The 60,948-nt window shown below is 45.4% G+C and overlaps 2 protein-coding genes across 2 annotated transcripts; both read left to right on the top strand.

The window, feature by feature from the left end:
• Positions 1-10,110: 10,110 nt before the first annotated feature.
• Positions 10,111-18,325, top strand: EREG (epiregulin; the record flags this gene model as incomplete). Its single annotated transcript, XM_080343801.1, has 5 exons — positions 10,111-10,156; positions 15,700-15,783; positions 16,210-16,333; positions 17,086-17,232; positions 18,265-18,325. 5 exons carry the CDS (start codon positions 10,111-10,113, stop codon positions 18,323-18,325), a joined length of 462 nt encoding a protein of 153 aa, XP_080199927.1.
• Positions 18,326-34,200: 15,875 nt separating this feature from the next.
• Positions 34,201-40,168, top strand: AREG (amphiregulin; the record flags this gene model as incomplete). Its single annotated transcript, XM_080343831.1, has 5 exons — positions 34,201-34,501; positions 34,703-34,882; positions 37,525-37,708; positions 38,155-38,313; positions 40,081-40,168. 5 exons carry the CDS (start codon positions 34,201-34,203, stop codon positions 40,166-40,168), a joined length of 912 nt encoding a protein of 303 aa, XP_080199957.1.
• Between the last annotated feature and the right edge of the window lie 20,780 nt (positions 40,169-60,948).

Raw genomic sequence — 60,948 nt, 5'->3', positions numbered from 1 at the left:
TGTGTTTCTATTTTTCCCACACCAAGGGTTCTTACTGTTGTTCCTCTCTTAGATTCCAAGCTGGAGCTTCCCTCCTCATGAAAGCACCTAGCACTAGCTACCTAGTCAGTTCAACCCATACCAATGAAGGTAGGCATGTGTGGCTTTCAATACACTATTTAGCTGAGAAGGAAATGTCAGCCTCTCTCTAACTCTGCTGAGAAGATATGTTTTGAGGTGGACTGCTAAAACACAAGAAGTTAGTGTTACAACTTCTCTTTGAAAGGTATTCTTAAATTTATTGGAGAAAATTTACAGAATTATGGACAGATATCTAACTGTTAACCATCAGAACACCCTATTTTGCAACACCAAAGGAATTTACAAGAAAATTTCAGAGAGACTTTTCTGTGTGCATGTGTCTGCAAGTACCTGTGTGTGTCACAGTCTTCATTCAGCTGGAGAGGAAGTTTATATGCAAGGGAAAAAATACTCCAAACCTACCTCTAGGTATGATGTAGCAGCAGAAATTCAGAGCAGTGTAATTCCCTTACTTTCTCTACTTGAATGAGAACCACACCATGTAAGCTTATGGAAAATTATCACAGGAATCATGTATTATTTCTTTGATTTATAGTTTCCTGGGAAATGTTCAGAAGATGTATCAACACCACAAACAATTTGCAGAAGCCATGAAGCAGAAGCATTGGCATGTACAATTAGAGGCAATACTTGTGTTTTGTAACAGTTGTGCAATGTTACAAGTGAAGTTTTGGTAGAGAGAGATTTATTGCAGATGGGCATATATCAAACTGGTCTATTGTGAGCTTACAAATACAGCTGAGGGATTTTAACAGGATATTTACAAATTGTTAAATATCCTGTTTACAAAAATCATGTAAACAATTGAAGGCCATTGCCCAAAGGCTCCAATGTTGTTTAAGTCTACGTAAAAGACAATTCCAACATTTGCAATGCAGTCAGCACCTCTGATGATACATGACATGGTAATCAGAGTTGCCCCAGTGTAATCAAATACACGCAGCAGTGCGCAGCATGTTGCATAAGGATGCTCTAGGAGAGAGGGGAAAGAGAGCTCTTTTTTCATTTGGTTAACCTATGCGCCATTTAAAGTGGTTGATTTGGAAAAATGGGGAATTAGCTTTGTGTACAGCAGCCCTTCCTGAAAGGCTCTCTCCTGGTTTGCAAAGGGGAATGCCACAAGAACAAAACAGGAGGAAGGGTTGGGGAAAATGGGATGGAGACAAAAGAGCGGGGCTGCGTTCTGCATGGACTTTCACATCTGGCATGTTTCACAGAATCACAGAATCAACTGGGTTGGAAAAGACCTCAGAGATCATCAAGTCCAACCCTTGGTCCAACTCTAGTCTGTTTACTAGATCATGGCACTAAGTGCCATGTCCAACCTCACTTTAAAAACCTCCAGGGACGGCGAGTCCACCACCTCCCTGGGCAGGCCATTCCAATGCCTGACCACTCTCTCTGTAAAGAATTTCTTTCTAATATCCAGCCTAAATTTCCCCTGGCAGAGTTTAAGCCCATGCCCCCTTGTCCTATTGCTGACTGCCTGGGAGAAGAGACCAATCCCCACCTGGCTATAACTTCCCTTCAGGTAGTTATAGAGAGTGATGAGGTCACCCCTAAGCCTCCTCTTCTCCAGACTAAACAACCCCAGCTCCCTCAGCCTCTCCCCATAGGTCTTATGTTCAAGTCCCTTCACCAGTCGCGCTGCTCTTCTCTGGACCCGCTCCAGCACTTCACTGTCTTTCCTGAACTGAGAGGCCCAGAACTGAACACAGTACTCCAGGTGTGGCCTCACCAATGCAGAGTACAGGGGAAGGATCACTTCCCTTGTCCTGCTGACCACGCTATTTTTGATACAGGACAGGATACCGTTGGCCTTCTTGGCCACCTGGGCACACTGTTGGCTCATGTTGAGCTTCCTGTCAATTAGTACCCCCAGGTCCCTTTCTGTCTGACTGCTCTCCAGCCACTCTGCGCCAGCCTGTAGCGCTGCAGGGGGTTGTTGTGACCGAAGTGCAGCACCCAGCACTTGGCCTTATTGAATTTCATCCCATTGGAATCAGCCCATTTTCCAGTCTATCCACATCCCTCTGCAGAGCCCTCCTGCCTTCCAGCAGGTTGACACTCCCTCCCAACTTGGTGTCATCAGCAAATTTGTTGATGATGGTCTCAATCCCCTCATCTAAATCATCAATAAAGATGTTAAACAGGACTGGACCCAACACTGACCCCTGGGGAACACCACTAGTGACTGGCCGCCAGCTGGATGCAGCCCCATTCACCAGCACTCTCTGGGCCCGGCCCTCCAGCCAGTTCTTAACCCAGTGTAGAGTACACTTGTCCAAGCCATGCGCTACCAGCTTTTGCAGGAGTATATTATGGGAGACAGTGTCAAAGGCCTTGCTGAAGTCCAGATAGACCACATCCACGGCTTTCCTCTCATCTACCAGATGCGTCACCTGATCATAAAAGGAGATCAGGTTGGTCAGACAGGACCTGCCCCTCCTAAACCCATGCTGGCTGGGTCTGATCCCTTGTCCGTCCTGAAGGTGCTGTGTGATTCCGTTCAGGATGATCTGCTCCATAATCCTGCCAGGCACCGAGGTCAGGCTGACCGGCCTGTAGTTGCCAGGGTCAGCTTTGCAGCCCTTTTTGTGGACTGGGGTAACATTGGCCAATTTCCAATCATATGGGACCTCCTCAGTGAGCCAGGACTGTTGGAAGATGATGGAGAGTGGTTTCACCTAAGACAGGCCATCTCCTGGTCTAACTTAGTGGTCTGTGTTTCAGTTGATGTCAGGTTGCTTGTATGCTTGGCTTTGGCAGGGTAGATCAGTCTGGGTGTGGAGCTGGAACATGTGTATTATGTCTGAAGGGATGACCTCTGCTGTAGGCATACTGCAAGTTGGTGGCCAAAAGTGTCTCGTCCTGAGCATCTAATGTGCATCCTCTATTCATACTCTTACAAAAAAAGTAGTTTTGGGGGATACCTATTTTCTTTGAATGTCCTGTAGAGAGACTCTTGTTATTGAGAAGTTTACCTCGGTTCAGAGACCTAACTTGTGTTTGGCAGCTTTGGCTAATTGACCCTTATCTACAGCCCTTGTTTTCATGGATGAAGGACAAAGACCCTGGCTGCAGGAGCACTGATCAGGAACTGCCAGCCCTAGCTTAGTGCTGTTCTTAATTGAATAACTGCCACCAGTCTAAATAAACCCAGGCCTTGCCTTTGTCCTGTCTCACTTGATTTACATGCATGTGCTCTGTGTGTCATAAAGGAAATCTCCTGCCTCTCTTATATAGCATCAGTCTGCAGGAATGAGGATGTGTAGATAACCACACAGAGGAGTTATCCACAGAAGTGTCACAGCCAGCCTGCCAACACCTCTCCCCCAGGACATCAAGTTGCAGGTTCTTCTCCTTGTCCCATCTCCCATGCACACACCAGGTGACCAGCACCCTCCCTACCTGTAGGTGGAGAGTTGGAGACGAGTTCCTGAGGGGTAGACCTAGGCCTTTGCTCCCCTTGGGTAAACCCACAACTCCTTGCTGAGAGTGCAGAGAAACATGCAGGGGCTAAACACATTCTATTTTGTTTTGCTTTTTAGTCAGGAAGGAATCTAGGCTGTACTCCCAAGACAGGTTGGGGAATCAACCAGCTCTGACCAGAAATCTGGGGTCTGTCTCCCTTTTCTGGTGACTGATAGCAGCCAGACCTGCAGGTAGGGGAGGAAAAAACAGTGTTGCAGGTAGATGGTTTCCACATGTGCTGGAGCTATCTCTGCCCTTCTCTGGCCCACAGAGGCCTACAGTCTTTCCACAGAGCTCCTTGTTGGTACCCCATCCCGTGGCCAAGCTAGCTAATCTTGTTCTTCAGTCTGTGACCTGGGGACTGTCCCTAGGGAGGCTGGATACTTGAGGTAATGTTCAGACCACAGATGGAAGGAGAAGGTGACTAGAAGATGACGTCAGCTCATCTTGGTCGTTCCCAAACCAAACCCCAGAGGTTCTGCATATTACATGCCTCACAGTTGGCTCTCAGGAGTTAGTGGTACTAACTTCATGGGAGATTAAAGAATATGGAGTTCCATAGCAGGCTGGGACCACACAGGAAACATACAGAATGAGGACATCTTGTTGAGTGTTGTGACCCCAAAGTATTGCTGAAGCAGCTGCTTTCCCTTCTAGCTACATCTCAACAGACAGAGAGCATGACATGAACAGCCTGGCTGCAAGCTAATGCAAGCTGCAGGGATGCCATGGCTTATTTTTGCACGAGTTGTAGGGGAGCTTCATTGTGGACCACAGTGTCCTAGTTTGAAATAAGACTCTAGTGATGAATTGGGCACCCATGTTTATAGGTTCCCTGGGATAGGCTGTCTCATCACCTCTGCATGACAACAGCCAGCACAATAAAGGCCTGATCCTGAATGCCTTTTTTTTGGTCACTTCAGTAATAGTAATGATTAACAGTAATTATAAGAACAGTAATGGGAGTGTCCCATAATGCTAGTGGATGGGGGAATTCCACTAAGTGCATCTGCTCCCATGCCCAGTGCTAGTTACCAGGCCAAACAAATATACCATGGACCCATGCCTCTTTCCTAGATCCAGCTTCTGGAACGTGTGCTGGCCAGGCTGGTTTCAGGTGAATTGCTGTTTACTCCATCATCCCTAATGACACATTCCTCATGTCAAGGGTGCCCCAGCTCCCCATGCACATGGCTGGCATGCAGGTGACAGTCACCACTGAATGGCAGCCAAAATGTGGAGTATGCAGGCTCCTGCCAAGCACAAGAGCTCTGAGGCTGGGAAATAGCCTGCACATCAACCTTTCTTCCTGTGCTTGACCTGCTTTTAGTCCCTTACTCCCTGCAGCAATGAAAGGGGAGAAATATGTTTGTTGAAGGAATTGAGGCCATTGTAGCTGAGGCCAACATAACCACTCAGATGATTGCTGAAGTTCCTAAATGCAGTGAGTGAGAGGGCAGGGGGCTCTGCTTATCACCTGTGTGCATCACATATTGTTTAGGTTTTAGTGCAGACCTTAGATGCTGGTCTTGCTCCAGTCCAAGGCAGGTGTTTCCTTCTCTCTGATGATGGCCCTAATATACAGTGTCTTCCTCTTATCTTCCCCATGCTAGCATTTGCTGTCCAGGTGGAAGATACAGGAGAGGGACAGAAAATAGTGGTGGAGAGCCCACAGCTGGGGCTGCCTGCTGTGGTGAAAGCCTCACAGGAGCTGGTGAGTGCCTGCTGAGTCACAGCAATCCGTATAGTGGTGGCTCTTGCTGTCCTTTCACTGTCCTGAGATGAATGTCACTCTCAGGGTAGAGCTATTGAGTGGATGTACCACACAGTCAGCCCCCAGCAACACGCTTTCACGTAATTATTTCAGTTATATTGGCTACCAGACAGGGGTCTAAATGCTGCACTCATGTCTATATCTGGTGAACCTTCATAGAGGGCAGTTATCATATTTGTACGTGTTCTGTCTCCCAGTGGTTAACTCTCATCTTCCTGGAGAATGAAAAATACTGTTGAAGAGATGAGTTTATGAACTTGAAAAAGGTGCTGATGGACAGAACAGCACATAGGACTGATGAGTAAGGGGCTGGTGCTCTTCTCCCAGCTTGCTTACAACCTGCTACATATTGTGGGGAATCCACATTTCTTCTGCCTTGGTCTATCTCCTATTCTTAACAAATCACTTGGAGCAAGGAGAAACAGTTACTAGATATATCAGCAGTCATATGGGAGGGACTTGGTTTGATAACACCCTTTAGAAGGGTACAAATAAAATGCTTGCACGTTTGTTTAGCAACAAATAAAGGCAGAATTCATGAAAAGACTCCACAAATGAAAAAAAGCTACAAACCCCTTGGAGGTTAAGAAATCACTCTGCGTGGAATGCTGAGCTGTAATTGGGAAAGGGAAAACACCAACTTAGCATTATGAAGCTCTTCCTACCAGTGCGATGTGTTCAGCCATTCAGGAGTTTCCCAGGGTAGAGTAGTGGAAATTTCATACAAGCCAGAATAATGAAGTTTTAAAAACTGCCCTGTAGGGAGAAATCCAGCATGAACTGGCAGACATTTTGAGATGGATGGAAATTAGCTCTTTGGTTTTTATTTGAGGGGTGTCTGTCTTTTTTAAATTGCTAGTTAATGCTAACCTAAGAAGTTGGGTAAGAAATCAGTGAATTTGGGGATTTTTTTTTTTTTTTTTAACAAAATGTCTGTGGTGTCCAGTAGTTTTGACCTCACCCTACATTTGCAGGAAGAGGCATCAACTTTGAGTTTCTGGGACAGCAATCTGAACTCTCATGGTTTATAGAAAAGCCTGGCTGTTTTAAGAACATCTGACCTAATTCATTCCTCACACACATGACAGATTTGAAGCTGACCTTTATTTATATGGAGTAAGTTCAACTCAAGGTTTTTTTCTTACTCCATTTCGCCAGACTCTCTCATCTATGCATCCTTCTTAGGGCATTTGTGCTTATATGTGAGCCCCACGCTTTTTACCATTTAAGATTTTCATTCTTAATATGAATCTTCTGTAGTTCAAATGAAAATGCTGTCAAATGAGCTGTATTCCAATTAGGTGCCTTAACTTTTGAGAGTCCTTCTTGAGGATCTATCATGCTGTGCAGTGAAAGCTTGCTGCATGTAAAAATTTCATTTACACATGTACCTGAGTATGCAGTCGTGCTCTTCTTGAAAATGCCAGCTGATTTTCCTAGGAATTTATGAAAATGCTGCTTTGTGTGTGTGTGCACCAAGTACTTCAGTGCAAGACTAGCAATGATTTTTCTTCCAGTTTCAAGAATACTTTCTAATAAAAAACAAAAGAAAAAAAGTTATTGTTAGGGATTGGAAGGGACCTTTGGAAATAGGTCTTCTTTGGAAATAGGTCGTCTTTTCAACAGGCAAAAACAATGCAGATCCATCCTCGGAACAGCAGTGCATAAAAATGGATGCAAGTCCTACAGAAAGCAGCTGACGTAAGTAGTATAGTCACCTGTGATTTATGCGTTTAATGATGTAGAAACACATACATAAAGTGACAGTTGTGCTGTGAACCTGTGTATTCTACAGCACATCACCATGAGGAAAAAGTATTTTCAGGCACAGAAAAATGTATATTTAACCTGTATTTTTTCCTCTCAAAGTTGAAAAGGGTATGTTGTTCATAGAAAATCTTCTGTGTCATGGGTCATAGATAAACTAATAGACAAAGCCCAATCCATACCCTGGAAATAATCACTGCTATGAATCTGCTGCTTTGTCTGAAAATGAGAGATGAATATTTGTGACATTGAAAGAGGATTAAGCACAACATGGACTTGAGTTGAGCCCATATATTTTGTAAATAGATATTATCTTTAAAGATGGCTATTAAACCATTTAAGGTAATAAAAGCAAGTAAGTCTTTTGCACAAGTTCTCTAGATATTACCTCATATACTTGTGACACTTTGTAAAAAAGAAAATCCTGAAGTGTCAAAGCATTCAGGGGGCTACTTGCTGGTCTGATGCCAAGTGGCATATATCCATCGACTTGACTTGGGTGTGTCAGTTCACCCCAGCTGAAATTGAGGCCAGTAGCTGCAATAGGCCTGTGATGCTCTGTTGCCCAATCAGTGCTACCTCTCAGCATTGTGCAGACATGTCACTCCATGTGCCCATCTGTGGGATGCCATGAATCTGCCTTACCATGAGCCTATCAGTACAGGAAGGCACTAGTCAGTGCAAACAGCCTCTTGGAAAACTGGCTCTTAGGGTGTGTATCAGCTTTTATTCAAAGAGGCAGCCTCCATGTGGAGGAGAGGATGGTGAAAGCCACAAGTGGGGATGCCAGGTGTGAAATCACATACCAGGAGACAAAGAACATGACAGATGAAGCAAAGATGCATGTGTGATATGTGTTCACATCTGAAAGGAAATTCCAGTGAAATGCTCCAATTGTGTCAGCGTTACTTAGTATCTGGATACTAGCACAAGACTATAATTAAATGCTCTCTTTCAGAGGATAAATCATGCTAGAATTTAAAGGTGAAATTAATTATTAAGTGGAAGTTCAACAGTGATGCTGCTTTTTAAGGCATCTGTATGCCCACACAAAGAAATGCTTTAATAATCATTGCAATTCCCTCCTTTACTCACTGTGATACCTGGAAGAACAGACAATAACATTCTTAATAGAGGGGATCAGCCCAAATAAAAGAAGCAATTAAAACAGTCATGTGGCATCAAAAAAGTTACCATCTGCTCACCTTAAAGCAATATACTGATTGCATGGGGGTGAGCCATGACCCTAATGCTAGAGGGAGTGAAAAAGGAACTTGGAAAAAGATTCCAGCTCTATGTCCTGCTTACTTACGGAGTACAAATTTCTGAATGCTACTTTCAGACTGATCTTTATTACATTTATCTGCCAACTTTCATATAATTTGGATAATTAACAAATTGTGCTGACATACAATTCTATAGTCACACATTGCTTTTTAAAATTTCATCACTTCCATGCTTTTGTAGACCTAGGGGAAATGCTCCCAGAATAAGGAGGAGTATGACTTGTAAATACTAGATATATTCCAGCTCCCTGAATTACTGTTTGTGACTTAGAACTGGAATCTGAACGTGGAAATGTTGTATATTGTACTCTGCAGTGTCTTCTATAATTCTCTTGTATCAATAACTGCTTATAAAAAGGAGAAACTATGAATACTTGAGTCATCAGCCATTAAACTTGCACCTGACTGTCAATACTCAAATTCCTTACACTGTGAGATAGGCTTATCAGTTCTGCAGTAAATTGTGTTTCACCTTGCCTTTTTTGACAATGGAAAGCAGTAAGAAATAGGGAAAAGTTTATTTTTCTTTAAAAGGAAAAGAAATAATCACCATTGTTGAGCTTGTTTAGATAAAATATACTTTATGTTTTGGGCAAATCCATACAGTGGGGATTTTGGGGTGGGGTGTCCCTCAAGTGTCTGATGATGGGATGTAGGTGCCAAATGAGGCCTTACTTAATGTAGCAACAGCATGATCTGCTTCATGAAGATGCTTGAAAGGAATTTTTTCAAAAAGAACTGAAGGACTTGCTGGTATCAAGAACTGCCCATTCCAGTGGACTGTGACAAGGCCAAGAACTGGAGGGGCAATGTGGTGTAAGTACCCCTGACCTTGAGACCATCACAGCGAGTCCCTGTGGTAGGTAAGGTGCTGGCATTCCTGTGGTCTGTGCTGTAATTTAATGGACCATTTCATTTCTGCCCCTAGCGCTGAGCCTCCCTGGCAGCTATGTGTGTGCTGAGAGTCACTTCAGAAATGCCAGGAGATGGGGGATTAGGGAAGGCAGAAGGTTTATGGCTTCCCACCCTGAAATGTTTTCTAAACTATGGTTTATGCACAGGCAGTGTTCATGGCTGTGCAATGTCCCCACAGTCCTTCCTGCTGTTACGCCTTACAGTGATGAACTGAGGGCAGGGAGAAAGCAGCAGTGTTGAGGCTGTGTAGTCAGCTGTGGGCATTGGCACCTTGGCGAGATTGTTTAGGGGGGACCTGTGTGCTATTTGCAGTAATGCTTGCTAATATAAAGAACATCAAGTGTATGTGGATAACAGCCACCAGACAGATGGCTCAGGCAGTACTGTCTGGCCAGGCACCCCATTCCTACCGAAGCCCTTGGGCAGCCAGGCTGGGGGGCAGCCTCTTGCCCGCTGTTGGGGCATCACCCCAGGTGCGGGGGGATGGGAAGGCGCCTGCGCCGCCTCCGTTTCACTCTCCCCCCACCCCCACCCCCACCCGACCCGGGGTAGGCACTGCTGGGCTCGGCTCGGCTCAGCCCGCCCGGGGCGGTAGGGCAGGAAGCGAGGAGGCCGGGGCCAGGCACCTGCCCCGAGTCGAGACAGGGTTTCATCACCGGCCAGCGCCGCCCCGCCTCTCCCGCCGGCTCATAAAGGTCTGGGGCGTTGCGGCCGGCACCCACACCGCTCTCGCAACGCCGCCGATCCCGTCGCAGCTGGCTGCCGTCTCCTTCTCCCGTTCCTTTTTCTCCTGTCCCCGAGGACGCCAGGGCGATGGATGCCGGCTGTTTGCGGGCCCGCAGCCTGGTGCTTTTCCTGGGTGAGTATCGCCGCCGTGCCCATCGCAGGTGGGGGAGCCCAGCTGTGCCCGGCTTTGATGGACAGCCATCTCCTCAGACCCGTAGGGGCTGGGAAGGGCTGGGGTGTTTTCTCACTGTTGGAAAATCTCTGGCAAAATGTAAGGCTTGGCTTGTCTGAAGGTGAAGCAGATGTGTTTCGTCTCTGAGATGAAGTCAGGGGCAAGGATGGGGGTACCCAGATGGCTTTATGTGTAGAGAGGAATGGAGTATATGAGTCTTACTCTGTGTTGTGCTGTAACAGGACATTTTATTGCTTGTGCGGTGGTCCAGGTGTGTCCTGTGACTGAGTAAAGGTGAATGCTCCTTCCTGTTCTCTCCAACTCTGCTCACTGTCTGACTTGCTAAAGGCAGTGGGATCTGTTCTCTGTCACCTTGTCCTGTCTTGTTTGTAGTCCTGTCCTGCTGCTTTCACCCACCCAGGCCGTGCTCTGGGTGAACTCAGCAGGTGAATCCCCATGGCGGCGGAGACTTCCTTATGGTAACAAAACAGGTTGTGGCCTCCTGCTTGATGCTTCTCCACCTCCTCCCTGTGAGCGTGTTACTCCATTGCATGACATCAGCTGCCTGAAAGTCCAAAGTGAACACACGTATCCTTAGAGCATCAAGAGTCCTGGAGCCTGGGTATGTGGTGAAGCAACAACTGATCCTTGCCACACACCTTCACTGGATGCTGTGAGTGACAGTCAGTGACTGCCGAGAGCTGACCCTTTGAGGTGAATCTAACTGTGTGGGCAGCAAACATTTGAGGCAGGACCAAATCCTGGAGTGCTCGCATGCTGCATTAATGACAAAGCACATTGTTACAATCACGATGTTGGGCTCAGGGTCACAGTTAATGGGTAAACTCAGTTCCCAAGACTTTTCCTGTGCGGCGGATGTTCCAGCATCTGCTAAGCCCACTGCAGCATGAGTTTCTTTCATCTTGGACACGTATTTCCATAATAGCTTATGGATCAGCTGCTGTACAGCATCTTACTTGCCAGGACGATGGGTTAAGCATCTTGTAGGCTGTGACTCAGCCATGCTTTGCACAAAACTGGCACTGGAAGGAACTGGTATCTCTTCACGGGTTTGTATACGGATATATTTCTTTCTGGGGCAGGCACAAAATCTAGTAGTAAAGGGTAGATTAGTCATAGCCAGATGGCATCATAATGAGTAGTATGAGTACTTTTCTGCTTTTCCTTCCCAGGTCAGCAATGTAAGCAGAACTTGGTGCCACTGGCAGAAGCTGCGAAGACTGTCTGTAGCTGGTGTTATGCCAGACTTTAGGAGGTTAACTGCTGAACTGCTGAAGCCTAACTGAAGTGACAGTTGTCAGCTTCACATTCTGGGCTTGCGGTGGGAGAGAGCTGTCACACATTCCCTGCCTCCTTGCAGTCGCTGTAATGCCCACTCAGTGAGGAAGCCTTGAATCTCCAGACAGTTTCAGGAGCTGCTGACCTTACGTTTTCCTGTGCCACATTTGCAGGGCTTTCCTGGCTAACCCTGCATTTCTGCGATCCTCACTTAGTCTTTATTGTCAAGGGTGATTGCTTAGAGATGGCCTACAAACTTCTGTGGAAGGTTAGGGAATTTAGCAGCAGAGAGATATGGAAGGTGATGCACCACAGTTAAATGGTGGTAGTAGTGATGCTTGCAAAGCTAATAGGACACACTGGCTACCTTCCATATTTCCTGCTTAGCCTACACAGAGAAGGCCTTTGAGAGTCAGACATGCTCTGGGTGTCCAAAATCAGGTGACAGGGGATCCAGCTTGATCTGTCTCTAGAGTAAGAATGGGCTGAAAGCCTCCAGGTGCATATCAGCTGGACATCTATGAACTTGGCATTGCTTTGGAAGTGCAACCCACGTGGGAAGTGTAGACTCTACCTCTGTGACAGAGAGATCACAGAGATGCCAAATGTGAAGTAGAATCATGGGGTCTTCTTCACGTGAGTTAGTGCAAGACTAGTGATCGTGGTGACAGGCAAAGCCAACTCAAATGATTGACCTCTCAGAAACCTAACAGTTCCCCTTTAAAATGGGTGTAAATCTTACAAAGGAACTAGTTTTCCTTTACATGTATCCTGTATGTGCATCCTTCATCCTTAGCAGTCATCCTGTAACTGGAAACTATAGCTGGCTTTCAGTGGATGAACAGATAATTAGCCCTTGCATGGCATATCTGACAAAGGCTGCAGGAAGCAAAGGCAGCCAGTCTCTGTCCCTTGTTTTCCTTTCATCCTTCATGGAAGGACCAGTAAACAGCAGCAATATTCCTGTTCCAATAATAGCCACTGCTGTCAGCATTAACCTTACTGTAATACCTGCAACACCAGACTCTGTCATATCTGCATGCTAGCAGCGTGGCAATAAGCATAGCACTTGTGTTCCTGCAAGACACGCATGAGTATCCACTGTCTCATTACTCTTATCTTGTACCCTGTAGAGTACTTGCCTAGTGAACAGCAAAGGAATAAAAATACAACTGCCTCTCCCAGGTCCTTTGTTTGGTATATGTTATCTGGTAATTATGCTGGGAAAGGCTGGCTTTTCTTGGCCATTATGGTGTGTGGATCCCTTATCCTCCTGCAGGATCCCCCTCCCATTGATGTCAGAGGAGAAAAATGTATATGGGGGAAAAGGGCAAAATGTGACAGTGGAGAGCAGGAAGAACTTTGCCCGAACACAGAAAATACTGCTTGATGTCAGCAAATATCCACACCTGCAGTCCAGCTTTTCCAGCCAATGTGGGTCTGCAGTCAGGTGGTAGAGGCTATCAGTTGTTACATGTGTCTGGAATGGGGCAAGCCTTTGTTCTGTGTTGTAGGAGGAGGTGCATTTTAATTTGTCCCTCACAGATGTCTGAGGTTTGGCCTTTCCTCTAGGTGGAAAGCAGTGCCATTTTCTGGAGCAAAGAGAAGAGCTGACCCAACTCAAACCTATACATAGGTTTGAGTTTCTGAAATGTGAAAGAGTGGTTCTGGTAACTCTTAATCTGGGAACTTTAGATTAAAAAGTAACTGCTCAGTTTATGCTTAGATCAACAAATTATGCAAGCTGAAACAGAAATATGTAGGCTAAAAGAGATCATCACTTGGCTTAACCCATCTACTTAACCAAGTATGATAGAAGTAGATGTCTGGGGTACCTTACGCATATTTTACCTTATGTTCATTACTGTCATGTGGTCCCCAGACAAATCCTGCCAGAGCACATCACATAGAGATGATAGTGGCAGTTTTGGGGAAACAGGAGGGAGCGTCAGGTCACTGACTCCCACTGGTCTCAGGATTTTAGTATCCCTCCTTTCAATGACATGGCATCACTTCATGGGCCAGAGCTGTCCCGTGCCACAGCTGCTCCCTGCCAAGGAAGTAACTTAGTCCATGGACCATGCCTGAAATGTCCCTCTAGTTCCTGGGAAGAAGGACTGACAAGTAAATCTTCTTTTTTCAGCGTCATTTGGGACACAGGGTCCCTGGCTGAAGCTCATAGCCCACCATTCTGGCAGTAAATGAGCTGCCATTATCTGTCTGCTGATGGTCTCATCCTTCAGACGCTTAAACTTTCTGTCATGGCAAGTCAAATTGGTCTTGAAAAAGTGTTAAACTTCTTCTCCTGATGAAATCTATAGCGAGCACAGTGCTGTTTAAAAAAACAAAAAAAAAAAAATCCCTCCCTGAAAGTAAACTTGCTGGTCCTGCCCCGTTGGAGTGAAAGGCACGTCCTGCTGAGTCATGCTAGCAGGAGCAGATGTCTCCAGCTTAAGTCTCCTGTACAAGTTGAGATGTTGGCATCATTGGTCTGCTACCATGGCTCTCGCTTTGGCCCGCATAGACTTTGTCCTTTCTTCTAAAGCTTGGTGGAAACCTGGCTAATTAGCTTTGCAGGGAATGTAGTGGAGAGGGAGGTAGGGAGAAGGAATAGTGTTTTTAAAGAAATACAACCAACCTTCGTCTAAGATGGGTATTCCTGCTGTTCTTGTATTTAACTGGAATAAAGCTTTAAGGAAGCCTTACTAATCACTCAGAAATAGATGAGCTGCCAGAAATCCATAAATCACTGCTAGATTGAACACTGAGATGTAACAAAACTTTCTAATAACTGGAGTTGAATTAGAGTGATCAAGAAATGATGAAGCCACACTCCCTCCATTAGGCATGCATGGCCCGACAAGTTAATATAGGCAAACGGCCCAAAGACACAAATTACAGACTTCTGTGGAATGGAGCTGATGACTAAGCAGTTCATGAGGAGGTTAGTTTGTGACCGCAGTAGGAGTGTTAGCCAAGTGGATTTTATGGCCAGCTGGAGCAAACATCGACAGTTCCTCATGGGCTACCCATGGAGCTACAAATACTTGTGCTGGCATGGGAGTGTTCATTCAACTAGTAGAATGCCTGAAAGCTGTGTCAGTGCAGCACCATACAGCCCAAAAGATATCAAAATGCTTTATAAGCTGGATCTCTGAAAGAAGGGCAGAAGTGCCCTTGCTCCCCAAGGAAATGCAGCTGCTGCTCTGGTAGCTGAAATCCTCAGCCTGCATGGTCCAGTGTCCTATTATGTCTGACAGCCACATCAAACCTGGTGAGCTGCAGTTCTTTCTTTACTGCAGACAGTGAAAGGAGGACAGAAACATACCTGTTTTCTTCTGGGGTTCTCCTGAGAATAAGTAACACTGGCCCAGGATCTGTAAAGTGGTCAGTAACCTCTCCAACCCAGTGACCAGATGAAGAGGGTTTGGTATCTCACATGAGATGTGTCCGAAAGTGCCTTGTTTTAACTGAATAACTCCAGCACAAGAGTATTAGTTCAGGAACTGCCCAGCCTTTCAAGCTGGGATCAGCAGCCAGAGGGCTGAGGAAGCTCTTTGCTGGTGAAGAGCAGCTTTTATGTTAAGTCTACCTCAAGCAGTATATGGTCTCTGAAACCAGAGGGGGTTAAGCCTGGCTCAGCACTGACCTGGTGTACTGAGTCACCAGCCACTGCTGACTTGCTGAGTCCTAGGAAATCCTCTCCCCGTGGACTGTTGTGACTCAAGGACATCTTGATTTTGATCACCAAACAAACTCCTCCTGCAATGAATGATTGTCACACCTAATTGTGGAACCCTGTCTGTGTCCCTTGCACAGCTGCTATGCTAGACTAGTCAGAAACCAAATATAATCAGAGTTGGACTAATTTCTGCCTCTCCTGTTGACCTGTGTAATCTCTCCAAGCCTGTTCCTGCCCAGTTTCACTCAGGGCATGGGTGAGAAGTGATCACAGACACGGAGTTCCTGTTTGATCTCTGTTCTGCATTAAAAGTTTGGATTTCAGATATGTTTCTTTGTGATGCCATATGTAATACAGGTAGCAGATCTCTCAGACCTACATTTTTTCAGCTTACAACACTAGGTTTTTCCAATAAGGATAGAAAGCTTCTGTTCTTATGTTAACTTAATGAGTACACCTTCTGAAATACTTAAATACACTTGAAAAGCACCCAGTTTTAAATTTTCTTTTTATTCTCTTGTAGGTTACCTATTACAAACAGTCCTGGGCACAACAGTGATCCCATTATGTGGGCCTCGTGAAATGGAGAACTGCACAACCGCACTAAGTAAGTGCACTTACACAGCTTGCTTTGTAAATAGTAAGTCTTTGCTTCCCATCTTTCTTGGGCTGGTGTCTTCACTGAGGTGGCCTTGGAAATAGTTTTCCTGTTGAGCAACATCGCCAACATTCTGCCAAGTGTTCAGTGTTGTTGAACAAGAACCGTTTTTAAGCTTGTATTTCCTTTAATATCACTTTGCCTTAAGTGAGAACTCTGCTGTAAATGCAAAAATAGCTTACATGGAACTCCCAAAGGAAAAATCAGTATGACTCTGGCCTGAGAAAATCCTCTCCCTATTCAGAAGGCTCACCTGCTTTAATGCCTATGATGTTGGAGGCCTCTTGATAGCGAGATTGTTAGTCTTACTTATAAAGCTTGTACCTTGTTTGGGGAAAATAAGGCTGGCAAGACACTAACAAAATCTCGTTACAGTCCAGACAGAAAACAGTCCACGTGTGGCCCAAGTTGGGATAGCAAGATGCAAGCCCGAAATGAAGGACTACTGCTTCCATGGGCAGTGCATGTACATAGTGGACCTGGATGAGCACTATTGCAGGTATGTACAGAGAGGCAGGCTTGGAGATGAACTGTACATGGCCTTTGATCTTGCTGCTGTTGACACTTAGCTGGAACACCAATCCAGCAAAGCCTTTAAATGCTCACAAGAACTCAGAGAGGAGCAATACATCTATAATATGCCTCTGCTGCATTTAAACAAGTGTTAAGGACATGTGCTGGCTCCAGTGAAACCTGAGCGAGAGCCTTAGATGCCTGAAATTAGGCAGCAACCCAACTTAAACTTGGGACACTCATTCTGTTGTGTTTCCCTCTTCATCTGTTTTTACAGTAGAGTGAAATCTAGACCTTAGGCAAAGCAGCAAGTTCTCTTCTTTGATTCAGCCTGCAAAATAAAGACCCTCTAGGCCTGGGGAGTCAAACTCATTTTCACTGGGGGCCACATCAGCCTCGTGGTTGCCTTCAAGGGGCTGAATGTAATTTTAGGACTGTATAAATGTAACTAATCCTACAGTTATACAGTCCTGAAATTACATTGGGCCCCTTGAAGACAACTGTGAGGCTGATGTGGTCCCCAGTGAAAATGAGTTTGACAGCCCTGCTCTAGGCATTTTTAAGGGTGTTCCTTACTGAAGAATTTGCAGCCATTTCTAGGACTACATGGGCTTGAGTAACATGAGTTCAAATTGCTTGTCCCTGGAGGAACAGCAGGCCAGCAGTTTGGCATGCCTTATGGACTATTAAAGTGTAACCCCATGGTGATGTCTCTAGTTCTGTGTCTCTTTTCCTCAGGTGTGATGTTGGCTTCTCTGGTGTCCGATGTGTGCATTCAGAACTTGTCAGACAACCCCTCAGTAAGGAGTATGTGGCACTGACAGTTATCGTCGTTCTGCTTTTGCTTGCTGCCATCTCTATTGCAAGCTACTACATCTGCAGAAGGTATAAAAAGTTTTCTTCATGGCTCAGGAAGGGGAGTTAGCTGCATGTGTAGCAAGATGTCCGCTGAGTGTCTCCAGATAGATAGGAATACCTACACCTACTTGACGGCATGGAGGTAGTTTGATGTACAGATGTCCTGCTAGCCTGCACTTAGTGAAGTGTTCAAAAAGGATGTATGCTGACAGCATAACATACCCCGAACTCCAGGCTAGGTATAATAACAGTACCCTGAGATGCCTTTGAACCCTAATGGAAGACTGTATAAGTTAATTTGCATCTGTCTTTTTAGAGGGACCGTTGAGGTAATGGGGAGAGCAGACAAGGAACAGGAAAATTCCAGTTCCTTTTCTTGGTAATGTTATTTCCGCAGTCACCAGGCATTGGAAAGCAACTGGATTAATGTTAGGTAATTGGTTTATCTGCAATGTTATTGTGGTGATTGTAATATCACAAGTATTGACTTATCAGCTTTAGCATTGGTGACAGTAGTCTTCTGCATTAACACCCACAAGCAGCAGGAGTTGTTCTTCATGCTAATAACTAATCGCTGTTAGAGAGCCAGGAAGGTGGAACGACCACCAGAGGGAAAACTTAGTTTCACAGATCTGATAGCTAGCTGGTAATCACCATAATTCCACTTCCCTGTCTGAAGACTTGATGGTGTATCACCTTAAACACAAGATGGCCTGTTTGGTTAGGGTACTCAGCCCCATTTCAGGGAAAGATCCAGCAGAATTTTCCAAAGACAAACCTAGTACCAGCAGCAGGACTTTAATGCAGATGTGAAATCTTCAGTGAAGAGTTGAGAAATGAGATTCTGCATGCAAGTTATCTCAGACCTGGAAATGAGCACAGACAGAGTCTAGCTGCTAGAGATTTAAAACAAACATGAGTAGGTCATAGAGGTTTTGTTGTTGGGTTTTCTTTTTTTCCTTCCTTCACCCCCTCACCCTCTCCCTTCACTCCCCAAAACACCATTTGGAGCAACTGGCTTTTCAGAACTCATATTTCTCTTCTCTACTCTACTTCAAGGTACCGAAGAAAGAAGAGGCAAATGAAGACCAGTGAGTACAAGGAAGTTGGTGCCCTGTAGAAGAAATGGTGGCTTCTGTACAGTGTTCTGTTCATCCAGATGGACTTAGTCGCTTTCCATCTATTTAAATGTTATTTTTATTAACAATATTTACAATATTTATATCCTTTTAAAAATTTCAGTTGTTTGGTGATCCAATCAGTATAGGTCAAGCATTTTATTTTCAGTGTTTTATTTTTTTATTAAATAATATTCCCTAATGAGAACCCTACCTAAGTGGTTCTGTGGGATAGAGATATATTTTTATAAGAGCTCCTCTTCTTACTCTGAAGAGTAATTTTATATTTATTCTTGTGAATATGCTCGAAACAATTTTACTCCTTGAAATAGAAGTTCTAGACAAAGTCAAAATGTCTGTGTGGTTTGATTGAAGTGAAACTTGATGTGGCTTGTCTGAGCTTGAAGACCCAGCAGTTATTTTTTGAGAGAGAATCCATGGTATGGTTAATAATACATGTCAATGCACCTTAGTTCCAATGAACACAAGATACTAGCTGGTGTAATTGGAGGAAGACAAAAGGAGGAAAGAGCACAGCTCCTACTGCAGCCTGTCCAACCTGGACTGCATGACAGCAACATGAACCTGGGCTCATACGTACACAAGGGAAAGTTGAGCTGGGTATATTTTGGATTACAGCAGGGAGGTGGCAGTACAAGTTGGTTGATGTCTGCAGCTGAACACAGTAACATGACAGCTCAGGGTTATGAGTGTCACCACAGGAAGAATGCTCCCTGGGAACCAGTGCCAGCACTGGAGTCCTCCCCATTGCATTTCTGTTATAGTGTCTGTCATATAGCTGGGAACAGGGGAAAAAGCAAAGTTTATGAGTTTGGGGTTAATGTAGATTATCTTGCTGGCCTAAAATAGTGATAGAAAAGCCCACTGGGTTTAGCTGCACCTCAAGTGTGGCTGCCCGTGAACAGGAAGGCTCTTGCAGTATCTGATTCATCCCTGTTAATCCCATCACTTCTGACACTTTCAGATGTTAGAGAAAGCCCGACCTTTACATCATTCCTGGCCTTTGCCAGAGGTCCATGTGAGCCACGTCAGCCTGCATTGGTTGGTGTTTGTGGGTGCAAGACCTGTGATCTCTTGACCTGTGCAATGGGATCTTTGTAAAGAAAAGTGGTGGGACCTAGCCCTCACAAAGTGAGGCTGCTATTTCAGAAGCTCTCAGTCAGCCAGAGGCCCTTGTGGATGAATAAACTGGCTCTTTCCCTGTCTTCTTAAAACGCCCTCCTGTTTTAGATGCTCTTGAGATCAAACAAATGAGAGGGGGCATCTTATTTCCAAAAGTGACTTCCCTTGCTTTTCTGCTATGTGTTGTCCAGTAAAAATTTTCAGCTGAGCTTGTAGGTAACAGTGCTTAAATCTGCCTTGCATCAGCCTGTCAAGTAGAGCTTGTCTGTGAGCTGCCACAAAAGGGGACCCATCAGCTTGTCCCTGCAGATGCGCAGCAATCTGGCTGAAGGAGCCTGATTGTGACAAATCGTTTGGCCAACAGTGATCTTTGGGAAGGTAGCTGTCAGTCTCCTGTCTGGAAAACAGAGGGTCTGTGAATGGGAACCTAGGAGGGTCCCTGCAGTTAGGGCAGGGAGGCAAGGTGGGAAAGGTGTCCTTAAGTGCTCTGCCCTGGCCATGTAGCCACTTGCTTTGGAAAAGCTGAGTCACATGAAATGATAGCCCTGCTTCTTTCCTGGTTTGATACTCATTTCCTGACTTGGACTTAATTTTCTTGCTATCTTTCCTCTGACAAGTGTGAACCACAGCAAAGTTGTGGTCAGGCAGACCTGGGTGTGATGAAATAGCCCTGCCCAGAATTTGCCAGTTTGATGTAGAGGTAGAAAGGAGCCCCTTTCCGTGCCCTTATGGCTGCAGGCAAGCTGGCTCTTGCTGTTTGTTTTGAGATGAATCACAGAACAGCCTGTGTTGATCTGACTGTGGGATATCTTGTCTATCTTTTTCAAACACTGGGTTATGCTGTAGGGTTTATGCTGGATGTGCTGGGTCTGTGCAGATGGCCTTCTGCCATCTTCTGAGATAAGTGCTCATTTTTGGCAGTGCTACAGACCAGTTCTTATCCAGCCTTTGGTGCAGGTCAGTCAATGTCTAAGATAGGTCTGCATGGTATGAATTTTTCCCTGGTTTGCCTGATCCCTTGTGTCTCCCTTTGACATCTAGTTAGAAGGGGATTGTTGGTCATTCACAGTTAACTGGGTTATTCTGTGTCACAGGGCCCTTATTAGCTGCTCTTCAGCTTTTTCCTTCCTCTCTCATTCTCCTGTAATCCAGTTGTCACACAGGAGCTTGTTCTACGAGGCAACTGGTGGCAGCTAATGGTAACCACAGCCACAGCCTCATTGTTAGTGCAGCCTTTCCCAGTGGGAAGATGGGGCAAAAATCCATTCTTGGAGCCTCCTTCTATTCTCGCTGTGACCCACTTAGGATACGTGGTGACACAACTTTGTTTCCCCCTCAGGCCTCCCTGCCTGCCTGTGAACTGCTCTGGCTGGTCTCTGTCCTCCAGAAACTTTTCCTGGACTCCCTGGAGAGATGCAGCCCAGAGGCACATGGAGCCCAGCCACACTCTGAGCTCCGACTCCCACACGCTGCCCTTGCCGCTCCTCTGCTCCACTGGGCAGGAGCATCACAAAAGGGGACTCAGTTATCTCACCCCATCAATGATGACACCATGTGTTTGAGGTCTCATTACTAGAGCTCCAGTGACCAAAAGGCTTCATACTTTACCCCTGCCCTGCTTGCTGCCAGTCCCTCTGTACCTGAGCAGCTACAGTAGCTGAGGATGCATCTTTCTGATGCAGCAAATGGGCTCCATGTACCTATTGCTGCACTTACAGAAGTTTTAAGTTGTAGTAATAGTGACAGCCAAGGTGTTATCATATCTTTAGTTCTCTGGCTCTGGCAAATCCAAGAGGATAGTCCACTTCCAGGCTTGAGCAGGATTATTGGGCTTTTTTTCTACCTGTCTTAACTTTTAGCTGACTTGCTGTCTTGCTTTGGCTTAGGCTTTCTCCACCTATCCTGTTGCTCGTCTTACTCCTTGCTCATAACAGCCCTTCTAGACCCTGTATTTTTCTCACTCCTGTACCTGATTGAGCAACTGAAAAGCTTGGGGCCACATACCAGCCTGCCACCTCAACAGCTTGTGCCGTCTGCAGGTAGATTACCAGTGCAGCAACCACACAAACGGGTCCTGATGACACACCCCAAATAATTTGTCTCAGAGAGTGAACCTCCCTCATTCTTTCCATGGTTTCTGCTGGCACCACCTCCATCCCTCTGGTGCAGCTCTTCCCTGCCTGCCACCACCCACTGTCAAGAGTCACCTTTGGCTGCAACTCTGCTGTTGAGAGCACTTGTGATGTGCCTCTGAGGTTGCCTCTGTCTTCCTTACCAAATGGTTTTGCCTCCTGCATGAGTGTTGCAGACTCTCGTCAGGGAAGTTCTACCATGCCCATGCCAAACTGCATCATGGCAGAGTAGGTGTATGAAACAGGCAGGGACAGGGACTAGGGCCAGGTACTGGAGAGACTCACCTGATACCGCAGCCATCTACGTGTCCTCAGGGCCGCTGGTGGATCGGTCTGCAGATTTTCTGCCTGGGACTCTTTTACTGGTGGCTCTCTGGAGGACTGAGCAAACCCAGCTCCCATCAGCTGCAGCAGTTTGACATCTCCCTGTGGTTTCAAAACCTACCCCATCCCAGACCTGCCCTGTCAGGAGCCCTGCTGTGTCATTCTTGCCCATGTGTCTCTATATTTTATCTGAAGCCCTTTCCAGACTCTTGGGATTCAGGCAAAGGACAACTGATGCTTGCTTTCAAGCCTGGGCCTGTTGGACCTAAAAGCAATGGCAACAACTCCTTCCTTGGTGTTTTGTCGAAGGATGGTGCTTTTTTGAACTCAGGTTTACTGTAAACTCTCTGAAATGCTATGCTTTTGTGCAAATGTTACTGGTGTTAATATTTCCCCTGGTCACATGTCAAGGGTTTAGATTGCGGGGTGACAATAAAACCCTGGCAGATGTATTGTTAACCCCCTCTCCCCCCCACACTTCCCCCTTCAGCCCCTCCCTCTCCCCCATTCCCAATGCGGACAGGCGATCAAGGAGGGAAAGAAGGACAGAGAGAAAAGAGTTGGAAAAATTAACGATGTTTTACTAATGCTACTAATAAGAATAGAGAAAATAATACAAAATATACAAAACCAATCTTGAAAGTCCCAGCAACCTCAGAGCCGGCAACCAAAGTCCTGGACTGGACTCTGCAGCCAACCGGAGCTGGATTCAGTCTCTCACTAGGCCTCAGTTCGCAGGGACGACTAGCAAGGTCCTCTCCTAATGTCGGCCATAAGCAGAAGGGAAAAGGGAAAGGAAAAAGGGCCGAGATCCTCGTGATCTCTCACTTTTATATGAAGTATTCACGTGAATAGAATGTTATCCACAGTTGATCAGTTTCTTGGTCATCGGTTTCTCATTGCCCCTCTCACGAGATGTCCATCCCCATCCGTGCTTACCAATAAGTTTGCATTCCATTGCTAAGTTTACCAAAACATGTGTCTGGTTCTCCAGGAAAATGCAGTTAATAAGAAGGCTTTAGCTAACAGGCAAATCCACTAAAAGAGAAACTTTATTTTAACAAAACCAGGACATCACAACATATCTGATGTTTTTTGAGAGAGCATTAGAAGAAAAATCTTTCCAAAAGCAGCAGCCAGCTGCAAAGCTGCGAAGAGATCAGAGTGGGAGTAGTCACAGTTAGCTTCAGCTATCCATCACTTTATCACTTCCTGAGCGCGAAACTTCTTCAGCATCTGTTGCATGCCTGGTGTCGCCAAACCTGGAATTACCATTACCACAAAATCTGTGGCTACCACAAAGGGTAAAACCAGGCCTTCTTTAGCATGTTCTTCATCTGCGGCCCACACAAGAGATAATATGGCAGTGTATGTAACTTGAGAGGCTGACTTTTCCCTCTCCAGATGCCATCTTGCCTCTCGCGTGCTTCATGGTAATGTCACTAGAGGTGCTCTGGCAATCTCAGTCTTCTGTGAGTCACGTGTACCCCAAGCGGGTTTCCTCAGGGTGCATCAGTCAGTAATGTCAACAGTTTGCCAAGAGCTGGAGGAAGCCTCTATTACAGTCTGGGGTTACATCACAGAGGTGGAGGATGTTTAGACAACTGACCCTAGTCCTCGCTGAGCAAGCCTCGGATTGCACAGTGCATCTGGAATCTCATTTTAGGGCTGCTCATGAGAAGGCTGGGTATGGGGCACAGGGAGGAGAGAGGGGAGGTTAAATGGGCTGGAAAGTCTTACAAATCATGCACTCGTAAATCTGGGCTGGGTCAGTAGCAGTCATCCTTGTTTATGATGAAGGAATGATGGACGGAAGGCTGAACAGATGGAAGGAGGGAAGAAAGGATGAAAGGAAGGATGGAAGGTGTTCCATCAGTAAATATAGAAGTTTGATCTTGCATAAATAGTCATCATTGTTTTAATAAAGCCAGTGCCAAACCTAAATTGCTCCAACACTCCCATTATATAATTCTATCCTGTATGATTAAAAGCTTTCCCAGCAAACTGTGAGATTAAAACAACTGATCAAAAAAATATTGAGAAATCTCTCTGCCCTACCCTGATGGATGCCAGTCTGATCCTTCTGACCCAGTCACCAGAGGGCATAGCCCAGTAGGAATAGGAAAGCCTAGTAGGAATTTAGGAGATGAGATGCAATAGTGAACAGGCATCTGCCCCAACTGGGAACCACTGTTTGTCCATGGACATGTGTCAGTGATCCCCAGTGGTCCTGCAATGGTGGTTCTTCTGTTTTGTCAGGCTGGTTCTTGGGGCCCTTCACTGTAACGGGAAGCTGAGGCAGTTGTACAAGCCACACAAATGAGGAAGATAAGCCAATTTAGCTGCCTCTCCCAGACCTGCTGTCATCTAGGCAATAGAGAAGGGGAGGTAGGAGTTAATTTCAGGAGAGAAGAGTTGCTGGTGATAGGTGGGTATCTGAAGATACACACAACAACAGAGGAATGAGCCCTCAGGTCACTGAGGAGATGGAAGCCAGATCAGAGACTTGTTATAACAGTGCAGAAAATGACAGAAGATTAGGGCTTAGATGAGGGCAAGAAAAGATGGTGAGACTTTTGATTGCAAAAAGCCACAGTATTGAAGTCAGCAGGAAACAAGAGAACACAAGTACCTCACAAAATCAGTGCACCTGTGGCCTCCCAAACATTTGGAGTGCAGTCAGGAGGTCTCCCTGCTCATCCCACTGATGCCAAGAAAAAACATGGCTGAGACAGTGGAGCAAGGCACAGCAAGTTTCAGCCTCTGTGAAAAGGTCACCAGGAGGACATGAACATTTAAATGAAGAAGGTAAAATACCAGAAATCAGATTGGATTTCCAACAGGAGGAAAAGCCAGGCAAGGTGAGTGCAAGCCATCTTTTTCAGGCAGCCTGGTTTTTATCTAGCTCCGAGAGCCATGGCTGCTGTCCTTCTCACTAGTAACAAGTTTGTCTTTTGAAATAGGAAGAAAATACCTCAAAAAAAGGATATTCCCAGCCCTATCCTCAGCAGCTTCAAAGGTTCACCCAGGGCAAGGTTGCTGTCAGGGCTACCACTGCCTGGTCACTGCTGCTGGCCTCCCCAGCCAGCCGCCAGCTGCTCTGAGCAGTGGCCTTGTCCCAGGTGACGCTGTTGATAATGCTACTTTGTCCTGACTCATGTAATTCTTCCTCAGCCATTGCCTCCACTGTCTTTCTGCAGTGAAGTTTTGCTGAGAATTTTTCCACCCAGAGGATTTTTCTGGCAGAAAATACAGGTTCTGAAACAGGCACGTAATCTGATTTGGGACTGTTTCTTCTCCCAACAGGTTCACCTATTTATTTAGTTTTCCTTTCTGCTGGGATAACTGGGATATTTCCTTTCTGCTGGGATAACTGGGATATTTCATTTCAGCCAGTTCAGCACTACTCAAAACTTGGGGTTTTTTCAACTCACCCTAGCTATTTTGTTCTTATGAGCTCAAATCAAGCAAGCAGAGGGAAGCAAATCCCTTAATGAGTCAGTATTCCTGGATGGTTCGGTGAAATTTCGAGCACATTTTTCATTCCTGCCTAGTGGTCACCTCGAAGAGTGCATCTCCCACTCCAGATCCAGATTTCTTTGCATGGGGCATCACAACTGTCATCCCACTGTGTCATGCTGGGGCTCAGGTATAGGACTCACTGAAGGGACAGAGGGAGCGCAATCTTCCTGCCATGTCCTGCCATGGGAAGTTAGCTCGGAAATTCCCTGTGGAAAAGCAGCATTTTGTGCTCATCTTCCAAACATCAGAGAATATACTGAGCTCATGAAAACTGATCACTGTATCACAGTATGTTTGGGATTGGAAGGGACCTCAAAAGATCACCTAGTCCAATCCCCCTGCTGGAGCAGGAACGCCTAGGTGAGGTCGCACAGGAACATGTCCAGGCGGGTTTTGAATGTCTCCAGGGAAGGAGACTCCACAACCTCCCTGGGCAGCCTGTTCCCGTGCTCTGTCACCCTTACTGAGAAGAAGTTTTTTCTCAAATTTAAGTGGAACCTCTTGTGTTCCAGCTTGATCCCATTACCCCTTGTCCTATCATTGTTTGTCACCGAGAAGAGCCTGGCTCCGTCCTCATGGCACTCACCCTTTATATATTTGTAAACATTAATAAGGTCACCCCTCAGTCTCCTCCAAACTAAAGAGACCCAGCTCCCTCAGCCTTTCTTCATAAGGGAGGTGCTCCACTTCCTTAATCATCTTTGTTGCCCTGCGCTGAACCCTCTCCAGCAGTTCCCTGTCCTTCTTGAACTGAGGGGCCCAGAACTGGACACAATATTCCAGATGGGGTCTCACCAGGGCGGAGTAGAGGGGAAGGAGGACCTCTCTTGATCTACTAACCACCCCCCTTGTAATACACCCCAGGATGCCATTGGCCTTCCTGGCCACAAGGGCACAGTGCTGGCTCATGGTCATCCTGTTGTCCACCAGGACCCCCAGGTCCCTTTCCCCTACACTGCTTTCTAATAGGTCATTCCCCAGCTTATACTGGAACCTGGGGCTGTTCCTGCCCAGATGCAGGACTCTACACTTTCCCTTGTTAAATTTCATCTTTTTGTATGCATCAAAAAAAAGTGGAAATTAAGGGTTTCAGCATTCTCATAATGCAAAATTTGGAGCACGGCCAACTCCAATTTGGAAAAAAAATTAAAAAAAATTTAAAAAGACATTTTTGAACATAATTCTCTATTTCAGAATAGAAATGGAAGCTGGAAAGCCAGACATCCCCAAAGGGGCAGACATGTGGCTTTGGTCAGTACTGATCTGAAATGCACGGTGTCTCTAGAAGGCTCTCATCATTCCTTGTCTGTGCTGTCCTTAGTGTGGTTAATAATGACTGCAAGGCTCAGTTTCCCAATATTTACCAGCAAAGTCTTCCTTTCTTTCCAAACTGAGGGCTAGCATCAGCTGCCTGAGAGCTCTGCAGCCACGGAGAGGATTTTGTCCGCTTTGTCCATCACAGCCACAGGCCCCCTGAATTTCGGTCTACCTTGGGCAGAGGCTGCAAGTGACACCAAGTGATATGACAGATTTTATTCACCTCACAGCCACCCTTCCTGCAAATTCATCAACTTCAAGCTGCTCAAGCTCACAGTCTAAGAATGCAAGTGTTACTGCATCCTCCCAGGGATTTGGGAATGACCTCAGCCCTCATGTGTTTAGCCCACTGGTGGACACCCAGGATGGCAAGATCTCTGATTGCTATGGCAGTAATTTGGCAGTTGTGGGTGGCAAGGAAAGGCACGTGTGCAGTTTGTGGCTCTCTTGGCATGGAGTGCAGAGCTGTTGCAGAGAAAGCTGTTCCTCAGACTCCCCTCTCCTTAATGATGCTTTACCTGCCTGTCTCTCTTGCAGATTTTTTACCTGTGGTGCAGCAGGCAGTCACCATTTTCCGCACCAGAGCTCAAGGGTTGTGGAGGGGCTGCCTTGACACTCCATTTGCTGCATCGAAGGTCTGGCTCTTGAGGTTGCCAGGTGAGGGACAGCTGTTTCGGCAGCGCCATGGAGCACAAGGACGAGTATGTGGTGCCCAGCAGCTGCAGGCAGCAGACCGACAGGCAAAGCCCCATCAGTCTGAAAAGCCCTATGCAGACCCAGAGTGGGACTTTGGGGAAGGGCTGTGGGGACACAGGCAGACAGCAGGCTCTGCCTCTCTGGGCATGTGCCAGCAAAATATCCACTCTGCATTTAGCAGCAGAACCTGTGTGAAAATTGCTCTTGCAGAGGTGTTTCTAAAGCTGTGAGGCTACCTGACGTTGTAGATCAGGGCCTCAGCTCTCCTCCTTTCACTTTCTTCCAAAACATTTAATATGTTTACTTATTGTGTTACTTAATGTTTAATGTGTCACACCTGCAAATGAACAATTTGGCATTCATATGGGTCAAGATACTTGAAACAGGACATTTGAATGGAAAATATACAGTAATTTCTGAGGTTTTGTACAAAGTCTTGTGCATTTTTTTCAGCTCATCTCCTCTTTTTAAGTGTGGGTATGTGTTTTTTTTGCTTACTACCCTGCTAATATGGGGAAAAGATGGCTGACTACAATGCTTAGTGACTTGTTCTGTGCCAAACCAATATTTCTTTAAATCCAAAAATAATTTAAATGTAGCTGAATAGCATTGAATTTTCTCTTTCTTTACTTAGAAATGTGTTAGTTCCAGGCAACTTGAGCAAGCTTGGTAATAACTTTCTGGAGGTAAGGATAGAAGAGAAACTTCATTATCAGTGAAGCAGGTAAATCTTGAATAAAGGTTTCAGAAGACACTGGGCAGGGACGGAGGGGCACAAATCCTGTTACCAAAAGCTTGTTTCTTAGATGGGTCCCTAGGCAGATAAATAGAGTGGTGGAGACCGAAGTGCAGCGCTTGGCTGTGCATTTCCTACCTCCTGATTCCTCCCTTTCTGAAGCAAACCTCTGCTCCATTGGAAACTTCCTGGGTGAAGCCCACAGGGACAGGAGGAGCCACACATACACTGGAGCACTAGTGATGTTGAAAAGCCTTTTAGGAGTGGAATGAGACCTCTTGTCAGCAAAGCACAGCCTATGTGAGCAGGATGCCTGAATCCAGCTCAAAGCAGAGACTCTGCTTTGCTTCAGAGAGGCAGAGGGTGCCTTCATATAGTCAGTCTTGGGTGAATTCAAACATAGGACAGCTTTGTGGTATGCAAACATAAACTGGTTTCTGTCCAAGGATTTCAAGAATAAGGTTTTTCCTGCATGAAGGCAAACCTACCTACAGAAGGAAATGAGACTGTGCCTAGGGAACCTCCTTCACAGTATGAGTGTGCAATTTTTATGCAAACAAGATCTTACTCATATGGTATGTCTCAGCAGTCCTCTCCTGAGAAAGCACTGGCCCTACGCTCCAGCCTGCCAGGGACACACGCAACACATGAGGAAGAGGGGACATGAGATGTACTGCCTGCACAGGTTTCATTGATGGATGGACCTGTGTGACTGGAAGCAGCCACACAAAGCATTTGCTCACCAGTCCCACTTCACCACATTGAAATGAATGCCTGAGCTGCCAGGACTGACTTATTGCAGTGGCACCTTTTTCATTTGCCAAACTTCATGCTTAGGTGCCAGCACCCTAGCACAATTAAAGGCGGCCGACATAATGAGGACACAACACCTGTAGCCAAATCAAGGCACTACCAGCAAACAATGGGACTTCCAAGGGAGCATAACATGCCTGTGAAATAGTGTTCTCCTGAGCTTCTTTGCTTGCTCATGGCCTGTGAAAAAAAACAAAATCCAGAATGATCTACATAATCATTGCTATGCGTAGGAAGGCTTGCCTGGGCTTTGTTCTAGGGAAACAATCTAGCTTTGGCAAAGGTGAGAGGAAAGGAGTTTCTAATTGCTGTAGGCTTCTCTTTGTGATTCATTATTTCTTCACATACGAAATGACTTCAAATAGGTAAAGAAAAATCACCTCCTGATGCACTGATGGCAAAAACTCAGCTGTGGTAAGGTGGTGCCAGCTGCCCTCCTCTTCCTGACAGCGGGGTGAATCAGAAGGAAAACCATTCAAATCAGGGGAAATACTGTGAGTCTCACACCAAAGACCTTTGCTCTGCTCTAGCTGCAGGGAGCTCGGCAACGCAAACCCACACCTGACTTGGACTGTCGGTAAAGGGTCCCTCCAACAGCCAGACAAAGGGCTTTTCATGGCGATCCGATGATCAGCCCCAGGCAAAAGTTGTACTGGCTCAGAGAAAAATCAAGAACTTATTTGTGCACCATTTCTGCTCAGTTTGCCCACACTGGGCCTGAATTTGACCTTTGCCTCTTCCTGTTCTTAAACTCAGATCAGAGCGTCAGGAGCTCTGGATACACTTGTTGTCGGGCAGGAGATGGACAGGAGGTGTGACCCTCAGTGATAACCCTGGACATGAAAGCCGGGGCATGTGTTTATTTATAAAATTTGTGTTTGTTTCTCACATTGGACAGGAGGACTTTGAGCACTAACAAACACAGTGGAGAGGAGAAATGGGCATGCATGCAGGGACAAAACGGCAGTCTCTCCCTCACGCCATGGCCTGCAGGTGTCTTTGTAAAGATGCTAAGACAAAAAATGAAAAGTGTTCAGATTGGATGGGAGAGGCCCCTTCTTGGCTGAGGGGATTTGCCTAGGTTCCTGCAGGGGATGGATCCAGGCTGCTCGCAGCATTTTTCTGCTGAGATGAAATCCTTTCACAGAGGAGGACATCTATGCCCTGTTCTTCTGTTTGTGTTAATTTGCCTCAGCAGCCACTCAGCTTGGGAACCAGATTGAAAAAAAATGTTGTGCGAGGAAGATTATAAAGTAAAAAGCTAAATCTTTAGCTGCACTTCCAGGAGAAAATTGCCGCACAACTCTCACATGTCCTTTATTTCTCTGTTACACTGGATAGTTGGAAATAACATGCGATGCAGCAGCAAAACATCATGCTATTTCTGTCACATATTCCCAGTTCTTGTGTAAGACTGCAATCCCTCAAAATGTGCGGTACCGTATAATTTACTCACATGCTATGCTTTCAAATGAGTTGTGATACACATCTTCACAGTGACTTCATAGCCAAGCCACTAAGGTGAGGAAAGGGATATATTATTCACCCCACTTAAACTCAGTCAAACTACCCACTGCAACTTTCGTTGGCACCAACACACTTTAGGTCAGCTGGACTTCCATAGTGAAGATCCTCTTAGGGCAGCCTTAAAGGTAAACTCAAATCGTTGCTCCTCCATCTGTATGAGACCATCTCAAGGAACTTTGCCTTGTAACTGTAAAAAATTATTCCTCCACTGTTAAAACTAGCTCTTGTGTTGTCCCTGACTGTAGTACACAGTGCTCCTTAAAAAGAAGGCTGCAGTTAGCATGGGCTATAGATGAGAAAGGATAACTCATGTTCAAACACCCTGGTCAGCCATGCCCACCCTTGCCAAATAAACATTTGATATCAGTGAAGAAAATCAATGGGCAGGAATTTCAGATACTTCCTTTCCTTTCACACATTTCTTGGGGGTTTTATCAAAAGTAAAGAAAGTGAATCATGAGATGGCAGTTGGCACTCAGACTCTTCTGGAAGACAGAGTGCCCAAGTGCACTTCACCAAGGCCAGGCAGCTGTTAGGATTTATGTCACTTCCCCTCTGTGAGACACGCCCTACCACAGGGATAGGACAGATGTTTGCTGATCACCTCATTCAGGGTGAGGGCAAGATGGCTTTTCACCCTCATCCTTGGGGTCAGAAGAAAACATAATTCAAATACTCTGCCAATCTGGGTGCTCCCAGCACAAACCAGAGCTGACAATGTGCAATTTCACACCCTGGGCACATCCTTCATTTTAGTCATCTCCAGGTGACAGGCCACAGTCAGTGAGGAGGACAGGAGGTCTCAGGAGCTGACAAGTGAAAGGAGAGAGCACATTAATGTTAAATCAGCAAAATTTGCTGGGATTCACCACAGAGCAGATGTTGAATTGCTGCCTTGGGACATCACATCCCTGCCAGGGTGGCCTTGCGGCCCCAGGGCTGCAGGTAGCCAGATGATGTGCTGCTCCACAGCAGGAAACACAGCCATGGAGTTTATCCTAGGGACATTTTCTGTAGATGAGCCTGGGAGGGGAGGCACACTGGTGGAGAGAAACCTCCACTCTAACATGGGCACAATGCTGTACTCCATAGACATAGCTGGAGGCCAGAGGGGAAAGAAGTTGGCACCAACGCCACCTGCACTGGGTCCTGTTGAGTGCTCTCTGAGCATGGTCTGTGCTGAAGGTTTTCCAGGCTAGTGAAAAGATGGCTGAGGCAAGGGAAAGACCAGCCCAGCAGCCCCAGCCTGGGTGTCGTGCTGGAAAACCCCAGGTGCTGCTGGGAGCAGTGGCTCAGTAGGTGGCACTCTGCATCCATGGGGAACCAGCATCTTCCCAAAGGTGAGCCCTGCCCTTGCTGGCCCAGCAGCCTGCTCCACCAGCCCAGCAGCAGTGGGGCAACCCACAGGGGTGACCCTTGCAGCCCCTTCAAGTCTTCTCTTCCTTTCATTACTCTTGAGGACATCCTCCAGGAGTTTGGCAGAGTCCAAGTGTCCTTCCAGCCCTAGAAGAAGGTCATTATCAAGCTTAGTGCTTTCTCCTCAACAGCACATAGCAGAGCTGGGGCTTGCAGTGGGATCCCACCCTAAATATCCTGAAACATGTGGCCTCTGAAGGGTGTCCTTTTGGAGAAGCAGCCAAGCAGAGCTTTGCCAAGATGCCATCATTTGGGAAGAGCTCCCCGATGTCCCACCTAAATCCCTGCATGCACAACTTGTGGCCATCACCACCTTGCTGTATTTTCTAAACACTAAACAGTGGTTCTGGTTGATGCCAGGGTGCCCCTTCTTCTTTAAGGAAGCAGGAGGAAGTCAGCAAAATGCCTGAAAAATCTGAAGCATGCTGAGCCAAATTCCTCATTGCTGCCAGTCAGTGAGATGTAGCCGCCAGCTGGAAACTGGAGGAGAGAGGGAACGTCATGAGTCAGGCGCTGGCTATGTTGTGTTTGGTCTCTAAACAGCGCAGGTAACACGGGCAATTGAACTCAGGTCATTCAACCTTTCCCCTGCTAAGCTGCTCCTTTCAGTTGCTCCACGGTTTGCCAAGCATAGCACATGGGGCTGAAATTTTCAGTGCTCAGTATATTTCTCAGATTGAACTTAAAAAAAAATTAGTTGAAAATGTTTCCAGTGAATGTCTGATAAAAAACTGGGAGAAATACTTCATTTTAATATCTGCAAAAAAGAAAATTTGTCAGGGAAGCTGCAGTGCCTCACTGAGGGAGCTGGTCTTGAGCATGGGAGATGAGGGGGAAGGAAAAATCCATTTACAAACCTCCCTTCAGCTGCTCTTGCACAACCAACCCCAAGTAGTGACAGAAGAGACCCCAACCCCCAAAGTCTCTGCCTTTGGAGAACCTCCATTCACATGCGCTTGGTCCCTGCTAACACCAGGTCCTGGGACTTACAGGGGTCTTGTGGGAGGAGAATTCTGGTCCAAGGGGGAAAGGAGGGGCCCTGTGGAGGCCCCAGCTGCCCGCAAGTCATGACCAAGGCATAGCTCTGGAGCTGCTCAGCCACTGCCTCCTGGCGCTGCAGCTGGACCAAGGTGTGGTGGCTGCGCAGGATTTGTGTTTTCTCTGCTGTCCATACTATGGAAAAAGGCATGGGAAATGAGCAGAAAAGAAGCAACAACAACAACAACAACAACAACAACAACAACAACAACAACAAGAAAAAGACCCAACACCCTAAAATAAAAGCTGTCAGCTAATTGAAATAAATTTCAATTGCACTACACACAATGAGGTTGACAGAGGTTTGCTGGGGCTGTCTATCACAGGTTAATGTCCAAGCAACTGATTTGGGAACTTCTTTATCAGAGCTCTCAGGCACCTCTTCCTGGGATCAGCATGACCCAGCAAAGATGGCAGCAGGACCCATGTATCCTCTTTCGTTATGCGTGGAAGAAGGGGAGAAAGTTTGATGACTGAGCAACTTGGATCCTGACCACCTCAAGCAAAGGCTCTGTCAGCTTCCAGAGCTGTGAGTAGCGTTCCAGCCTCTATCAGTTAGATGGTCACCCAGATCCTCCTTTTCCAACACTTGGCAGCATTGCCACATGCCACCTTTGAGGGTCTCTATACCAGCGGGCACTGCAAAGGTGTGATGTCCTAGCCGTCCTCCCACCCCACCACGCTAGGCAGAGCCTTTGCAGGGACCAGAGGTACCAACCCCTTTGTCCTTTCACACCTCAGGGCTTTTCTGGGTTTCCATGCTACACCAGCACCTTACTACCCCGTTCTCTACTTTTTCCACCCCTGAAAGCAGGTCTTCATGCTTTCTTACACAACAGTTCAGGAAACACTAAGGGCTACAGTGGCAATTATGAGTCCAAGTGCCCCCAAGGAGCGCATTTGCCTCTGCCTGGATGTTTGCCCACCCTCCTTTTCACTAGTTACTCAGTCATTACTCATACACTGCTCAAGCAAATGCACACGGACTGAGGGTAAGGGTGATCACCAGATTTATTGCCATAACATATTTCTGCCATATCTCACTTGCTTCCTCTCTGAGGAGCAGGGGAAGTGGGGATTAGAGCGAAGAGCAGAGTGGCCAGACAGGTGTGCCTGTGCCATAAACTCCTTGTGTCTCCGTATACAAGGCTCTCCATGGCAACGCCGTGCAATACCGTCAACTGCCAAGATCGCCGCACCGGTCCCGAGGAGCATGAGGGGGGTGGAAAGCGGGAGGGGCGCGTGCTGCACCAGCGGGTGCGCGTGCGCCTGCGCCTGGCCCTCACCTGCCGCCGAGCCCCACCCCGCTGACGCCACTTCACGTCCGGGCGCGCGAGCGGCGGCCGACTATAAAGCGGGCGGTGGCGGCGGGCGCCTCCCTATGGGGCGCTGCGCACCGCTGCGACCAGCCGCCGCCGGCTGCCGCGACACCTGTCGTTCTGTTGCCGCCAGCTCCCGGGACCGCCAATGCGCCTTGTGGTGGTGCTCGCCGCGGTGGTCGCGCTCGCAGGTGCGTGTGAGGCTGGCAAGAGAGGAGGGACACGGCTGAGTGAGACCCCACGGGGTGGCGCTTGGGGCCGTTGGTGGGGTCGGGGCGGTGAGGGGGCTCTCGCGCGGCGGCGGTTGGGGCCATTCGTGGCGTCGGGGCGGTGAGGGGGCTGTCGCGCGGCGGCCGTTGGTTTGCCCCTTGCCTACGGTGCCATTTCCCCCCGCAGCCTGCCGGCCTGTCGCCGGGTCTGCGCCAAACGCTACGGAGCCGGAGCGGCACGGGGGTCTCGGCCAGCGGGAGCCTGAGGCCCGCGAGGGTGATGCCGTGTCGGGTCCCGACTATGAGGATGAAGAGTACGAGGAGCTGCTTCCCGTGCACCAGTACATTGTGGATGACTTGATTCGAGGTGAGTCTGAATCCCTCCCGGTGCTGAAGGACAGGGCAAGATGTGAGGTGGGTTTATCAGCTCTGCAGTGCTGGGCCTGAGGGTTCTCGATGCATTTGCTTTTTCCATACTTTTCTAAGGCAGCTGTGCATAGTTCATTGAGTATGGAGCAGAAGTGTGCTTCTGTGTGAAACTGGTGTGTTAAAAATAGGCTTTCAGGGGTCGTGTGTGCAGTTAGGGTGGGTGGAAGTTGCAGGTTAGCTGATTGCTTGCCGTAATGTTCTCCTTTTGATAAACCTGACAGGAGGAGTGTGCTGCGGTAGCTACCACCTACTTAGCATGGAAGTGTCAATGAGATTTATGGGTGCTGTTTGGCCCTGAAAGTAGCTTTTATGTCAGGTTTTCTCTCTTCTTCCAAGGATGGGTGTTTACTCATGGTGGCTTATTTAGGTTGGAGTTGACTAAAACTTCTTAGGGAAAGCAAACACTTAAACCTTTAAGTGGCTGCAGGAAAGTTTAAGCATTTTTAAGGCAATACTTAGTTGTCAATAGCTATTGTGTGAATTTACTGTAGTCTGACCACTTGTAAACTATGAGGAGATCTGAGTAGCCTGCCTGAATATGGGGATGGGAGTATTTTATTTGTTCTGGCCTAAGTGTGATTGTAAAACAAGCCAGGTACCTACAGGTGATTCAAATCTCAGTAGATGTTAGTAGGCTGGTGCTGTTGCCCTCTAGGATGGGATCTGGCAACTATTTTTGCTGCAGAAACACCCGGAGACTTGAATGAGACTAAGTGACCTCTTAGGTGAAGGGCGAACATGCTCCAGATGCCCAGTCCGGGAAGTTTGTGGACCTTTGCTGAAGTTTTTCCTTAAGCTGAAGACCCCCAATGGAAACAGGAATGTCAGAGTTATTGAGCAGTTCAGCCTGTGAAACTACTGGCTTGATGACTTAACTGTTGTATAACTGCACAGAAACCAGAATTGTTAGCAAAGGTGGTTGGTTTGTAGACTAGCTCTTGGCATGAGGTTTATCTGTGGAGTCTTCAAGCTGTTATGATTCAGCTGTGGATGGCTTTCCTGTCTATGCAGCTTGCAGACAGGGACATGGAGATCAAACCAACATGCTGAGCCTTGCAGAGAGAAGAATGCAAAGAGTCTCAGTTGTGGAAGTGTGAACCTAAATAATCGAGTCCAGCTGGATGGAACAGGGGCCCCAGCTGTCAGTAGTTAGCTCACACTTCTAGGGATAGGAAACCTTGCTGCAGGAACAGTGTTCCTCATTTACATACATTAATTTAGCTTATACCATTTGAATCAGACTTCTGATTGCTGAAGGCATTTTTGCTTTTAAGTAACTTCAAGCCAGGCTTGTTGCTCTAGAAGTTAAAATGATCAGCTGTCTAGACAACAGTGAACTACACCTGGTTTCTTTGTGCAGGCTCTGTTCTTGTCACTAGAAATACAGGGTTAGGAAGTAGTCGGATCCAGTTGTGTCCTGTTGTGGTGACTACCTATATGCATAGTGCTCTGGGTAAAATATTAATACTCCAAAAATTATTTTAATTAGGTCTGTAGAGCACAACAGAGAAATAATAAGCCTGGAAGAATATCGTAAATAGCTGTACTGTTCTTAAGAGCTGTTCAGACTCACCTGGTTAACTGTTACTCCTGAATAAAATGGTGTTGCACTGAGAAGATATGCTTTGCAGCTAGTAGTAAAGGGATGGTTTCTTCAGAGAGCCAGTGTTTTACAAAATTCCTTTAAAATAATGCTGTTAGGCTTTGACTGCTGAATGGAGCAGCTGTGGAGCTTATGATCTATAGTCAGTGACTGGCTTTAGTGTGTTCTCCTCAGCGAAAGCAAGATGATTGCCCTTGCTTGAATCCAAAGCCTACTAAGTCACCAGGATTTTAAACTACACTCTTCTAGAGGTTTGTTTTAATTGAGATAATGAGGAGCAACAGTAAGTGGCAGAACAAATAACCTGACTCTTGTGGACTATCCTGCCTTCACTCCTTCAGTGCATTTGGCATCTCTGTCAAAGTAGGAGAGCTGGAAATGAACTGCCTTCTGCTGAAGACAGCACTGCAGGTTATTTGGGAGAAACAAGTATGCTAACTAGGATAACAAGCTGTCTTGCCTCTGCAAGTGCTCAGGAGGACGTGGGGAGTTAAAATGCCTTTCATCACTGATGCAAATGGAGAGTTTAGAGCAATGGATGTTGTTAGCCTTGTATATGAGTTGATAATAAAACCAGTGGATGGCTTGGCTCAATGTGAATTCAAAGTTCTTTGCAGATCTTTGCTTGAACCTGTAGGGTTTCACTTGAGTATCTTATACTGTGAAATACTGCAGTCCTTCAACTCTGCTGCTTTTCATCTCTAGTGGCTCTCTCAGCTCATCTTCTCATTCTGCTTTTGGTCTGCATTGCACAGGACTTAATGGTGGCAGAGTTGAGCTTAAAGAGCTTCTAAGCTTGCTGCCTTTGTGCTGGATGTGAAATGTACAGCTGTTTACTCACTTGCATCCTGTGTTTCCTGGTTGCAGATTCTCCTGCAGTGACCATCCCCCTACCCCTCAGCAAATTCTGTAATTCAGTTTTCTCAGAATGTAGCTTTTTAGCATTGCTAGACTGAGTCACCTTGTCCTTTTTTCAGTTGAACCTGTGGTTAAACCCAAGCCAACAAAGAGGGGGGGTGAGAAGAATTCTGGCAAATCAAGAAGGAAGAAAAACAAAGGGAAAAACAAAAAGAAAGGGACTCCCTGCGAAATGGAATACAAAAACTTTTGCATCCATGGTGAATGCATATACCTCGAACATCTCCAGATGGTGACCTGCAAGTAAGTTACTTGTACCTTGTGAGTTAGGTGTCATTGGCATGTGCTGGTGGCATATGAGGGCTTAGGGGAAAAGTGTCAACTTGACATAGATCCATCTCCTACTGTATTTTGACTGAGAATCTTTCTGCCATGTAAATTAAGTGATGATGGCATCTGAGATGCATAACAAGCCACTGAACTCATCAGTTGGTCATAAACTCAAACCAAAAGAATGAAAAGGTGTGTCTTCCTGGAACATCACACCCAAACTAATCTTGACTTGTTGAAATGCTGACAAACCTTGTGCTAGAGCACTGACTGCATTTCATGAACATGCTCTAAAGCCAGCATCTTGAGATTCATGGGAAACTCTGAAGATGTCTAAGTCAGCTTTGCATGTGTGTGGGTGTCCTTGGCTCCAAACAGCATGGGAGCTGATAAGAATTTCTGTTGATGTTTGCTTGCAGGTGTCATCAGGATTTCTTTGGTGAGCGCTGTGGTGAACAGTTCATGAAGACTCAGAAGAAGAATGATGTGGCAGACTATTCGAAGACTGTGTTGGTAGTGGTAGCTGTCCTGTTGTCAAGCATCAGCTTCATTACTGTACTTATCATTGTGATTGTGCAGTAAGTATTATACTTTTTGGTGTCTGTCTAGTTTAAGCATGCGTGGGGCTTGTGTCGCCTAGCCCCAAAATATGCATGGCTCATCTGAATTATCTGTGTGGAAGACATGCAAAAGGGCTGAGTTCTTATCTTAGTTTGGATATGTCTTAAGGGTAGAAGCGTAGTCTGACATGTTCATAAGTGGCTAGATGTTAATTTACCCTCTCTTGATACTGGCTGTGGGCAGTCTGTGAGTGCTATATTTTAAAACAAGAGCCTTTCTGCTCTTGCTACAACCGGGGTAGTTAAAGTGCTACAGAACATCAGCAGGAAGTGGAGGAGGAGCATTCATGCTGACACAGCAGTGTCTACCCTAACCCTTGTGGAGAAGAAGCCTGCAAGCAGTAATATAACAGCCTCAGGCTTAGCTATTATCCAACAGCTGGGTACATGGCTGGAGGGAAGGAAATGGGGCTCCAGCTGTGCATTTACTAATGGAGGCTTCTGGGCTTAAATACTTCAGTTGGGGAGGAACCAAATGGGGGAACAAGTGCTGTCAGCACACAATACTGTACTGCCTGCTCTTAAAGTGCAGGGAACAACCATTGTGGCATAAGCAACTGCTGACAGTTCAGTCTAGTAGGTAATCACAATCTAGGGTCCTGTTCTGAATAAATGGAGAGAGTTTATCTGGATATGTGTTCCAGGCCTTAAATCAAACTCTTCTTTGTACCTGCTAACAAGCAGTATGCAGTAGTTTAGGCCTGCCTGTGCTTTTCCTTCTGGCTAGTGTGTTCCTCAGTAGTTCCTGAGGTCAGATAGTTAGCATGGGTAGCCTGACTCCAGTGTTTCCTGAATATTGCAGCAGTCCTCCAGTTCTGAACTGCAGCTCTGCCTCAGTAGGGCTTGGAATATTGTAGGTGAAACTCAAAAGTTCAGTCTAATTTTAGATCCTGATGAAATACATAAGCTGAATTGGGTACATGCTGTACCCTTTCCTGCAATTCCAGAAACAAGGTGTGCATTTGTCATTTCACTGATCCGTATTTAGATCTGAACTAGAGGAATGCTGGGATGAGGGCTTGTTCTCTGAACACTGCCTCATTCCTTACTGCTAGGAGAGAACCAGTTCTGTAGTGCTGTAAGAACAAATTATCATTGTTACTTTCTGGAGCAAGCCATGGAATGGGATTGAATTTATTTTATTTTCTGAACCATCAGGACCTTGAAGCATGAGGTACATTTTATCTGTACCTTCATCCAGAGAAGCTAGATGCTCTATTTGGAACAGTTATCAGGAAAGGCTGGAGAAACTGGGAGAAAATCAATAAGCAGCTTGTTTATTCAAGGGATACATCAAGTATTTGAAGTCCCTGTCCCCTTGACGTCCACAGGGCGCTGCTGTGGGGAGGACGAAGGCAGTCTAGTCTCTGCAGCCATTTGCTAAAGCCACCAGGAAATCTATCCTCCAAAAAGCCTCCTGGTGCTTTGCTCAATTTCAGCAGTAAACTCTCTTTGTCTTGCTACCAAATCAGGCTTGAGCTAGGAAGGCCTAGCTCTGGGAGGCAAAACTGCCAGTGCCTAATGGAGGGGCTACCTTGGTGCTTTGCTGTATACTGCTTGATGGTGAATATTTAGAAAATGTCTTGCTTGAAACTTCCTGGTGCTGAGGAGCTGCTTGAGGATTCAGAGGACATAAGTCTAAATGCTGCAGGGGATGTGGAGGCTGGTAACAACAGGATGTATGTCAGTGTTCAAAATTACCTCTAACATGCCATAATTCCACAGAGTCAGGAAAAAGTGTCCTCAGTATGAAGAGAAAGAAGAAAGGAAAAAACTTCGACAAGAAAACAGAAATGGCCATGTTGGTGTGTAAATGAGGAGAATGCAGGTATGAAAGCTGACTTGAAACACTTTTTAGTGTTTCCAGGATGGAGTTAACCATATGAGAATTGCATGCATGTTTTGTAAAGCTAGTTTTTGCTTTTAACACTTGAAGTGTCTTGAAATGCACAGGTTACATGTGAATGACTGGCACAGTTTTCTGGTTTTGCAAAACCCACCTCAGTTGTGTGAGTTCTTCAATAGCACTGTTAGCTTTCTAGCTGCTGTCTTAAAGAAAAATTGAGGATAGGAAGCTGTACTGAGACTTAAGCAGAAAAAAACCCCCTTGATATCTGGGCGGAGGCAGCTTCAGTACAGGCAGGCTTGCACCTTGGAAGATAGTACAGCAGCCAGATGGATCATCATTACCCCTAAGAGAAATACTGAGCATTTTCATGTCTTCTCTGCAAGGCATCGGGAAGTTTCTGGTGCTTGGAGGCTGTAGACCAAGACAAAGCTGCCCACTCTGTGAGTGCCATAGGTAGCTTCTCAGTTGAGTTACATACTGCCATAGCAACTGAGCACTAAAACTCCTTGACCTAGGTGGATCACTCCTTGGAGAAGTCTAGTGGCTTTTAATGAGCAAGCAAGTTTGGCTTCTTCTGAGCTTAAGTGTACTTATCAGCAGACTCAAGGACCCTTACTGAACAGGAATTATGCTACAAGCTGAAGGGAAAAACTATAAAGGGTAGTCCTGAGAAGTTCTGGCAGAACTCAGAAGTTTTGCTTTGCCACATGTCAGCTACAGACCTTGTCCAAGCTTTGTCCAGTGACAAACACTGGAGTGTTTTGCTCAAAGCTTACTTAAGGCTGAAGAGTATCTTAGTGGAGGATCTTAGTCTGCCAAGTGTGTACACATATTTAACCTATCTGCCTTGGATGTAGGTTTGAGCTCAGAGTGCTCATGTCTTGGGTGATGATTAACATGCCTGGTCTGCCTCTTGCAGAATGATTCTGATGTGGCCACTGCCAAGCTGCGGGGTACCTCTGGCTACCTGACACATCCACTTGGACACTGTGGGTGGGAGCTGTTGCCACTAAGCCCTGATTAATCAAGACAGAGGCTGCTGCAAGGAGATGTCAACATGCCACTTGCTGCTGAATCGCTTGCTGGGGAAGACAGTTACCACTACATCTTGGCATAATGATGTGGAAGGAGCTGCTGCTATGGGGTAGAGGACCTGCTATCAAGACCTGCTAGAGACTATGGCTACTGAGCCCTCTCAGTGCTGGAACTCCAGTCTCTGCTGTTGTGTGGATGGACTTTAATCTGTTAGCAAGTTTCCTTTGGCAGCTATAACTTAAGGGAGAGAGCTTGTTGTGGTTTTGAGGGGGATGGATGGAGGGGAGAATATTCCCTGCCTGCCTCCCCCCCCCCCCAAAAAAAAAAAGTTAAAGGAAGAGCTCTGCATGGCTTGTCTCCCTAGACTTCAGTGGATGAAAAATCTAGTTCTCCTGTTGCTGTGCTCCATGTTGATATCAGCTTCAGAGAACTTCATCTCTAGTTCTGACTTGCAGGGTGTTGGTGACAGATCTTTGTCAGCCACACCTGGGTTCTGTTACTGTACATGTGGAAAGTAATCCCTCTGAATTCAGTAGGACTTGTGTGAGTGGTGCTATCCATTTGTGTGTGTGCTAGCCTGAGTTAAAACTAGTCTCCTGAAGATGCTAAGACAGTAAATGCAAGATCTGAAGCTCTGCATCTGAAGGAAAAGATCCATGCTTAAGCAAGCTGATAAGCCTGGACTCATCTCTTATAAACACAAAGCTGCTTCTGTTACCCAGATACTCAATGCTGCTTTAAGCAGCTCTCAAAGTGTAAAATGCTTCAAGTCAGATCCAGTGAGTTGAATGTGACCAAGAACCTGTTCCTTTTGAAGAATTAAATTAATGCAGTGACACTCTGCAAGCAGTGGTCTCTTGTGCTCTACCTTGTGGTGTGAAGAATTCAACTTACCTCAAACTTTTCTGACCCAAGTGTCCTTGGTTTCTTGAACTGTCCATGTGATCTTGAGCACAGAGTATTATTTGAGTTTAGTTTCTTCTTGGAAGAGTCAATGTGTTCTGTTTAAACAGAGCAGAATTCTTCTGGTAGCAGAGGAACACGGTTAATTGTCAAGTCATCTCTGTAAATGTGTAAATATTTATTACTGTATTTAATATTTAATGTTTCCATAACAAACTTATTTATTTTATAATTAAACTTTTTACATAACCTAATCATGTTAAGATTTTTTTCTTGCTCTCAGGAGTACATGTAAGCGCTTCAAATTAGAGCTTGGTTTCTCCTCAGAGCAGCAATTTCAACACTTAAGAGCACAAAGTAAGGCTGTGAAGAGCTACAGGCTTGTGATCTTATGAGCTCAGTGCTCTCAAAAGTGCAAGTTGTTTGTAAACAGAATGTTAAAATGCAAGTACCTGTTTCAGTAGGAGGTCCACTTAATTCTTTACAAAGGAGTCTTTTAGTTACTGGATTAGGGATGGGCAAAGTAACCCACCTTGTTAGAAGCAAAATCTCAGACTGAAGTTTGAGCAAATGAGTAGACCTTTGCACTGGAATCAAGAGCTGGGAATATTGAAGAGGAGAGAGCCTTCAATCTCTGTGTGGTCAGTGAGAATTTGGACAGTGCCTTTAAAACTCAGTCTTTGATAAATGAGGAGAAGCAGAATAGCCTCAGGCCAATGACTCCCTAAACAGAAAGGAAGCCTTGGCCTCCACAATCTACCTGGAATTCATTTTCCTCACCAGGTAGTTATTAGTCCAAGTGTGTGCTGGTGTTCCCTCTAAACACATTCAGCAATGACCCGGGGTCTAAGTTCAGAGTTGACTAAAATAAAGAGTGACAAGGGGGTGAGTTTGGCCTTCAAGCAGGTTTTGAAGAAGGTATTTGATAATCTTGTTTTGAGGCCCTTCTCTCGAAAGTGTCTTTAAGAGATGCTACTGGCTGTGGCTTAACTTGTAGCAGAGAAGGGAGGAAAAAAAAAAAATAAAACCAACACAACGTTTCAGTTAGGACCTGTGTTTTGAATCCAATATAGGAATAGAGCATAGTACCATCCAGAGTAGATAAGCTACATTGCCTTGCTCTCCTGATTTAGCCAAGTAGTTCTCAGACTGTTGAGAGTCTGTATGGTATGTAACTGAGGTACAGGATAATGTATTGCAACATCTCTTGGGAAAGATTGCAAGGTTTCATTCTGGGGAACTAGCTTCATTACCAAAGTAAACAGCAGTTCTCCAAGCAGCTTTTCCACAGATGTGTGCTATTAGAGCTCTGGCAAGGACAGCTGTTTCTATAAGTCATGCCAAGCTTTTTGCTTTGGAGTAAACAAGCTTGATCTCAGTGGTAACCAAGCCATAACCTAGTGAGACTAAGGATGGATTACAACTCCCATTTGAAAGCTGGGAAACTTTTCTTCCAGAAACTCTTCTATTTCTTATTTGCCTTCTGGGGTATTTATTCATACCACATTTTCTACTTGATAAAATAAACCAATGCTAGCATAGAAGACTGAACAGACAGAGGGACTGTTTTCCCTCTTCCATCCCCAGGTTGAAAGCCTAACAGAAGTAAGGCTATGAGTGTAACTTGTAAATTCCATCTGTTGTGTATTTTTTGTACTCTGATTACTAGGTGGATTGGTGGGTATTTTCTGAAAATAGGCAGTAAGGAAACTGAGAGGCCCAACTGAGCTTTTTCTGTGTGATTAGACTCTTGAAAATTGTAGTGTCAGCTGGAGTTGTCCTGGCTTGGACTTGAACTCAGATCTGAGATCAATTGTAACTTGTAGTAAGCAGTAATGTTTTGGGGCTTTTTCCTACTTGAGTTATGGCCCCAAGCTGCTTACCAGCTTCCTAATATGAATTTGATATACAAGCACCACCAAGACCCATAGTGTCCAGTGGGCTGATAAATTAAAAAAAAAAAAAAACAAACAACTGGTGGGTGGAACTATATGTCTGGAAGTCTCTTGCTGTCTAAAGATGCTATACTTGGGTGACAAGCAAACCTGATCTGCTGCAGGGCAAGGCTGAAGATAGTTTTTATCGTTGATCCTGCACAGCCAGGTCTGCTCTTCAGGATGTATACATTATCTGGCTTTTAATCTGTTCCCCTCACCATGGAGTTATGTTAGTTCCACTAAGCATGCCTGGATTTCTGGTTCCCCATCTTATTAGTAAGTTATGCCTCCAGATTTTTCTTGACTTTCAAGTGGCAATGTTATCTTGACAGGAGAGCTTCTGTGTCACTTGTAGTGGCCTCTCTTGAGTCCTGGAAGAGTAGCCTGGTGTTTCTTGCATAATATTCTGCATACATGGCTGATTTTGCAAAGTAATTTTTAATATCCAGCTCAATATCCAGGAATTCTGGTAATGTGAAGAACATGTCTGCTTGCATAATTCCTTCTTTCCCAAATGTGGTGTTCTCCAAGATCACTGCATTTTCTAGAATAATGTTAGCTCCTCACAGTGTTTTACTCTTATGTGTATTTGTGGAGCTTTTGAGTGTTTCACAGCTGTCTACGACCAGAATAGCTTCCTGTCTGTTTTTGGACTTTACTTCCCTCTTCTTGTCCTCCTCCCAGTATTCCCCTTTTCCCTCAGAGTAGTAGTAGATGTTACTTTGAATTTTTGCCTGCTGGATGTTACAGGAAGGCAAGTTCTTCTCTGTGGCAATGGCAAGGTATGAGTTTAAGACATGTTCTTTTCCCTGATAAATGCAGATACACACAGACACCTATGAAGGTGTTTCTGGCAGTTGCCAGAAGTAGTTGTGCAGTGTTTTGCCTAAATCCACCTTGAGTTATCCAACGCCATTTCCGTAATTGGTATAAAGCTTTGTGTTCTTAAAATAACTTCCAGCATTTTTTATATCAATATACTTACCTAGCCTCTTAGCACTACAAACACTTCAGTAAACTACCTGAGCAAATGTATCTGAAAGCAAGGTTTCTAATGGGAACAAATGCTTGTCTCTTTTTGAAAAAGTTTTCTCAGTGCACTGATGGTATGTCTTGCTTTGGTGAACAATCCTGCAATTGCTTGCCTCTTGAGGTGTTATCTTTGATAGTAAGCAATGGCTTTGCGCTCTTGGCGACAACTGAATGCAGTAAGCATGCGTGCTGAAGGAGCAAGGGCCAATTGTTGGTGTTGGAGTCTAGTCCCATGAGACAGATGAGTGGACAGAAGGGTCAAACAGCCTTTAATAAGCAAACCTCGATTCCTTCTCATTTTGTGAACAAAGCTGTACATACCTATCGTTCTTCTGGTGATTACGCCTTCCTTGAGTGAGTAATCCTGATTTACTGCAGGTCTGGCTTTGCCCATGACTTGTGAGATTGCTCAGTTGAGACAGCTACACCTGTGAATGTCAGAGGGAAACAGCTATCGTTTGCTCATGATGGATCTAGGCCAAAGCCAAGGAAGCAGGTCTTGTATCTTTTTCAACCAAAGGAGACCTTTGAAGTGGGACGTCTTAAGTCCAAGGTAGAGAAATGCTTTCAAAATATTTTTTCTTAGTAAGGAGAGTAGCAGTTTTTCTTGAGCAAAAACAAATTTTCATTCATACACTTTATGTGTCAGAAAGACATGTTTTTGCATTCAAATCTTAGCTAAATGTTTTTTGACTGAAATAATGCACTCTGTTCTCTTTGCATTTTGGGACAAAAACCAAACCTGAATAGTCCAAGAGCCTGATCTAATCCAGTGTTTCCAATATGTCTTAACCTAGTTGTCATGCCCTCATTCCAACCTCATCCATGCTAAGTCAGATAACTCTGTCATTACTTTCAACTGCTTTTGGATTCTTGCTTATTGACACTTGGGTCCAGACCTTGAAATATAGCTTCCTTCTTTGAGTGCGGTTTTCCTTACACAACTGACAATGAATTTATATTTGGGTACCTGACAGCAGTCACAGGTGGAATTAGTTCGTGGGTGGTGCTTGAAACCTGATAGTTTTCCATAAGACAAGGAAGTACATGTTTCTTTGTCAGTTAAGTTCTTTTTGCTAAGGAAAGAAAATCTTCTCAGCATCGCAAGTAGCTACTTTTAAACTGGTAAAAAGAGAAATGACTTTTAGGTGTCTAAAGCAATTAATGTATTTTGAAATGTGTCTATTAGAGTGTCCACTTATACAGCTCCTGTGAGTGTGGGGTCTGAGCACCTCAGAAACAATCCAGATGTACATTCCACTCCTTATTTCTCTGCTCAGATGGGAAGGTGAATTGTTGGTGGTTGTACAACAGCTGAACCTGTTAGCTGCTCCAGGTTTTAGCCACAAGACTTCCTCTTGCATCCTTTGCCTTCCCATTTCTAAGCAGTGTGATTTATGTTCAGAAGCTATTAAAGGTGCACACAGAAAATGCAGGTACCAAGAGCTGCAAATGAAGCTTTCAAATGTAATTTCCATAGGCACAGAGTTAGCGTGGCTCCTGTTGTTATCTGTCTGCATTGCTTTCATACTATATCTAGCTCCTTCCATTGAAAAGGTAATTTCCTGTCTAATGCCCAGAGATGATTACTGTCAGGGATGAAAGGCAGGCACCTCTTGGGTAGAGCAGAAGGGAGCAAAACCAAACCAGGGCTCAGGGCAACAAATGTCCTGTCAGGTCTTAGTCCCTCTCATTTGTGATGAAAGCTTTTCAAGAACATGGACAGTAGCTATGAGTCTTAATCCTGATTAGATGTTCTATGCAAGCACTAGAGTATTACCTGAAAAAGACAGTATTGGAATTTCAGCTGGAAGGGGGAGCAAGGTAGGACAATAGAGTAGCAGAGTAGAGCAAAATGGGGCAGAATAAGTACAGGATTTTATATTATGACTCCCCAGTAAGTACTGCTGCCATGAAAAAATAGTAACTTCCCTTCAGTTTTCAAGATTTATCTGGGATAGTTCGCATGAGCTACATTGTGACGTATGAAGGTGCTGAATTCAACCAATATCTCTCTCGTAGCACTACAAATATTAAGGAGAGGCATAGTAAGGAATACTAAGGTGTAATAAGGCATATTAAGGAGTTCCTCTGTGCTAAGTGCATACCCTAGTGTTAGAGTTTCAATGCCTTTTGTAAGCTCAGCAGTAGGCATCTCTTACCTGTCTGCTGTAGGGGAGAGGCTTGACAGGATACTGATGCAATGGTGTGTGCTGTGACATAGATAAAAGCAGAAACCATTTCCAGGCCTTTGAGAAGCTTGTGTTAGCAGCAGCAATAAGAAGAAAATGATCCTTTTAGCATGGCTGCACACTTATTTTTCTCAGTCACGTTGTCTTCGAGAGACTACTTAGAAAATATATGTTGCCATTAGCTGCAGAGCCGTGCCTTTAAAAGGTGAAGTTAAGATTTCAAAGAAGACTTGAGGTCCATGGACAAAAGTTCTTATCAGTTTCAAACCTCTAATTAGGTGCACGGAAACTGCTGTTGTTACATACAAGCTTGGAGACAGCACTTGGAAACAGGTAGCCAGGGGAAATTTGTATTTGGAATAGTCTCCCTGCATATGCAAGGGTAATTCTGCTTGCAAGTGGAAGATATGCAGTGACTGCTTTTATGCCTCTTTCTTGGTTTTTTATTTTTAGAAAAAGAAAAAAGAAAAACAAACACACAAACAAACAAAAACCAGAACAGGATCATTAGCATCTGTGCTTCTGCTCCTCTGTTCTATGTCCACCCCAGCAGTGCAGACTGGAATTGAACTGGTTTTTCTGTGGGCTGGCAGAATTTACATAAGAAATCACTTACTGCAACGCTAATGAGTAAGTAGTGCAAGACTTAACGATGTGTGTCTGTTAGGAAAAATATTGCAAGTAATGTTGGAAAGGGGTGGTGAACAGTGATGGTGGGGGGCTTGTTAGCAGCCAGTGATGTCTAATCTAGGTCCCAGTAGCATCAGCATAAGTTTTGTCATTGATTTAGCAGAAGGAAAACAGCAGTGTTCAGAAGATCCCATCCTTTTGCTATGATCTGAAAAATTCTGCTTTAAGACATGATTAAAGCATTTAGCAATTCTTTCTGTTGAGATTATCTTGCTTGTGCAAGTAGCTGCTTTCCTTCAGAAGACATACATAGGTAACTGAGGCCTCCCTGGTGCATGTAGAATATAGTTTGAACACACGGTTTGAATTTGCATATTTGTCTGTTCTGGTTTTACCTGGTTCTGGAGTGTTTATGCTCACCGTTTAGCTGTTTCATCTACAGGATGTGTTTAAGTCCATGCTTGGCTGCAGAGCATGTCACATAAAGCTGTTACACACTGAATCCTGAGTGGGAGTAGGTCGAGTGTTGCCACTGAAGTAACTCCGTGCTTTACTGTCTCACACCACTGTTGCACAACAGTCTCTAAATGAGTCCCACTCAGATATCCCAAGTGATTGCTCTGCGGTTCAACACTGTGATTCAACATCCATGGTCTCACTAGTGCTGGGGAGATGCTCCGCAGAATGGTAAACTCACAGCATAACAAGGCAGCTCGTGTTTTCTTGGGAGTAGCCAATTAATAACAAGCATTACCTTCATCAAGGGTTCTCAGCTTTAATGAAGGCCGAAGGCCTTTTGTCCTCTAGCTCAAATTTTGTCACAGCCATCCCCAGTCTCTTCTCAGCATGCCAGCCAGTCTGGAGTGAGCTCTTTGGAAAGGCATTGGCTGGTCTGCCGGGAGATTGGATCCAGTTGCATCAGCATGGGAGCAGGAATGCTGCTAAGACTGACGGAACCAGTTCTGACTGGTTTTCCCAAAGCTCCTCCTGTAGGAGCTCCTGCAAGGACATCCACTTACCTCACCAAAATGCATCTCACTGGGTGATCATGAAAGTAGAACAGCTGTTACCTGCCAAAACCAGGGAAAGGATTAACCCTTCCATGGGCCCCAAGCCCAGTGGCAGAGTGAAACAATAAGTGCAATAGTACCAAAACTGCTACCAAGCCATATGTATGCACCGTCACAGCTACAGAACTAACAGAGACGAACACCTACCCAAACAAGGATGAGCCAGGCCCTTGTTCAGTCGAAGATGAAATCAATTGGTCTGTGCTGATTAACAGCTGGTAATACAGATAACGTTATGGAAGGTACTCAAGCCTTTCAGAAAGGATGTCTCAGACTGCTTTGTGCATGGTTATCAATGCTTGTGACTTCACTGTGAACCTTTCCATCACAGATGGTGCTTCAAGGAGTAAGTAGTTGTAGTTTTTGGTTTTTTATATTAACAGTGTTTCAGTTTGAAGCCTTGGAGAAGCTTAAAGTATTTTGTACACATATGTGTATGCCTGCACATCAAATAGAAGTATTTGCAATTGCTTGGTACTGTGGCAGACTATATGAGGCAGTCCCTTCAGGGGCCCAGTCCCTGGAGGTGCTTAATGGTGCACAAAGGGCTGGCTCCTGTTATGCAGACATGGCCTGAGAACCTAAAGTTTCACATAGCGATTTTGAGCAAGGATATTTACGGCCCATACGGCCAGAAGGGATGAAGTTCAGTGTATGAAATGAGTATTATTCTAAAGACTTTTGAAAATAGCAAGACTTACTTTATTTCCTCTCTTGATTTTTAGAGTCAATGTCATGATTTGGGAGGCCTGTCTGCCAGCTGTAACATGACTTAAGCTGAAAGCCCAAGACCATGAGTGAGAAGGCATCTTCGACCTCAGTGGGTAAGTTTCCATCTCGCATCCAGGCAGCACAGGAGTATTATATGGGCAGACATTCCAGCCCAGCTGATCTCAGGTGATCTGAAGGAAGTAGGACAGGTAGCAGACAAACCCTCAGGCCTGTTTATGAAATATTCCTGTGCAGTAGCTCCCAAAGTAGAGTGTAGGGAGGCTCTCCATGGGACGAGGAAGCAGGAGCTGGCAGAAGGTAGTTTGCTAATAATGCCACAATCTGTGCGAAAAGAAACCTGACAATTGCTTATTCACCCCCTTGCAGCCCACAGACACACTACTTTGGCTCACGTGGCTAATTGCAGCTCAGAGGCCTGGCCAATGTGACTGAGGCCACTGAGCAGAATGACAAGGCAGTGGGCAGGAGAGAACCACTGGAGGTGTATTTTTTTTTTTCTGCACTCTGCCAGAAATGTTTCATCCTGCCTGTTGTATAGCCTCCTGGAACCTCTTGTTCCTCCTTGCTGTAGTCTCTGTCCTACAGGCAGTGTGGTACCACTGTGCATGTGAGTAGCTGTTCCCCAAATACGTGCACCCTTCTGAGCCATGGGTTGCAGTGTGTTTCCCCAGGAACCACAGCTCTCTGCTGTCTCTTCCCTAGGAAGCTTAGATTAGATGTGCTTCACATCTGTAAGCATCCTTTTCTTACTACCCTTTGTAAGGTCTGTGAAATGTAGTATGCCATCTTAGAGAATCAGCACAGCTAAGTGGGGAGTTCATCCTCATATGGACAAATACCTGACAGTTGCAGGATCTTCCATGAGACTTATCTCTGTGTGCCAGTTTCTCACTTTCATGATTAAATGATTGTGATCATTAAGGGTCCCATTAGTGTAATAGCACCACTCTGATGTCCTGCCCAACTGCAGTGTGATGGTGATGCCTTTCCTGGACCTCTTTGCTGTCTTCTTCAGGCTTGCACTCTATAAGCTCCTCCCTGCATTTTGTCCAAAGCTTTGTGCTCTGGGCTATTGCTGCAAGGGGAAGGTTGGCTGGAGATGCCTGCAAGATGCAGGCAGGTTTTGCAGTGTCTGGAGTGTTACCTCACTGTACAGAGCCTACCTTGAAAAGACTAAGCAACTAAGACCTCATTGGCAACAATACTATCTGACCTCCTTTCAAAGCTGTAGGAAACCAGCAACAGGGCATTGACCATTGCCTCATGCTTCTGTCAGCCTGCACAGCTCCTCGGATGTTAATGTAATTTATAACTTCCAGTGGATGAATCAGGATTGGTCTGTCCTCTGTAAAGAATCTCAGACTCATTAACTCTTGTTAATTGAACCTTAAGAGTTCTTCCGACAAAATCAGAAAATACTAGAGATTTCAGCCCACTCTGTGCCGAAATGTTTTTTCCCTCCTCTAGCTAGGTGGGAGGGAGAAAATTCTCTGTTAGTGAGATGCCCTAAATACAAATTGGTTTCTTCTCCACCTCTCAGGTGATGAGTTGTAAGCTGCAGCTTACCAAGGGGGCACTGAGCCAAGTTTGGAAAGCCAGCCTCCCTTTTCATGTTGACTTCTTGATGCAATCTCACACCTGCATCCCAGTGCTGGTGCAACCAAAGTGTAGCTGCCTCTGCTCACTCCTGCATCTAAGCACCTGTGCACAGTTCCAGTTGTCAGAGTTCAGTCCCCAGAAGAGAGGGCCCAGTTGAAGGTCCCATTAAAAGTCAGACCTTTCTCAGAGGTGTCTGCTGCAGCTCTGTAGGATTTTTGTTGGGTCACTGGAAAACAGGAGGTAAAGAGAATTTGCTGTGAGAAATGCCATGCAGTCATTTATTCCCACCTGCTGTTGTGGGTTTGTTTCTTTCCGTGCTACCAGGACAATATGTAGAGCCTCTGTAGCTGGTTCTCACCTCTCCACTATTTCAAGATCTAGGTGTATCTGCTTAGTAGCAGAAATTTATATAGGTTAATTCCCACACTCCCAATGAATGAATTATTAAGGGAACAAAGAAAGGTGCTTCCTTTAAAGTATCACTGCAGCCTGCATGATGGACATATGCCCACGTTTACCTCTGCGTATTTAACCTCTTAACAGAGCAAATAAATGACAATCAGCTCTGGCACTGGCTGTGCCTCTGACATGGATGGCAGGAGGAAACATGTTACTGCACTTGAAAGTGGTGTGCAAAACTCAAAAGAATGCTGGAAAAGGCGATGCAGCTAGACCTGGCTAGAGGTATGTCCCACACTCTTAGGTTTCCAGACATGTTGAGAAGGAGCAATACGCTGCAGAAATCCTTAGCATCTGGCAAAACCGAGCTGGAAAAGTGTACCTCCCACCAGGAAAATCCAAAAGCTTCCTTGCTAGTAATCGATGAGTAGTTTGAGTGGAGCAGCTGACAGTCAGAGCCAAAGGATGTAGTAGCTTCCTGGGACAGCAAATTGTGTCTTCCTGAATGCAGGTAAGAATAGCATCCCCTTTAGCTTAGATCTGCAGATTGGCCTGAATTGCATGGGGGTGAAAGGGGGACAGATGTATCTCCTGTGTGTTTTTCCCACTTGATTGGATTGTCAGTGTACAGTCTTGCAAAGAGGTGTGCCCCAAGGATGTGAAAGGAGATAAGCCACTGAACTGTATTAGCACATGAAAGAAAAAACAGTGGGAGCTTCCAAAGGATGGCAAAGTTTCAAAACCTGCTCACAGAAGCACATAGTTGTGGATTATTACTGCAGCGCACTCCTCCATCTGGAGGTGTGGCAATGTTGTGTGAGACGAGAACATGCCAGGTTAAGTGAGTAATGCCAGTGCTGTTCTTAGTAAGAAATCCTATTTTTAGTACAGATTGGCTTGGAATACAAATGGCTTTAAAATCAAAGAGCCAGTGAATGGAGAACTCCAGCGAAAGGCACTGATGGCAAAGAGAAATTACATCCTCCCTCTGAAGATGACCCCAAGACACAAGATGGCAGAAACTGAATGGTGTAGACTCTTTGGCCCAGTGCTCTGTACTTGTACTGTCTCACTCCCTTTCAGGCACCATTAGAGGCAGGATCCTGTACTTTTCTTTTGGTTCTTGCACTCTGCAAGTGCCCAGTAAAGTGCTGTGCAGCTGGGGAGATAGAGGTATGACAAGACATCAGAAGATAGTGCCTAACTCCTTTTGCATCCGAAACAGCTTAGAACATTAAGTCATGCAGGGATAGTGGCCAGTGCAAAGCTTGGATCATTGTGGACTAATTATTGTCCCTTGGATGCCCAGTGTGTTTCACAGGTGGGCACATTCTGGAGGGTCAACAGGACATTTGCGACACATGTTGTGTTATAACAGCTGCCATCTTTATAAGGCACAGCTTACTTGAGACAGGAAAGAGGCTGAAGAGAGCAATGCAAAAGTTTGTGTCTTTCTCTGGGAGAAGAGGTTTGCCTTGGAAGCACTGTGACATATCCTGTTTCCTGTGGGTGATGTAGGTTCACCTACCTTTATCGATCCAGCAGCAATTACAGCTGAGGCTATTGAATTGTTATTACTATGCAAATACCACCTGTGTGGAAATGAATGCCACTGCATGCATTTCTGAAGTGCAATGACATTACTCAGGGCTGTGCCACAGATAGTCAGGTCAAACAGCCATTCCCATCCCAAGCTATTCTTAACAAGGCTGTTGAAAGCCAACTCTGGCAAGCTGTGCTTCCTCCTGCCACCCCTCAGTGCCTTACACTTGGAGGCCTTCTTCCTCCTCCCTCCATTGCCTCCCCAGCACTGGTGCAGATGGTCCAAAGCCTGGGAGCCCAGATTTGCCTGAAACGTGTCTTCAGAGGAGGAACAGAGTTTTCAAAACACTCAAAGTTGCTGCTGGTTTGAGACTGACTCCCATGTTTGTAGCATACTGTACAGGCACAGGGACTGACGGCCTCTGTGTGTCCCTCTAGGATAACCTGGGTCTCCACACCACAGCAAAAGCAAGACATCTCTAGATGCTCTGTGTAGGTGTACATAGACTTTCTGCAACTGTGGCAGGATCCCAAGTAAACCAGAGCTTTGAGGTGGCTCTTCCTAGGCCTTCTCTGTATCACCAGCTCTCCAAAGACCAGGAAGCTTTAAAACTCCTAAGCTGGTTATGTTAGAATATAAACTACAATAATTAACCTCACCAGTAGAACCAAAACTACAAAGGGCAGATTGAAAATAAGAGGTGTTATTGGTGGTAACACCTCTCCCCTATGCACAGACGCCTTCTGTCCTTGTGGGGGCTTGCTTTGTGCCAACTTAGTGGCTCTGGATTGCAGTAAACTCACAACAGTCCCTTCTGTCCCACAGGAAAAACAAAACCTCTCTTATCTTTGGGTTCTGTCTGTGAGGCCAGTCCTCAGAGAAGCCTGCCTTTTTTTAAAGACCATAGCACCCAAATGAGAGGCAAATAAATAAAGCAGATACAGTTTTTCACCATTACTCAGAAACAGATAGTCTGGCTAGTGGCCTGTGCATGTATTGCATACATGGCTGTGATTTCTGAAGATCGAATACCCTGACTCATCTGTAGGACATCTGAAAATCCTGTGCAAATATCCAGAGGCCTTACATTCTACCTGGACACCATTTCCCAGCAGAAAAGGAGGAACAAACTAGGGATACGCTGGTAATTTGTGGGACATACTGTGTCCTGCACATAGATCTGATCTGCTCGCTGCTCTGACTGTCACTTTGATTCAGTTGACAGACATAGAGCATGAAGGTTCTTCATGCCCTTTTATTGTAAAAAACGTAACAAAAACCCACTCTCCACTGTCCTATTGCAATATGGCTGAGATCCAGGACATCTTTTGGAATGGATTTTGCTTTAAGAGCAGCTCTTAGGATGGCAGAGGGCTCTAAGAGGTGGTTGAGAACTGCTCTGGAAAGCCTGTAGTGGAGAGGGAATGACTTGGGGGCTTCTTATTTGGTTTTTCTGTTACTGTACGATATTAGAGATACCATTTGGGATTTCTTTCATTTTCTGATTGGTGGGACATGAAGCAAAATTAGGAAATTAAATCTGATGTGGCATGTGTCAACTTCTGGCTGAGCAGTGAGGAACTGTAGTCTGACTGAGACCATGTGATCAGGAACTTGTTCTGACATGCATAAACTATGTGGTTCTTCCCATTCCTTTTTCCTTGACCTCTGCCTTTAGATGGGGGGAATTTCAAGGAGTTTGCAAAATGGCAACTGTCACTGCTAATAAAGGGATGCTTTGCTCTGGTCTTTGCTGGTCTTCCTGACCTGCCTACAGTAAGCGCTGTATTGAGTACAGCCAATGTGATGTGCAGTACATCGGATAGCAGCGAGCACCCTGAGTGATCTTCCCACTCTTAACACGTGGAGCTGCTGGAGATACTGAAGTTCATGCAAGAAGGTTCAGGTATGCAAAACAATAGGTGTGATCTGAACGCTTGTGTGTTTGTTTTAGAGGTAAAGAAACACAGTTTAGTACTTCAAGTGCTTTCGTTTGATTAACATATAATCTGACATGGTGACACTCTGCACAGGAAATTCTGCCCTAGGGTCAGCAAACGGGGTTGTTGGTAAAGTGCCTAGCTGTTAATCTCTGACCATGATTCCAGGTGGGAGGTAGTTCAGGGAGAAGACTGCTTCTCTTCCTTCTGATCAGAATGTCTATCTAGCAGATCAGTGAAACTGGTCCAGGAAGAAAGAAGTGTTGCAGAAAGGTCTAATTTCACCCCTTTCAATCTGAAAACCTCTTATTTATTCTAAAAATGATAATTTAATATTTACAAAACATTTTTTATCATTTATTGTAAAATAAATCACTCAAAGAAGCAGAATGCTTTGTTCTGAGTAGAAAAAGGCATTTTGTTTGACTTGGAGTATTCTCATTGGGTGTGTTTTCATTTGGGTGAGAATGCAGGGAAATATCCACTGTGAGGTCGGAGTTGTCCAGGCTGTCTAATGGGGACAGAAAACAAAATATGTATGTGCAGGTATGTACCCGCTCATTCACTCGGTCCTGCACATCATTGGAAGATATCTTTATTTACAATAAGATGACTTAAGTGTATGGCTTTGTCCTTGCTGTTTATCCACCCAAACACACCTCAAAGTAAAACACAAGTGACTATAAATAGTTTGGGATCCTTCAAGACAAAATGTGGGTGCAGTGTAACCACATCATTTGGTCCAAGTTTCATGGATGACAGAAGAAGAAGTCCCACAAATCTACGGTTAATTTTCAAAAGCCTTGAGCACACCCTGCAGTCCATAACTCTGGTGTTTTCCCACTGTTCTCAACAGGCCAGAGTTGGGCCCATGCTGAAGACTTTTGAAAATGCTGCTCTACAGTTGTGTATTTTATCCTGTTGCCTCTTGTGAACCCAGTAACGTTTCACCACTGTAAGAGACAGCAAGCTCTGGCAGCTCTGCTCTTCTCCAGCCTAAGTGCTTAACAGATACTGGTTAGTGACTAAATATATGGCATGATTGCTAAAGAGGCCAAAGCTCTCAATAACACATATTGTCAAAGTTTGATGCAGTTCTTTCTCTCTGTTGGGGAGGCAGGAAAGATGTTCCACTCATGTTGGAACATTCTGGGTTTACATGGGCAATTTGCAGTGTACTGAGTCCTAATGTTTGTTCTTTGTTTCCCTCGTGATTGTGGCTGTATGCAAATCCCTGGGGTTTTCTTAGGGCATACTGCAGGAATGAGCTGAGTGAGAGGAGCAAGCATTGCTGGGAGGACAGAAGCAAATGGGCTATTGGTTTCAGTAAGAGACAGTAAAGAACTGCTGCGAGTCTGGGCATGGAGGAAATACGTCAAGACTGAGCCAGGGCTGGATGGCACTGAAAAGCAGGGAAAGCAGGAATAGAGTTGGTAGGGTCTTGGTGAAGCCACTTGACAAGTACATCTGAGGTGGAGCAATAATAAGCACTGTAAGGGCAGCCCACAGAAAAGGAATAAGATAGTGAAGAGGTGGAGACTGAAGAGATGGGCTGAGTCAAGAATGATCCCTTTGCATGTCAGTGCAAGGATGCTATAGTACTGAGTGCTGATGGTTTCAGTCCTGTAAGTTGTTCTTTTTTGCTGTCTTAAACTTGAAGAAACAGGAGGAGCACAGTGCTTTGTGCTCCAGCAAGATCCACTTGAATGTATCAAAGCATTCAGTTTCTGCTGGATTAATCTGGATGTGCCAGTGTTGCTATGGCGCTGCCTGACCTTCCTCTGCTCTGTGGGCTGAGCTATGCAGCCATGCCACATTTCTTAAAATGCTGCAGCCAGCTACAAGTGGTCTGAATGTCCTTCAAAAAGGAGATCAAAAAGCACTGTGACAGCCCAGCTGCAGGTCGAAATAAGGCTTTGGTCCTGGTCAAGTGAAACCTTTTGATTGGGCTCAAGCTAGCCCCAAACAAATATGCTAGGAATATTAACATTATGTGAGGCAGTGAAGGAGTTGCTTTGATTCCTTTTTTCCCTCCCTCCATTGTCTGTTTCCAGAAGAAGGTTATGACTCAGGAGAAACGACTGAGGAATGTGCAAGACATTATCTCCTGATATAAATGACATAATATAATGACAGATATAAATCCTACAGAAAGGCTTATGCTCTGCCATCAAGGTGCTTGTGTGGGTCTTGGAACAATAAGACATGTTAATAATCTTGGGTTGGGCAAATGGTGAGCTCTGAAATCCCCAGACCCTTACTCCATGAACGGGGAAACAACCTGAAATTTTTCAGAAATGGTTGAAAAGTATTATGAAGTGAGGGGCTATTCAAACATGGGTGATGAAGCAGACAGGCCATGTATTCTTGTTTGGAAGCAGGTGTGTGTACAGGAGTCTTGGCCTTACTGGAACTTATTGAAGGCATGCAGGCACCCATTGCTTCCAAGTTGCACACAAATCACCATACATTTTCTGTTGTGGTTTTACTTCCTCAAGCCCAGTGGCAAGGACTGGCAAGGACTCTGCATTTGTCCAGGTTTTGATGGTTTTTTGTCCTTTTGAATCTGAGATCTGTCTGCAAGGGCATTAAGCATGCAGTAAGCATCTCAGTAAGCATGCATGTGGTCTCCCACACTTGTCTGCATACATGGCTCATCTGTGTCACAGGCTGAATCCAGTTAAGGAGAAGCTGTGTGTGCACAATAATAACCTTGACACCTTCTTGCCCTGTAATGGTTCAGTTCTTCTGTAGAGATGCTTGGGCTCACTTACAGAGAGATACAGCAGGGAAATGCTGGCCACCAAGGATGCCAGTCTTCCTCTGTGCTTGGGACTGGCTGGCCACATCCCTCCAGAACAGCCCCCAAGAAACCATGCAGATCTGTTGCTAGCTCGAGCAAGCAAAGTCAGAAACAGGTCCCTTGGTTCCTTTATCCAGGCTTTGCTGAGGTATTTCAGGCATGCATGACATGATGACAGTGTGTTGCAGCCCAAAGGTGTGGTGGAAAATCTTGTTAAGCACGCTGGCTGAGCTGCTCTGCGGATCCTCAGCTGGAACATGCTATAAGGCACAACTCAGCCCTGTTAGCACAGGAAAGACAAGAGCTGTTTCTCTCTCACTTTGACTTGAAGAAACTGCATTTTTCCATTTTGATTTTTTCCATCAGCTCTTGCATCCCTACATTAAGTGCTTGCATATTTCTATTTCTATTAGGTGCCATGTCATATTTTTATTATGATCAGCTCTTTAAACAGGTATCAGGGAAACTTGTACAAACCCACTTGTTTCCTTCAGATGCAGGTTTTGGAGGCAGGTTATTCTCAGCTGCACGGCCTCCCTATCATGTATTCAGAGTCCTGCTCTGGGTTCTCTGTCAAATTGGAGCTGTGTAAACTTAACGTGTGGTAGTGTGAAAACTAAGAAGATCTGTCTGCAGGGGAAATACTGTGTGGTCAGATGTCATACCTAGGGTTTAACATGAGCTGGAGACTCAGAAATTGGAGAGACAATCAAAACGATGGTAGAAAAATACATTCTGCAGCTGTACCCTCACAGGACTCTGCAGACCAATTGCCTTAACATAGGAGATCAGGATAAACACGTGTGTCTGGCTCCTTAAGGGAAAAAAAGGTGCAACATTTTTTGTCAATGCTGATATGAGTGTGGCCCTGTTCAGGCTTCTGGAGACTTAACATCTCATCCTGAGTTGGAGCAAGCTGGTGCGGCTGTCCTGGGCTGCTTGGGCCTGTGCGGAGATGTGACTTGGGGAAGATGTTTTGATAAGCCAGTCTTTCTCCCTCAAAAAATATTAATTGCACTTTTCTTGTCCCAAATCAAGTCCAACAGCTGCTATTTATTTAACAGAATTTCCAACAAGCTATAGCTTGAGAATGTTGCAGGAATGCAGCTCGGACTACTCTGTCTGCAGTCAGATCAATATTAAGTGAGATTTTCCTGGAGGAGCACATTGCTTTCCGAGCCTTGCTTGCCTCCTTGTTATCCTCTCTGAATCAAGCCACATGACCACATCAGTCATAAAGTACCCAAAATCATGTGTTCCCATGCCATACCTTGCAGGGGAAGTGAGTGGAGGACATTGCCTTCAAGGATGTGTTACTGCTGATGTAGTTCAAAGAGGGGCATGAAGACCCAATCTGTTAGTCAAGTAAAACAAAATCCAGTGGCATATTTTTTCTCTGTTGGTTTAAAGTTCAGAAGGGAAAAAGATCTGTTTGCTTTTCCTGAACTAACCAGCGTGTGTTTTCCTTGGAAAAATGGAAACTCCAAAATCTGCAGAAATTATGTTTGCAACAGTGACTGCAAGAAGTTTAGAATTTTGAATGTATAACTGCTAAGAATTTTTAAACAAAGGGTAATAAGGGAAATGGACAGAAGATGAACTTTGCAGAACTCTTACCTTGGTGTCAGTTTGTAGTCTGACCTAGCGCCATTAATCTTTCCATTTGTAATGACTGCAAGTCCAGCATGGTTTGATATTTGATTTGAGTTCTCCCTGTTTGCTTAGAAGCAGGGAGGGTGCCAGCTAGGCCGAGGTGGCCCTGACAACGTGTAATACACACCTGCAGGCTTTCCTGCTCCTTGCCCTCTGCTGGAAATGGCAGAGGCACACACCATCCCTGCAGACAGAGCTTTCTCAGCTCTGCAGCTGTGTGGTGAGATCAGAGGGACTCAGATAAAGATCTCAGAAGTAGCTGGTTTTGTTGACTTCATTAGGCTTCTTCCAAAGACTGCTGAGTCTCTTTGGCTGTGCTGCACCATCATCTGGGAGTGAAAAATTCAAGCATCCTCTCTCTTGGGCCTTGCGAGTAGTGCTTTTTGTTTGTGTTTGTGACTTCGCGTGCACAAAATCCTTCTAGAGGAGAGGAAGTGAAACTGCCAAGCCTAGTGGCTGGGATTTCTACTCAGGGCAGCAGGATTCCTTTCAGCTTCCTTGTCTGCTACCTCAGTTTCCCCATCTGTAAAACAAGATTAGTAGTCCTTGTCCTGTAAGCTCTTTTCTGGAAGAGGAAAAGGATGGGAGTGGAGAGAGGCATAAGTGCTAGAGCAACACTCCCAGTGTTTCTAACACATGTGTGCCAGGGAATCTGTTTCTCACCGAGACTGTGCTGGGAAATAGGAGCAGATTACCTATGCTTCCATGTGTTGGTTTCTGATCCATAGCTCATCTTCCTTTTTTTGTTCACTTGTGGTGGAAAGACTCTCCTGGTGTGTAAACACATGTAAGTGCTTGCAGAGGAGAAGAAAATGGTCCAACATCAGCATTCCTCACTTTGTGCTGTTTCTTTTTATAAACCTGTGTATTTCTTTACCTTCATCCTCTCAGGCACTTAGGACTCGTCCTATCTGGGCACTCTAAGCTGTTCATGTCAACAGTGCCTTTATTCTGGCATGTCTTTACTTAAGCTATCAGAATAAAAAATTGCATGGGTGACATGAAAAGAGAAGTACAACACCTAAGCCAACAAAGGAAGCTTGGAGGAGGACAAATGGCCCAACTTGCTTTAATTCTGAATGTACCCAGGCTGAGCTGCGTTTGTGCAGTGTTACTTGGTACTGGGAATCAGATTTTGTTTGTGTTCTCTTTGGCAGGTAGAGGACACACACATCTAAGGCAAACCTCAGGAAGCCCTATTTTAGTCCAGGGGCTTTAATTCAGGCCTGTCAATTTGTGCCTCATTGCAGCATGTGGGCAGGGGCTTAGAGCAGCA

This window comes from Nesoenas mayeri, assembly GCF_963082525.1.
Source record: "Nesoenas mayeri genome assembly, chromosome: 4".
Taxonomy (NCBI): Eukaryota; Metazoa; Chordata; class Aves; order Columbiformes; family Columbidae; genus Nesoenas; species Nesoenas mayeri.
Note: the sequence above shows the minus strand (reverse complement) of the source record. Positions and strands in the feature narration are given on the sequence as shown.